This window comes from Phacochoerus africanus, chromosome 11, assembly GCF_016906955.1.
Source record: "Phacochoerus africanus isolate WHEZ1 chromosome 11, ROS_Pafr_v1, whole genome shotgun sequence".
Classification (NCBI taxonomy): Eukaryota; Metazoa; Chordata; class Mammalia; order Artiodactyla; family Suidae; genus Phacochoerus; species Phacochoerus africanus.
This window is the reverse complement of record NC_062554.1, coordinates 40926281-40997148: the sequence shown is the minus strand read 5'-3', so window position 1 is coordinate 40997148 and position 70868 is coordinate 40926281. Positions and strand designations below refer to the sequence as shown.

The 70868-nt window shown below is 48.8% G+C and overlaps 1 protein-coding gene across 12 annotated transcripts; it reads left to right on the top strand.

The window, feature by feature from the left end:
• Positions 1-10215: 10215 nt before the first annotated feature.
• TMPRSS5 (transmembrane serine protease 5) lies at positions 10216-44491 on the top strand. Of its 12 annotated transcripts, none has more exons than XM_047753537.1 (14): positions 10216-10548; positions 12729-12885; positions 13214-13312; positions 14025-14147; positions 15402-15537; positions 15869-15982; positions 17769-17812; positions 18421-18583; positions 19546-19724; positions 21225-21323; positions 21800-21942; positions 22149-22301; positions 42434-42630; positions 44300-44491. In XM_047753537.1, exons 1-13 carry the CDS (start codon positions 10546-10548, stop codon positions 42476-42478), a joined length of 1458 nt encoding a protein of 485 aa, XP_047609493.1. In that variant the 5' UTR covers positions 10216-10545; the 3' UTR covers positions 42479-42630; positions 44300-44491. The 12 variants fall into 12 exon arrangements, with proteins under 12 accessions (XP_047609493.1, XP_047609488.1, XP_047609491.1 ...); XM_047753532.1 differs by having other exon boundaries at positions 18390-18583; positions 21127-21323; XM_047753535.1 differs by lacking the exons at positions 42434-42630; positions 44300-44491 and adding an exon at positions 23471-25192 and having other exon boundaries at positions 18390-18583; positions 21127-21323.
• Positions 44492-70868: the final 26377 nt, after the last annotated feature.

Here is a 70868-nt window from a genome sequence, read left to right as displayed (position 1 = left end):
GCCGCCAGCCACAGCCACAGCAATGCTAGATCTGAGCCGTGTCTGTGACCTACACCACAGCTCACAGCAAGGCCAGGGATCAAACCCACAACCTCACGGTTCCTAGTCGGATTCGTTAACCACTGAGCCATGACGGGAACTCCAATGAGTTAATTTACGTAAAGCACGCAGCACAGGGCCTGACACTGAGTAATTGTCATAGACATGTTACTAGTGTTTAGCACCTGGAGCTCAGTGCACTCAATTCAGCGTTTAATAGGTAGCTCTCCAACTAAATTGAGGACAGAAATGGTGCCTAATGCTTTTCTTGGGCAGAGCAAGCATCAGAAATAAATATGGATTGATTTAAGGTCAGCCCCACACACTGTCTGGCAACGTGGCCCAAATAAAGAGAAAAGTGGGGAACCTTTGTGGCAAGCGCTGGAGTGTCCTTGTCAGTAGCCCGTGAGACCCCTAACATGGGAAGGATTTGACATAAGTTCCCAGAAAAGCTCCTCTCTTTGGCTGTGTGTGGATATTTTTATTTACGTATAAAAACCTGTTTAAAATGTATACCACCTGGTGGTACAAGTTACCTCTAGTTCTTGTTATCAGGACTCTTCAGCACCGACTGAAGCCCTCACAACAACCCTTGCCAAATTCTGCAAGGCTTCTAAACCCTTAAAGAGCAAACCATCCCAGTGTACTTGGAATTTAGCATATTTACTTTGCATTCTATTTCTTGGGAAGGAGTCAGACTTCAGCTTTGATAGAGTAACATTTAAATAGAATAGACAGTTAACCAAAAGACCCAACCTCTCAACAAATCTGGAGAAATAGAGCTTTATTCTGTCTTTCCTTTATTTCTTGTTTGCCATGTCCATGACATGTTGAAATTCCTGGGCCAGGGATCGAACCTACACCACAGCAGTGACAACATTGGATTCTTAACCCACGGAGTCACCAGGAAAATCCGAAACAGGGCGTTATTCTGTGATTTTATTAGTACTGGAAGTGTCTTTCCATTTGGTTTTATTCTCATGATTATTTTTGGGTGGAGGTAGGAGGGTTTAAATAAAAGGCATTTTTTAAAAAGCAGGCAAAAATAAAGGCAAATCAAAGTGCTTTTCTTTTCTCTAGGTCCACACGGCTGTCTCCAGGCGTGAGCTCTTGAGTGAAGTGGTGAGAGGCAGGCCCTGGGGGCTGCTGAATTCCTTCCTGGCCCGAGTCTGGCAGGAGAGCTGAAGGATGGGGCTTGTGAGCATAGAGCTCAAGTGTCCAGTCAGAGAGAGGGGGAGGAAGAGATGTGAGGAGATGTGGTCAGAGGCCCTGGGGTTGGGATTTCAGCATATGAATGTTGGGGAGGACATACAGTTCAACCCATAAGATCAGATAAATCTCTTACAGGTCACACTCTAGCAGCTGTGCTTTCGATGCCTTGTTTACAGTGACAGGCCTTTTCCTACAGCCCCTTATTGTCTTTGCCCATTCTATTTAATCCGTGAATGAACAGCCATGAACACAGTCACCTTCTAAGTGGGCCTGCCCACTGCATTGAGCTTCAGGTCAATAAAGCATTCAGTGGCTCTAATTTAATTAGCCAAGTTACTGGGACAGCTGCTTTCGTAACTGGCTCAGGCGCTGGCAGAGATCAGAGAGGAGACTGGCAGAGCGCACTGCTGATTCCAGGCAGCCTGAAGCTGCCCCAGGCCCTAGGATCTTTGCTCTTGTTCTGGCAGGAAAAGAGAGGGGAGCTGAACAGGCACTTGGAATGAGTCTTAAAATTACCTGGGAACCACAGTAAAAGTCAAGGCCCTGCAGCTTCATCCGTCTCTTTCCTCGTTTGCCTCAGGTCTAGTCAGTTCTTTCCCATAATTTACAAAGTTCCTAAAAATCTCCTTCAGTCGGATTTATCAGCTGCTTCCCCCGCAGCTGTCCAAGCTGGTGTGGTTCCTCAAGCCTCTCCCTGTCTCCTCCACCTAAATCCCAGCCCCAGACCTGCCTCTTGCTCCAAGGGCCCTGATGTTGTCAGTTTCTCTCTGGGCTTCCCAGGTCTGTGGGAGGCAGCCTTGGAGAGGGGGGGCTGGGGGAGAGAACTCCGGATTGATTGATTGATTGATTAATTGATTTTGCTTTTTAGGGCTACACCCGCTGAATATGGAAGTTCCCAGGCTAGGGGTCAAATCAGAGCTGTAGCTGCTGGCCGACACCACAGCCACAGCAATGCCAGATGCTAGCCAAATCTTCAATCTACACCATGGCTCATGGCAGTGGATCCTTAACCCAATGAGCAAGGGCAGGAATAGAACTCACATCCTCATGGATGCTAATCAGATTCATTACCGCTAAGCCGCAACAGGGACTCCAGAACTCTGGATTTAAAGTATAGATTCAGGTTTACCTTTTGCCCACCAGTGTGAACTTGGGCAAACCATTTAGCCCCTCTGCTCATTATGATCACGAATCGAATGGAGGTAGAAATCCCTGCCTAGCTCACTTCCCAGTATGGTCCTGAAAACTGAGGAAACTTCAAAGGAGCTGTGCTCATACAAAATGATGTGAAAATGAAGAAAACTGGAGTTCCCGTTGTGGAGCAGTAGTTAACGAACCTGACTAAGAACCATGAGGTTGCAGGTTTGATCCCTGGCCTTGCTCAGTGGGTTAAGGATCTGGCATTGCTGAGACCTGTGGTGTAATTCGAAGACGTGGCTCAGATCCCGCGTTGCTATGGCTGTGGTGTAGGCCAGCAGCAACAGCTCTGATAGGACCTCTAGGCTGGGAACCTCCATATGCCACAGGATCTGCCCTAAAAAAGGCAAAAAAAAAGAAAAGAAAAGAAAAGAAAACTGATTTTCCTTATGTTGTATGAGCTGAATGGTATGTTACTGGGGCCATTTGGTTGGCTCTGTTCTGCACGAGTATGTCAGAGTTGGACGGTGAATTCCAAAAGAGCAGAGAATTTTGTTTGCACAGGGCCTCACCCTCACAGTCTGCAACCAGCCATTGATGGGTTTTAGATAATTGATGTCTTGGAGAAGAAAGAAAAGACCAGTGGGTAACAAAACAGATATCAAAGAAAGTTGCACATGGAGAGAGTAGCTTACTTTCTCTGAGCGACAAAGGTTTTACAGTCAGGGCAGCCGTAACATTGATTTAAGGTGTTAGCTATTGCTGACCTTGAGCAGACGTTTAGGAAGGTACTTTTTTTTATGGCCACGCACAGCATATGGACGTTTCTAGGCCAGGCATTGAATCTGAGCTGCAGTTGTAACCTATACCACAGCTGTGATAATGCCAGGTCCTTAACACACTGTGCTGCACTGGGAACTCCGAGGAAGGTCTTTTTTTTTTTGCTTTTTGCTTTTTTGGGATTGCACCTGTGACATATGGAAGTTCCCAGGCTAGGGGCTGAATCGGAGCAGCAGCTGCCGGCCCACACCACAGCCACAGCAATGCCAGATCTGAGCTGTGACCTATACCATAGCTCAGGGCAACACCGGATCCTTAACCCACTGAGCGAGGCCAGGGATCTCTCCCACGTCCTCACGGATACTAACTGGGTTTGTTATCACTGAGCCAAAATGGGAACTCCAGGAAAGTACTTTTAATTAACACAGGATTGATAATTTTTGCTACTCTTTTGCATCTTAATTAAGGCAGATGAAAAATGCCCTTTGTGTCTAATAGTGATACCACTGACTCACCATGTGGGGAATTCTTCTCATAGTTCATATTTGGCTGAGAATTTCATAAGTTTAATCTTTCGCTATAAATTTGAATGGCTCCCAAAGTAAACGGCTTTTTAAAAAGTGAAAAAAAAAAAGTGGTTGCCTAACAAAATGAGCAATTTGAGGGGGGTCACTTTTATTTATAGTGTGTAAATTACAAATGTGGTATTTTATTTCCAAGCTTGAGAAATTGTCCAGAAACAATGGATGATTCTTTGTAGGCTTAGAAATCATTTCCTAGAATACAAGTTGGGTCTTTTTTTTTTTTTTTTTGTCTGAAGATTTGAACAAGGGTGGCCTTGTTTTCCTTCCCCCCTAGGAATGCAGGCTCCTGTGTGGGGAGGAGAGACGCTTTCCCGACCCTCCGCACTTGCTTGGCCTTGGCCTATTCTAGACTTAGAATAACAAGACATGAGAGTGCTCAGAGACAATATGCTAATGAGGAAGCAGCTGATTAGCATATGAGACCACATAGATTTCTTTCCCTTCTAAATCCACGTTTATCCATTTCTTTGTATTCAAAGCAAGCAAACTGGCAACAGACACTTGGGGTTTCTTCGCTGCTTATTGATATGCAGTAATTGTCTGGGATACGGTAACTGGATGGAGCATTTTCCCAATTTTCCCTTATTAAAACTTCTCTCTTATCAGACTTTGGAATCACTTCTCTCTCTATGAAAACCACTGTCCAGAGAGCTGGATGGAAAGGGTATGTGATTGGCTCTCATGAGGCAGTGGGGTGGTAGTGGAGGGGCTGGCGGCTTGAAGTAACCTCAGTGGGATGATCCAAACCCAATGCGAAGGAGGTGGGGGGCTGTTTGAGGGGATCTGGGGGTATCATGGATGCTGATGGACCATGCAACAGATAGAGAGGGGGTGAGGATGGGGGATGTGTCCTTGATGGACAGAGCCAAGGAGGGGAGAGGGATGGGACTGAAGGCAGTGTACAGAGCATCCCAGAATCTCGAGACTGCATCTTTTTTTCTTTTCATGTTTTAAAAATTATAGTTGATTTATAATGTTGTGCCAATTTCTGCAGCACAGCAAAGCAACCCAGTCACACACACACACACACACACACACACACACACACACACACACACACATATACATTTCATTTCTTATATTGTCTTTCATCATGGTCTATCCCAAGAGACTGGACACAGTTCCCTACGCTGTAGAGCAGAACCTCACTGCTCAACCATTCTAAATGTAATAGTTTGCATCTACCAACCCCAGACTCCCTGTCCATCCCACGTCCTTCCCCCTCCCCTTCAGCAAACATAAGTCTGTCCTCTATATCTATGAATTGGTTTCTGTTCTGTAGATAGGTTCCTTTGTGCCATATTTTAGATTCCATATATAAGTGATAAGGTATGGTATTTGTCTTTCTCTTTCTAACGTACTTCCCTTAGTTGCATCCATATTGCTACAAATGGCATTGTTTTGTTCTTTTTTATGGCTGAGTAGTATTCCATTGTATATGAGGACCACATCTTAATCCATTCCTCTGTCAATGGATATTTAGGTTGCTTCCATGTCTTGTTGAGTCTGCATCTTATACCATGTGTGCTTTCATCACCTCCACCTGGAACACCAAGCTTTCCCTTTTCAGAGGATAAAGAGACAGTGATTCTGGAGGCTATCTAAGCAAATCCGAAATCCAGACGGGTGGTGGTCAGGAAGAGACGATCATGGGCAGGCTTAAATCCACAACAAAGGTTGACGCTATCATCCACTGGCAGACACAAGGGGGAAATGATGATCCAGATGGTACTCAATAGGCACTGGCCAGAGCTGTGATCCACAGGAGGAATTGCTTCTCTCCGAGCCTGCCTGTTCAGTGAATACGTGGATTTGGGGCATCATGGGAAGTGGGGGAGAGAGACGCTGGACCAGATATCAGGAGACCTGGGCTTGGATGATTTCCAAGTGCTGTGGCATAGTCACCTTTCAGAACATCACTTTCCTCCTCTGATAGGAGAGATAGTAGATTCAACGATCTCTTTAACAAAACCTGAGAATTCTGTATAATTTGGATTTGGGTATTTCTCTTTGGGTGGAGGAGAAGACCGCAGTGCTTTTTGTCTGGAGGTGCCAGGACCCAGCTGAAGGACAGGTAGAAAAGGCCCTTGTGGGGAGTTCCCATTGTGGCGTAGGGGAAAAGAATCTGACTAGGAACCATGAGGTTTCGGGTGCAATCCCTGGCCTTGCTCAGTGGGTTAAGGATCTGGCGTTGCCATGAGCTGTAGTGTAGGTGGCAGACACAGCTTGGATCTGGTGTTGCTGTGGCTGTGGTGTAGGCCGGCAGCTGTAGCTCCGATTTGACTCCTAGCCTGGGAATCTCCATATGCCTTGGGTGTGGCCCTAAAAAAAAAAAAAAAAAAATGCCCTGTTTAAGTTCCCATTGTGGTGCAACAGGCCATGGGGATGTGGATTCAATCCCTGGCCTTGCTCAGTGGGTTAAAGATCCAGCATTGCTGTGAGCTCTGGCGTAGGCTGGTGGCTGCAGCTCCGATTTGACTCCTAGCCTGGGAATCTCCATATGCCTTGGGTGTGGCCCTAAAAAAAAAAAAAAAAAAATGCCCTGTTTAAGTTCCCATTGTGGTGCAACAGGCCATGAGGATGTGGATTCAATCCCTGGCCTTGCTCAGCGGGTTAAAGATCCAGCATTGCTGTGAGCTGTGGTGTAGGTTGCAGACGCAGCTTGGATCCCGAGTTGCTGTGGTGTAGGCTGTGGCGTAGGCAGGCAGCTGCGGCTCTGATTCGACTCCTAGTCTGGGAAATTCCATCTGCTGTAGGTGTGGCCCTGTAGCAGAAACGAATCTAAATAGTATCCAAAAAAAAAAAAAAAAGGAGTTCCCGTGGTGGCGCAGTGGTTAACGAATCCGACTAGGAACCATGAGGTTGCGGGTTCGATCCCTGCCCTTGCTCAGTGGGTTAACGATCCGGCGTTGCTGTGAGCTGTGGTGTAGGTTGCAGACGCGGCTTGGATCCCGCGTTGCTGTGGCTCTGGCGTAGGCCGGCAGCTACAGCTCTGATTGGACCCCTAGCCTGGGAACCTCCATATGCCGTGGGAGCGGCCCAAGAAATAGCAAAAAAAAAAAAAAAAAAAATAGTATCCATGAGGATTTGGGTTTGATCCCTGGCCTCACTCAGTGGGTTAAGGATCCAGCCTTGCTGTGAACTGTGGTGTAGGTTGCAAATGCAGCTCGGATCCCACGTTGCTGTGGCTATGGCATTGGCCGGCAGCTACAGCTCCAATTTGACCTCTAGCCTGGGGACCTCCATATGCCACTTCCATATGGACTTAAAAAACAAACAAACAAACGAACAAATAAATAAATAAATAAGAAAAAGTCCCTTGTTTTTGAGATTAGCGATTGAAGAAGGAAAGCAAGCAAGATTTTCAGGGCTCATAAATGGAGGCTCATCCATAGAAGTGGTCCTGGGGTGTCAGGGAGTGGTCCATGGGGAGAGGCCAGGACTAGGGTAAGGCTACATCTGAATCACCAGGTAGGAATACCAAGGGGCTATGCTTCAGTTGGTTTCAGATAAGGCACCCTAGGGCACACAATTGAAGAATGCATCACCCTTAGATTCAGGTGCTGGCACTCCCCTTGCTAGTGAGTGCCTCCTGAAATTCCTGCCACCTTACTCTAGAGGAGGGTATTCTGTCCAAACCAGGGAAATGTTCAGAGCAACCCAGAAGAGCTCATCTGGAATGGAAGGCATATCAGAGAGATAGAGAAGAGAGACTGCTTGAACAGCCAGGCAGAGAGGATGGCCAGAAAGGGCCAACCTCAATTTAATCTAGAATCACTTTTTTTTTTTTCCTGGCTGTACACATGGCATGTGGAAGGTTCCAGGCCAAGGATCAAACCTGAGCCACAGCAATGACAACACTGCTGAGCCACCAAGCATCCAAGAATCACTCTTTTAAAAAATGTTTTATTCAGGTATAACTGTCAAATAAAATTATAAAATAGTTCAGTGTGTATCATGATTTTCTATCCATATATGTTGTGAAAAGATTTCTCCCATATTGTTCATTAACACATCCATCACCTCATCTATTTACCTTTTAAAAAAATTTTGGTGGGAACATTTAAGTTCTATTGTCTTAGTAAATTTCAATTATATCTTACAGTGCTATAAACCATAGTCACCATGTTATAACTTCTATGAGTTATAAGATGCTCAGGCTCTATTCATCCTGTAACAGAAAGTTTGTACCCTTTTATTAACCTCTCCCTATTTCTCCCACCCCAGGCCCTGGAAACCACTTTTCTACCCTTTATCTCTGTGAGTTTAACTTTTTGTTTAGATTGCAGTTGAGGCAGGAGAAGGTATTTGTCTTTCTCCGTCTGGCTTACTTCATTTAGCATAATGCCCTCCAGGTCCATTTATGTTGTTGCAAATGGCAGGATTTCCTTCTTTCTTATGGCTGAATAATATTCCTTTGTATATATATAAACCCCATCTTCATTATCCATTCACCCATTGATGGACACGGGTTTCTCCACACTTTGGCTATTGTGAACTATTCTGCAGTGAATGTGGGAGTACAGACATCTCTTCCATGTCCTGTTTTCATTTCCTTTGGCTATATGCCCAAAAGTGGGATTGCTGAAGCATATGGTAGTTCTATTTTTAATTTTTTTCAGGAACCTCCGTACCGTTTCCATAGTGGCTACACCAATTTACATTTCTGCCAAGAGTGCCCAAGGGTTCCCTTTCCTCCGTATCCTCATCAACACTTGTTATCCCCTGTCTTTGGATGACTGCCATTCTAACAGATATAAGGTGATATCTTATTGTGGTTCTGATTTGTATTTCTCTGATGATTATTGATGTTGAACATCTTTTCATGTACCTGTTGGCCATCTGTATGTCTTGGGAAAATAGTCTATTCAGATCCTCTGTCCATTTTAAAACTGGACTTTTTTTTTTTTACTGTTGAGTTGTAAAGTTCTTTGCATGTTTTTCATATTAACCCCTTATCAAATATATGATTTGCAAATACTTTATCCCATTCTACATGTTGCCTTTTCATTTTATTGATAGCTTCTTTTACTGTGCAGAGCCTTTCCTTTTAATTGTACATAGTCCCACTTGTTTATTTTTGTTTTTGTTGCCTTTGCTTTCGGTGTCAAATCTAAGACATCATTGCCAAGACCAAGATCAAGGAGCTCATACCCTATGTTTTCTTCTAGGATTTTTACAGTTTCATATCTTAAATATAAGTCTTTAATTAATTTTGAGTTGGCTTTTGTGTGTGGTATAAGGTAGGAGTCCGGTTTCATTCTTTTACATGTGGCTGTCCAGTTTTCCCAACACTATTTATTGAAGAGACTGTCTTTTACACGTTGTATATTCTTGCATCCCTTGTCACAGATTAATTGATGAAGGGTTTATTTCTGGGCTCTCTATTTTATTCCATTGATCTATGTGTCTGTTTTTATGCCAGCATCCTTCTGTTTTGATCACTGTAGCTTTGTAATATGGTTTAAAACCACGGAGTGTGATCCCTCCAGCTTTGTTCTTTTTTTCTGACTATTTGAGAGTCTCCTGTGGATACACACTAATTTTAGGCTTGTTTGTTCTATTTCTGGAAGGTTAGGGAGTTCCCATTAGGGCTCAGCAGTAATGAACCTAGCTAGTATCTATGAGGATGTGAGAGTTGACACACTGATTATGGGAGGAAAATAGGGACCAAAAAGGAAAATAAAGGTTGTGTGAGTGAGGTTCAACAGTAATAATAATTAATCATAATAACAATAGCAGCTAATATTTACTTAATAGAGTCTGTGATGGATAATAGATAGAAAGCCAGGGGTTTTATATTCAATAGCTCATTTAATTACAGCATCAACTCTAAGGAGTAGGCGCTAATTGTACAGGTGAGGCTGAGAAAGGGAAGAGGCAGAACTAGGATTTCAGGAAGGCCTGACTCTAAAGTCCATGTTCTTCACTGGCCCATCTGTAGGGCCTGTGAGAGGCATTTAGAAGAGGGGGAACCAGATCAGCCTTTCCCCTCCCTGGGACCTCTTCTGCCTCCTTGACTAAAGAGATATAGCTCCCAGGTGTGCCCAGCCCATCTCAGGCTCAGCTGGGCCACCCTGTGCTTTGATGCAGCATAGTACTGAGAGCTCCTGTAGTCACTGGCCCCAAGGGCAGTGGTGCCCTTTCCCTGGCATTTGGATGACAGGCGCAGCCCAAGGAGGGAGGTGACAAAGATCCCTCCTCCTCATCAACCCCATTCTAGGATGGTGACAGCCCCAGACTGCTGGGAGAGCCAACCCACACAAAGGGGAGATCTAATCCAGAGGACTGAGCAACATTTCAACAAATGCTAATATCAGTTTCTTGAATGCAGCCCTGTCAGCAGGAAGGGGGCACTGTGCTAGCATGCATGGGGCACACTTTTTGGCACAAGGGACCTGGTTGCTAAGCAACAGTTGTTGGCTTCCCCTCCTCCTCGTAACCTTTTTCTCTGTTTCTAAGCTTCCAGTGAGCTAATGGGAGGGGCTGAGGCTGCCCAGCCCTTGCCTAGCCTTTGGTCCCCTTTCTAGCAACAAGGGGTCTATTCATGGTTTCTGAGCAGAGTTCATTGTCTCTCCGGCGTGTGTGTGTGTGTGTCTGTGTGTGTGTGTGTGTGTGTGTCTGTGTGTGTGTGTGTGTGTGTAGGGCGATAAAGGGAGGAGCCATGTGTAAACTGGGGAGACCTTATACTTCAACCAAGCTGGTCCGGCTATTTAATCAATGCTGATCCAAGATCAAGGGCAGAGTGCTGCCTAGCAGACCTTGAGGCTATACATCGGTGCCACTGACCCATATGGTAAGGCTACAACTCTGTGCCATCCCTAATCTGGCCTCTCTCTCTTTCAACCCCCACCCCGACCCCACCCTTGGGATTCTAGGCTTTGGGAAAGAGCCTCCTCTGGCAGCTCTGGTGCAGGATCTGGGTCCTAGAGGGGGTCCTTGTGGCCAATCTCCTGGGTTTGTTTTCCCCGGGGGCGGACTCCTACATCCCTCCCTTGTCCCCCACATACCTGGCCAGATGCTTGGGCTGCAGACAGTGCTTAGCAAATCATTATTACGTGGACAACTCCTCCTCAAAAGGAGGAGGACCAAGGAGTCCTGTATATCATGAAAGACCATTTTCCCAGGCTGCCACACACGAGCTTGGACTGGTGAGTGTTGAAGTCGGGCAGGACCTGGGGTGAGGCCAGATTGTTCACAGGCTGAACTTCAAGCCAGGCTCCCTTGATACCGAGACAGGAAGAAGAGCTGAGCGGTCCCTGAGTTATCTCTGCATCAAGCTGTGCTGACCGGGAAGGGAGATGATAGTAACACTAACTTTAAGGGCTCTTTCTACCCTGCTGGACCAGAAATTCACTGAAGAAAGGAGCCATAGTGTGTACATATTTCTTAGTAATATTCTTATACTTGCTACTCGTGTTGTGCTTTATAAAGCCCTTTTAATCGCATAAACTTATTTAGTTTCTTCCTCCCTCCCTCCCGTCTTCCCTTCCTTCCTTTTATTCAATGTGCATGAACTGAATTCCCACTTTTTGCTAGGCCTTGAGCTAGATCCTGTGATGCCTAGACCAGAGAGGAGGGAGCGAGAGAGAAATAAATGAGCATAATATGGGGTTACACTCTGTGCCATATGGGTTGAAGAAAGCTCCCTGGAAAAATGACATTTCAGCTGAGTCTTGAAGGGTCACAGGAGTCAGTGTGTGGGGAAGGGGACAGCAGGTGCCACGTCTCCCATGGTGTGAGAGGGTGTGAAGGTACGAAGCAAGGATGGGCACGTGTGTTGGTATCACCCTGGGCTCTGCTGCGGAGGAGTTCGTGCTGGCAGGTGAGGATGGAGAGGAGAGGAGGGGTGAGAGCACAGAGGATGCTCTGAGCCCTGCCATGGAGTTTTGGGTTTATCCTGGAGGTGGCAAAGCTCATTGGATACTTGAGAGATGGGGTTAACTTGCTCCTGTTCGTATGTCAGAAAGATTGCTCTGGCTCGGAGAAGGAATGGACAAGAGGCCAGAGGGGAGACCACTCATCGGGAAGAAGGGTTTATTGCTCGTATTTCATAAATGATAAAGTTGAAGTTTGGAGGGCTGATGAGTTGTCAAGTTCACGAAGTAGGCTGTAGACCTATCTTTGAACTGCTGGTCCAGTGTTTTTGCCAAGATCTTATTTCCCATTACTCCCCCTCATGGCACATGAACTTTAGGGAAATGTCTGACCCACCCACTCTATGCCTGCTTATCCCCATGCCTTTGCCTCCTCCCTACCTTTTTCCTGGGACCCCCAATGTCCACACCTGTCAGGTCAAACCCGATTCATCTGTGAGGGCCTGTCTCAGAGGCTGCCTCTTCCAGGTCGCCTTTCTGGATCTCCCCAACAAGAAGTAAGCTCTCCTAGTCCAGTGGCAGCTAAACTGAACTGTCACTGAGCATGTACTGCTTTGTTTACATGTCCTTGTCTTCAGGACTCACACGCAGATTCTTTGAGGCAGTGGAGGTGGGGTCAAAGTTCATTTATCTTGCGCTCCTTACAATATCTTCCATCATGGCCTAGCCACTTGGGCTAAAGACTGTTTACTGGGTGAATGAATGGATGGTTTCTTGGGGAGGGGCATTTCTTCCTCTGAGACAGGAGGGAATGAGGAAGGGTGGGATCTTAGGATCCGAGGCGGCGGGATAGTGAAGGTTTACAGCGATGCCCTCCAGGCTGGTGGGAGGCAAGGGGAGGGGGCAGGGAAGTGTGTGGGCTTTGGAGTCGGCCCGGTCTGGGCTCACGTCCTGTTCTAACACTTACTGGCTGTGTCAGAGTAAGGTGGGTAAGGGGGGGCTCCTGGAGAGTGGGGACCCCTGAGGGGCGTCGACAGGAACACACATGGAGACCCCAAGAGGAAAAAAGGCTTCCAAGTGGCAATGAGGGTGCACCACAGGGACTCGTGGTGGATGGTGATTTCTCTCCGTGGTGAGTGACTGACAGCTCTTTCCCCAGAGCCTGATGCTGGATGGCCCAGCCCCTGTGGAGGCTCAGTATGCAGAGGAGGGTCCAGGATCTGGGATCTTCAGAGAAGAGCCAGAAGACCCCCTACAGAGCCCGGAGGCCCAGCAGCAACCCAGTAGGCCAGACTGGGCCATAGGGGAACGACTGGGTGCGGGCAGTGAAGGGACACTCTTCCTATACCCCCAGATTCCTTCTCCCCAGATCTTCCTGGTCAGCCTTAAATGACTGAGGGGGAGAGGCTGTCTCACTCTCTATCCCCGACCTGCTTTTGCTCTGTTTCCCACATGGGGGCTTGAGTGGGTGCTGAGGGATCCAGTGATCAGAGCTGTGCCCCCCACGCATCCCAGGACAAAGGGGCAGGGGAAGGGGGGCAGGTGCAGCCCCTCAGGGGCTTCCTGGCCCCAGGGGTGCCTCGGGGTGGAGTGTGGCTGGCAGGTAGGGGCAGGGCCCCCAGACTCCTCTGCCCTTCCCAACAGTCTCCTCGGCAGGGCGCTGCTGCACCGGGTGGCATGGCTGGGCGTTGCTGGGAGCCCTAGGGCTGCTGGCTGGTGTGAGCATCGGCTCCTGGCTTCTAGGTCAGTGCTGGGACCCTCAGTGGATGGGGGAGGGGCAAAGGACAGGATCTGGGGATGCGGGGAGAGACTGGCAGGTGTTAAAGGCAGGTAGAACAAGCATCTTCTGCATCTACTCTAAGCAGATAGCAAATGGAGGTGGGCTGGGGGTACCGGAGGCGGGGCTTGGGCTCTACATCAAGAAGACTGTTTTGGGGGTTTCTGTTTGGGCTCAGTGGGTTTAGTACCTGATCAGTGTCCATGAAGATGCAGGTTTGATCCTTGGTCTTGCTGAGTGGGTTTAGGATCCGGTGTTGCCATGAGCTGTGGCATAGGTTGCAGATGTGGCTTGGATCTGGTGTGGCTGTGGCTGTGGTATAGGCCGGCAGTTGCAGCTCTGATTCAGTGTGGTCCTAAAAAGAAAAAAAAAAAAAAGTTTTAGTCCTGCCATGAGAAATGTGCTCAAATGGATGGCCCAGGGCCCTCGTCAAACTTTTTGCAGATGTTGTTCCCAGGCAGCAGGGGAGACAGACACAGAGACGGAGAGAGTGTGATTCCACGCTTCTGTGTGCTGGGGGGACCCGCCCAAGGCAGGGTGGTGCTGAGGAGTCCCCAGGAGGCAGCCTCTGCCCCCTTCTGCCGCAACTCTCTTGTTCTGCTCCTTGATCCTCCTACGGGAATCCCTTCCTTCCTCAGCCTCTTCTCTGAGACCCTCTCCTGTTTTTGTCCTCTGCAGTGCTGTATCTGTGGCCAGCTGCCTCTCAGCCTGTCCCCGGGACCCTGGAGGATGAGGAGATGACTTGGAACTGCTCCGAGGCCAGTGATGAGGAAGCCCTGCATCCCTCACTTCCCAGAACAGGTAGGTGACACCCCCAAGGAAGCAAGACTTCCACCCTGGCCAGGGCCCTGCAGAGCTGTGGGACTGTCTCTTCTTCCTGGGGGCGAGGGGACCAGTACGAAGGGCCAGGCGTTCGCTGTCATCCACTGTCTCCTGCGGTGTGAGGGGGGGCTGCCGTCCAGCTTTGAAGAGCTGACCTCTGAGTTAGGGCTTTCAGCACTCTGGGGACTGTCTTGATCTCTAGCTGCGGGTGGTGGAGAACCCAGGCTGGCAGGAGTGATGGCGACTTGCCACGTGGGGCAATGAGCCTGCAGGGTGGCGGGAGGGGCCAGGTGTGTCTGGGAGCTGGTGTGTGATCCGCAGGGGTCTTGGCCCAGCAGCAAAGAGCACATCGAGGGCTGGGGACCTCACACCACACCATCTCCCCCTCCCCGACCCCAATCTCAGCCCCTCTGCTCCAGGTAAGTGTAGGGGGTCAGAAGACACGGTGCTGCCAAAGCTGAGGTTAGAATCCATTACAGAAGTTAGTTAGGTGCAGCTTGGAGCCTGCCTTTCTAGCTGTGTGTGCCTTCGGGGACGTTGCTTTTTTGAGCTTCTGTTTCCTTCTCTGTGAAATGGAGCTAAAAGTATTTACTGCACCAAGCTGTAAGCATAGTAAGAGCTTAATATTCAAGAGCTTAGCACAGGGTTTGGAAAAAGCAGATGCGCAATAAATGGGGACCATCATTAGCATTGTCACAAGACTAGAAATCCGAAGACCAGGATCTAGCACTTGCAGATCCTGTGACCTTGGACAGGTGACCTCACCTCTGTGCCTTACTGCCCTCTGCAGCGTGGGGAGGACTGGAATGCTCCCCCCACAGGGCTGCCTGACACTTTGTGATGGAGCACGTTTAAAAGCACTTGGTTAAAACACAAAACTAGGAGTGTGGTGCAACGGGATTGGCAGCGTCTCTGGAGCACTAGGACGCAGGTTCGGTCCCCAGCCTGGCACAGTGCTGTTGCAGATGGGGCTTGGATCTAATACCTGGCTGAGGAATTCCATAGACCCCTGGGGCAGCCAAAAAAAAAAAAAAAAAAAGTCCCCCCCCCCAAAGCTCAAAAGGAACACAAAGAGCGGTTATTTTCTTTTTGGAAGAGGCTGGGCAACAGGAGCCTGACGTCCAGCGACTCAGATGCTAGTATGAAGGCCTCTTCAGGTTGGGCTTGCCCTGCCCGCACTGCTCCTCCATCCTACAGCAGGCGGGGTGTGTGGCTTTCATGCCTCGGTTTCAGTATCTTTCAGGATAAACCCAGAGGAATTCTTACTGGAAGTACAGGTGAGGGCCCGGCCAGACTGGCTCCTGGTCTGTCACGAAGGCTGGAGCGCTGCCCTGGGGGTGCAGATCTGCCGGAGCCTGGGGCATCTCAGGTAACTGGGGCCAGACCTGGGGCCTGGGGAGGGCTGGTGGGCAGGAGGAGGGGCGCTGGCGACCTCGATCTGCTTGTCACCATCAAAGTACTCAGGAAATGGCAAGAGGTCATTGTGGTCATCTCCTGGCCTCTGGGCACGATGCTGCCCCAGCCTGTTTCTCTTTGAGCATCCCTGCTTTTTAATAAATATAAATCCCTGAAGAGGTCATGGTCAAAGCCTTGCTTGGTCGCTATGCCTGTATCTCTGACATGCTGGTTTGATTGACCCCATCTCTTGCGCCGCAGTTTAAAGCCAATTTCTTCCTGTTCTGTTCCCTTCTCCTGCCAAGACTCACTCACCATAAGGCAGTGAACTTGTCTGACATCAGGCTCAACGGCTCCAGGGAGTTTGCTCAGCTCTCTCCTAGATTGGAAGGCCTCCTGGAGGAGGTGTGGCAGCCCAGGTAGGGCTTCTCAGGAGGCTGAGGGATGTCCCTCACTTCCTGCTGAACAACCCAGCAAAAATCTTCCTATCAGGGCAGGCTGGTGGCGAGGACCCTGAGGGTATGAGACAGGATGACAATGAGAAGCATTTCCCACCAGAATCTACTAACTCGGCTCACAGGAGCCCTGCCCACCAAGGTTTAAAACAATTTATTTTTTATTTTTTTAATAATGATTTTAATTTTTTCCACTATAGCTGGTTTACAGTGTTCAATTTTCTACTGCATGGTGAGGTGACCCTGTCACACACACATGTATACATTCTTTTTTCTCACATTATCATGTTCCATCACAAGTGAACAGACATAGTTCCCAGTGCTACACAGCAGGATCCCATTGCTTATCCATTCCAAAGGCAATAGTTTGCATCTATTAACCCTAAATTCCCAGTCCCTCCCCATCCCTCCCCCTCCCTCTTGGCAACCACAAGTCTGCTCTCCATGGACATGATTCTCTTTCCACCAAGGTTTCACATATGTCATCTTGTTTGCCGCCTGTAAGAATGGCAGGATTGGAGTTCCCACTGTGGCACAACAGGAACAGTGTGTCTTGGGAGTGCTGGGATGCAGGTTCCATCCCTGGCCTGGCACAGTGGCTTAAAGATCTGGCATTGCTAAAACTGCAGTGTAGGTCACAACGATGGCTCAGATCTAATCCCTGGGCTGGGAACCTTATATGCCACAGGGCAGCCAGAAAAAGAAAAAAAGGGAGCTCCTGTGGTGGCTCAGTAGGTTACAAACCTGACTGGTATCCATGAGGATGTAGGTTTGATTCCTGGCCTTGCTCCGTGGGTGAAGGATCTGGTGTTGCCGTGAGCTGCCGTGTAGGTCACAGACATGGCTTGGAGCTGGCATTTCTCACCCCTGGCACATTTTACTTGGATAATTCTGGTATCTCAGGAGAGAGGTGGTTGACTACATGGAACTTGGGAGACCTTCCAGAAAAGAGAGGGCTCTGGGATGGATCCTCCTCCCAGTCCTGGGGTGGGTGCAAGCTGAGCAGGCACCCTGCCAGGGCATCCTCCCATCACTGCTCTGAAGCCTTCTCACCCCCACACCACTGTTCTGTCCAAACCTCAGTTCCCTCCAGTCCAGCTCCTGTCCCTGAGGGTCCATCAGGGGAATGTGGTACCCGGTCTCAGACACCTGGATGAGCAAAGGGAGGTCAGGGTGGGATGGGCTCAGCCAGGAGAGCCAGAGGGCTGTGGGTTTGGGCAACTAGGAGAAACTTAGGCTCCAGACACTGGGCTGCTGGGAGCTGGAGATGAGGGAAGAAAGAGCAGAGGACTTAGGTCCAAAAGGAGCTGAGGTTGTTAGAAAGAAGAGGGGAGCAAGGAGAGCAGGCATTTGAGTACGAAGGGCCTTGTGAAGGGCTGGGGGTAGAGCAGAGTCGGCTGAGGCAGGGACATGGGACGAGAAACCTGGTCCTCTCACCCCCACCCCCCGCCCCTGGCTTCTCCACTCCTCTGAGCACACATTTACTCGGGGGAGGGGGGGGGGGGAACTAGGGGGAATAGCTGAATTTTCACACCTATGAATGTTTATTTGTAACTTTGGGCCCTGCCCAAACTGACCCTGAAGGAGCATGAAGCCTGGTGAGCCAGTGCCTACTGTTGGGGAGACCTGCCACAGGGAGGGGCCTGGTGCTGGGTGGGGCAGGAGGCAGATGCCTGTGGCTCCAGGCTCTTGGGTGGGTGTGCAGCAGGGGGTGGGCCAGCTTCTTGCTAGAGCTACCTCTGCTTTGCAGGGACAGCTGTACTTCTGGGCAAATCGTGTCCCTCCAATGCTCTGGTGAGTCCTGTCTGGGGTCTGGGATGGTGGCAGTAGAAGGAGGGCGTCTGCCTCGTGCCCCAAGGGTGGGAATGCCCACTGGGAGGTTCAGCTGGGCCTGGGGTGGGGTTCCTGGCCCACTTGCCTGCTAGACCCCTTCCTGCAGACACAATTCTGCCCTCGGCAGAGCCCTGCCTATGCCTCTGTCACATCCCCCACCAGCCACTGGGCTGGGCGCGTGACCTTGCTTCACCCACTCCCTGGCCTGTGACACTCCCCCTTCTTTTGGAACGCCCCAAAGGTGGACCAGCAGCTTCCGGAGACTAAGGAGGGTGGGGAACCAGGGGCCAGATGGGAGACAGTCTGTGGAGTTCCTTTAACTTGTCTTCCGAGTCATCTAACCCTCTCTTCCTCTGTCCTTCCACGCGTCCGTGCACACACCAGCCTTTGATCCCTCCCAGGGGCCAGGAATTTTCTTAGGTCCTGGGGCCCCCCAGAGAACGCAGGCAGAGTCCCTACTCTCAGCGAGCTCACCACCTGATGGGCCAAGTGATGGTAACCAGCAGTTCTACCTTCCCGCCGGCCGCTTTCTCAACAGCTCCCTCTCGCCGGTGCTTGTTTGCTTGCAGAGTGTGGGGCCAGGCCCCTGGCTTCCAGGATAGTCGGCGGGCAGGCGGCGGCTCCTGGGCGCTGGCCCTGGCAGGCCAGTGTGGCCCTGGGCTCCCGGCACACGTGCGGAGGCTCCGTGCTGGCTCCGAGCTGGGTGGTGACGGCGGCACACTGCACGCACAGGCAAGTGTGGGGCTGCACCGGGGCAGGGCACCTCCAGGGCCTTCTCTGCTTGGCCGCCAGGATGTCCTGTGTTAAGTGTCCTTGTCCAGCTGCCTGCCTCCCCCATGCGCTGCGGGCAGGCACGGGTGTCTTTGTGAGCTTCTCCCTGTTGCGTGCCAAGAACTGCTCTGCCCAAGAGCAGTAATAATATGAGTGTTGGCTCTTTAGATCTGTCCGATTTTATTTTAAAATGCTTTCACGCACACAGCACTCCGTGCTTCTCAATTAATCTGTAATGAAATTCTTTTCCTTGTAATTATTTGTTTAATGTCTTTCTTCCCCTTGGACCGGAAGCTCCAGGAGAGCAGGGAAGAGGCTTGTTTAGTACTGAACCCCTTTGTTGATTTTTCCCCTGCCTCGTCCCCAGGGCCTAGAACAGTCCTAGAGTATAGTAGGTGCTTAATAAATACTGGTTGCAAGGAATGAATGTGCTGTTCAGCCTTTTTCTTTGGTGGGGGGCAGGGCGGTAGTGTGACCCCCTATGACACCGAGGGCACCGAGGCTGGGAGAGCTGAAGCGCCTCCCCCACGATGACACCAGGAAGTGGGGAGATGACACTGATGGGAACTGTGCTGACTCGGCTTAGAGTCACATCTCGCAAGGCCTTTCCGTGTTTACTGTAACACCTGAAGGGGGCTACACAGGGGAGAGGGCTGGTTGTTGCACATGACCCATGGTGTCTCCTTCCTCTATCCATCAGTGCCTGAGCATTTATTAAGCACCTATTGCATGTCCAGTGTCTTGCCAGCTGCTGGGGGGATTCTAAGAGGCCTGGGTTCTCGGAGCGTGCAGTCTGGTAATGGCCTCCCCTCTCACCGTCACTAATAACCTGGCTGGTGGCAGCTTCCTCCACCCCCCAACTCACTTTTGTCACCTTATTCACTCTCTTCGGCCCCCGGGCTCAGCACGGCTCCTGTGTGCAGTTTCAGGCTGTCCCGTCTGTCCAGCTGGAGGGTCCACGTGGGGCTGGTCAGCCACAGCACAGTCAGGCCACACCAGGGGGCCGTGGTGGAGCGGATCATTGCCCACCCTCTCTACAGCGCCCAGAATCACGACTACGACCTCGCCCTCCTGCAGCTCCGGACCCCGCTCCACTTCTCAGGTGAGGCTGTGGTGGGAGAGCTGGCACCGGGAGGGTGAGAGCCACGCTGGTTGCTAAGAGTCCCTCGTGTTGTGAACCTTACGACATTCACGGCACGTGGTGACTGTCGTGGATTCTGGCATGGCCCAGACTGGAGGTTGCACTGACTCTCCCACGGGCTCTTTTGGGGACAAATGTTCTGGCCCTGTTTCACAGCTGGGCTGCAGGCAGGATTTGCCTCAAGGTCCCAGGAAGAGCTTCACGGGGCTCCATCTGCCAACTGGCTGTTCCACCCCATCCCCAGGGGGGTGCCAGGTCCCAGCTGGGTTACAGTTGCTAATAGTTAACCATATAGTTAATAGAATAACAGTTCATAACTAGCACCATGTTATGGTTAGTAAGAGTTACTTGACCCAGGATTCTTTCACCCAATCTTCATCACATCCTGACAAGCCAGGTGGACGCAGATAAAACCCTGATATTCAGGGAGGGAAGTGACTCTTCAAGTTCACGAGGCAAACAGTTCCCAGGCCAGGGCATCTCCTGCACAGCACCTGCCCTCCCTCAAAGGGCAGCTCTGCCACATGCACGTGCCAGGCGCACTCACCTACAGACACACACGCACACATGAGCATGCCCTCACACAACCCACACTCGTGCAAGGCTCACATAAGTATGCCTACACCCCCACCCTCAACCACATCCACACCCCCCAACACATACACACACGCTGAGCACTCCTCCATCCTGTTGTTACTTGGAGCCTTGGATTTTGCAAACACCGTTGTTGCTATATGCTGTTCACAAATTCTATCATATGTGGGTGCTCTCTGCACTGTTGTTCCACAGTTAATACTTCTGAATTCACTTAAATATATTTAAAGGGAAGCATATAATTTATATATAATTTATAGTAAATAGATAATAACCACAAAAATGCAGAGTGAGAGTAAACCAGTGCTCAGGTCCTAGTGAGGCGCTGTGTTCTGCAGAGCTGCTGCTCCCGGCCGCTCTCTCTGTGCTAGAAGCAGGTACGGGTGCAGGGAGAAAGGCACAGAGTGGCATCAGACTGACTCTTTCGCCTTGATGCAGGAGAGGGGCTAAAAGAGAACCCAAGAGGAAATACTTTCTCCCAGCAAAGGGGTGTTTATCTAATGGTAGGTCTATGCACTACCTAAAATCAGGCTTGGGCTCCTCTGACTGGATGGGTCCCACGCTTTTGGAAACGATGCCCTAACGAGGGTCCAAACCCCCTGGGAAAATCCAAAATGGTCCTCATTGGAGAGGTTAGGTACAAACACCTAGACGTTTCTATCCCCCCTCTGTCCCTGGTGGGGGCTGCACTGTAAGTACCCACCCAGCCTAGGGCACAAGCGCACTGCAGTTTCCACTGTTGTCTCCTGTGTGAATGGTGACTCCCCAGGTGGTACAGGGCCCGACCCCTACAGCTGTACAGGAGGCCGGACTTGGGGGCAGGGAGCCCGAGCTTGAGTGGGGTCCAGGACCACTGCCTCTCCACAGACACCGTGGGCGCCGTGTGCCTGCCAACCGAAGAGCAGGCTTTTCCGAGGGGCTCGCAGTGCTGGGTGTCTGGCTGGGGCCACACTGACCCCAGCCACAGTGAGTCCACCCCCTGGGGCCCTGGCTGCAAAGGGGTGTGGGGATGGGGGAGGGGTCCTTCCCCAAAGTGGGGTACCTCCACCGCCACCTCCTCCTCCCCGGCCACAGGGCACCGCCAGTCCCCTTCTCCCCTGGCATCCCCCTTGGCCAGACCCAGGGCCCCAGCCTCCCCGGCTTGGGTCTTTCTGAGAAAAAAGCCCAGTGTTTCCCTTCAACCCAGGCCCTTTCTTTCCCTTCCCCTGGTCCCAGGAGTGCCAGGGCCTCAGCATCGGGGTGTATGTGTGAGGTCTACCCCACTTCCCTCCCAGCCCCGGAGTCTGTCAGACTCCTACCTCCTTGCCCAAAGTCCGAGACTCCCATCCTGGGCTCCCGTCCTTGGGTCTTCGTGGTTCCGTCCGGGGCCTTGAACCCTTCTTGCTGCTCTGCCTTCCGGGGTCTGGCTCTGTGTCCCTCCATTGCTGCGTCTGCCTCCCCAGCCCACAGTTCGGACACGCTCCAGGACACGGTGGTGCCCCTGCTCAGCACCCAGCTCTGCAACAGCTCTTGCGTGTACAGCGGGGCCCTGACGCCCCGCATGCTGTGTGCCGGCTACCTGGATGGGAGGGTCGATGCCTGCCAGGTGCGTGGGTGGGCGGGGCCTGCGGGGAGCAGGGGGCCCAGGGAGTGGGCAGCGCGCTGAGGACTGAGGAGGGGCGAGGCAAGCCAGGACGCATCCTGGAAGCAGGACGGCCCGGGATGGAGGGTGCTCTCTAGCCCCGGGAGGTCTGGCGCCTCTGCACCAGGAAGGACTAACTGCCTGTTTTCCTTGTGTCCTTGATGGCTCAGGGGGATAGCGGGGGCCCCTTGGTGTGCCTGGACGGGGATACCTGGCGCCTGGTGGGCGTGGTCAGCTGGGGCCACGGCTGCGCGGAGCCCAACCACCCCGGCGTCTACAGCAAGGTTGCTGAATTCCTGGACTGGATCCAGGACACGGCGCAGGTGAGTGGAGGGCGAATGGGCAGACTGTTTGTAAAGGACCCAACCCTCAGAAACTGGGACCCCCTTAGGGCTGGGCTCGGCTGGGGCTGGAGAATATTCCCAAAGTGGAGGATGGAGAAATGCTTATAACTTGAATCCATTCCACCAATTTAAGCATTTGCTAGGGAAGCGTGGGCCTGAATTTGTAGTTCAGATTTGTCATTTCCTGTGTGACCCTCTGGCAAATTCCCAACCTTGGTAAACCTCAGTTTCCTAGTTACCATCCTTGCTACCTTATATGTGTTGATAACATGCAGTAAGGCCTGCCCAGTGGTAGGCTTAGAGTGAGTCAAAACCCTGGTTTTATTATTATTATTATTATTAGCCTTTCTGTCTTTTCTAGTGCTGCGCCCGCAGCATGTGGAGATTCCCAGGCTAGGGGTCTAATCCAAGCTGTAGCCACTGGCCTACACCACAGCCGAGCGTGTCTGCAACCTACACCACAGCTCACCGCAACGCCGAATCCCCAACCCACTGGGTGAGGTCAGGGATTGAACCTGCAATCTCATGGCTCCTAGTCAGATTCGTTAACCACTGAGCCATGATGGGAACTCCTTTTTTTTTTTTTGGCCTGGTTTTATTATGAGCTTATTTATGACTATTGCTCACGCCTGGTGGTGCTGTGCCCTGCCTGCAATAGGGAGAGAGCTTAGCATTTAGCAGTAATGGGTTCAGCAGCGAATTCCTTCTGTGTGATTTTGGGCAAGCCCCTCCACGTCATCCACTCGGTGGGAGAGCCAAGTAAGAGACTAAGTGTAAAAACATGTGATTTGTATAAAGAACTTTACAAATGCAGGGTGTGAGGAATGGGAAGAACCTTTCTGCAAGGCTGGGCTCAGGGCAGGTGGAAGATAATAAACTTTAAAGTTTACAGAAGACACTTATCTTCTCGTTCAAACCTTGCAAACAACCTAGAGGAGCAGATATTTTAGCCCCATTTGACAGAAGTGAACATGAAGGTTCTAAGTGGCTGAGTGATTTAGTAAAATGTGGGTTACTCATCTAATGGTGGGTGAAGGCACACTGTGGACCAGCTCCTTTCTCTTCCCACCCAGAACTCCCTCCACTAGTCCTGTTGTTCTCTCCAGCTCACTGTGTACAAGCCACATGTTTCCTGGGGTCTCTGGCAGGTCCACTAGATGGAGGAGAAGCAGCAGCCCTGGATGCAGAAGGCATGGATCTCTTATCACTGCACAAGGGACAGTCACCACCCATGGGCCAGCTTCCGGGTCACAGGGCCTCCCCCTTGGGCCCTGAGTTGCATCCCTTCATCTCACCAGAGAGCCTCAATGACAGGAGAGACGCTGGGGCTGGGTTGGGAAGGTGGAGGAGCAGAGAGATGGCGGGAAGCATCTGGAGAGGAAGAGGCTGCTGGCAGCAGCTGGGAGCCTGCCCTTCAGCACTCCCCCCGCCCCCGGCCCTAGTCCACATCTTTTGGGCGGATGCTTAGGGATGCCCTGGGCCTGCCTTCCCCCTGTGCTCTCAGGAGGGGGATGTACCTTCCTAGAGATCCAGGCTGGGAAGTTCCTGGGCAGAGAGGGTCAAGGCTGGCCCAGCTCAGGTTAAAGCCATGGAGTCTTCTCTCAGTCTCATCTGCTTTCTGCTCTCAACTGGCTTTGGCTGGACCTGCTAAGAACACATTGTAAGATCACACTGGTTGGCGTTGAAATCGGGTATAGGTTTTAAAATGACAGTTCTGTGAACTGGTCCAAGACGTTCGTTATTAAAACAAAGCGATGTATGGTCTTGGTCCCGGCCTCCCCCCAGCCCATCCTCTTTTCTCTCTTTCTCACACACACCTTAAGGGGAGGGGGATCACAGTTTTCTCCCTTACATGCTTCTTAAAGGTCTGGAACTGGCTCCCGCTCATCTCTCTAGAACTCCGCCATGTACTTGTTTGTATGATTCTTTACACTTGTTAACTCTCCATGAAGCAATTGGCGACAGAAAGCCCCACCCGTCCAGGTGCTCTGATTCTGCAAGATCGAGCCCCCCTGAGTCGGCGTTGTCTCCAGGCAGGTCTGGCTTTGGCACCAGACCCATCTCTCCTCACCTCTTGTTTCAGGATTGGGGCCGTCTGGACTCTGGGAGATATCTTTCTGAGTTTCTGCCCAGTTAGCATTTTCCTGGTTAAGCTTCTCCCCACTCTCTCCGCTCTAGCAATTAAAATGCAATTGGCATCTTGTTTCTAAAAACTGCAATGAATTTTTTATGGTGCTTACCCAAGGAAATGCAATTAGCGTTTAGCAATAACACAACTTTTTTTGTGAGTTTATCAGCATTTTTTGGAGGGGTAGTACAAATGAATCTCCATTTCTGGAGGGTCTACTTCCTTTGCCAGAAGTGCACTAAAAAGCGAGGGCTGCAATTTACTCTTGTTTTATTACCTGGGGAAGTGGTTGCTGGGAGTCTGTTGTCAACCTGCAGAAGCTCCGTGGGAGAGGCCCTGGCAGGTGGCCGATGGCCTCCCCTGTGCTCTTAGAGCCCTGACCTCCAGCCTCCATCCTGAGATCAGCATTTACTACCTGACTTTGCTAAGCTCCCACTTCAAGAGGAGTTTCAGGCCACTGATCTCCCCGGATGGGGCAGAGTTGCCAGCAAATCCGTCAGCTATGATCACATGAGGTGTTCTCCATGTGCATTTTTTGGCCACACCTACAGCCTGCGGAAGTTCCGAGGCCTGGGATCAAACCAGGTGCCATGGCCGTGACTTGAGCCACAATAGTGTCTACACCCGATCCTGAACTGCTAGGCCACCAGGGAACTCCCCATTTGTTTATTTAAAGTGAGCTTTTTATTTGCCACAGTCATTATGACCTGTTAATAAAAATCAGTAACATTCGGAAACCACAGTACCAGTTTGTCAAGCCAGTTTATCAATCCTGCTCACACTGACTTCTCACTTAAATCTCACACCATCTCTGGGTGGTGAAGATATTGTTATGGTGCCCATTTCACAGGCAAGAAAATTAGTTCAGAAAGATTAAGTGACTTTCCCAGGACCAGCCAGCGAATAAGTGCTAAAGCCAAGATGTGAGCCTTGGGTCTTTTTCCTTCAAATCCACATCACTGTTTTGCACACAGATGAGTGAGATGGTCCAGTATTGCACTGAAGTGTAGAAAGGAAGGCAGTTTTTCACCTGGTTTAGTCACCTGTCTATAGCAATGCATTGCACCCCTGTTCATTTCTTTTTCTTTTTGGCTGCCCCATGGCACATGGAGTTCCTGGGGCCAGGGATCAGATCGGAGCCGCAGTTGCTACCTAAGCGGCAACTGCAGCAGCACTGGATCCTTAACCCACTGTGCGGGGCTGGGATGGAACCCACATCCCAGGGCTCCCAAGATGCTGCCGCTGCCGATCCCACTGTGCCATAGCAGAAACTCCACATCCCGACTTTTTATAGATGAGGTAACCAAAACCTGAGCAGTTAAGGGGCTCCTACCAGAGACTGTTCCTGGGCAAGCTTCTTACAGATTTCCAGTTGTGCATGGTCTGACTTAAACATTACAAATGCTCTTCCACAGGAAGACGATAAAGAGAACCCTCATTAGAGAATTTGCTAATAGTGATTCCCTGGTTACCTGTAGAAGGTTCTGTTATTTTTTGCCAGACTGCTAGTGGAGATCTACAGACTCAGAGACTCTCGGCTGCCCCCTCCTGCATTGGTACCTGCCAGTCTCAGCCTTTAGAAAAGCGAGAAGTGAGTGCTCTGTGCCGGCTGCTAGAGAGCAGGGCTGGAGATGGGGATAAGGAAGGGTGGGAAGATTCAGGTCCAGAAGGATTTTAATGAGGACCAGCTGGGTGCCCAGCTGTGTTAAGCTCTGCAGGGAATTCGGAGGTAGAGAAGTGGCTGCTTTACTGGAGTGATGAGACTTATTTGCAATAAATTATTAGTGGCCAGCCGGGCATGACGTTGAGTGGGGAGATTGTAATTGCTAAGGGAGCTCTAAGGGCCTATTTCTGACTGAGTCAGGGCATTTCTGTGTGCAGGAAACCCGTCTCTCATCCCACCTGCCTGGCAGAGCTTGCCAGCCTCCTGAGTCTCCCCAGGAAGGTGGCTCCTGGCTGCCAGGCCCAGGGCAGAGCCCTTCTCTTAACTACTTCTCTGTGTTTTGGGGTCTGGGGGGTACGGTGGGGTGCAGGCTCTCCCTCTTTCTTTCCCTGGAGTCCTGCTTCTTGCGGCAGAGTTGCTGTGAACAAGGGTGAAGCCCTGTCATTCCTCGGGAACATTTCTCAGGCTCTTTCCTGCATTTTATTTTTGGGAACATTTGGGTTCATCCACAATAGAACAAAACTGGAAATGCTATCAGTGCCGAAAGCTGGGTCAGGAGATGATCTTCTGGAGTCTTTCCATTGTCTTCTCTCTTCTCCGTCCTCGTCCTCTGCCCTCTCCTGGTCATGCACTTAGGGGCCTCCTGGCTGCTCCAAAGAGAACACACCTACACCTGCCACCACGCCTCAGCCTTCTGCAGCATCCTGGGTCTGGATCCCTCCCCACCTCCCTCCTTGGACACCCCAGAATATATCTCTGGGTTTGCCTCCCTCTGGGGCTCTGCCTCCTGCTAAGCTGATTGGAGAACAGTATGGTTAATGACTCTTTAAACTGTCTTAAATACCTCAACTTCTAGAAGGCTCCTTGTCCTATGGGGGCAGTAGCTTCCTACTGAGAGGTCAGGCTGGTCTTTCTAACACATTACAAGGCCAGGAAAGGGTGAGGCAGAGCCTACAGGCCCCCTCTGCAGATTTCTAGCACCCTGGAGGCCCCCAGGCCCGAGCAGTGCAGGGACACTGCTGGGGAGTTCCTCCTGGGGTTGCTGCTGGGGTGGACCAAGCTGGGGACTCAGACAGGATGGAGAGAAGCATCCTGGCTCCAGAAGGTGCCGTATCGCATTAATGTGCCCGGAACACAGGGGCTTTTCCGGGGCTGGGCTTCTCTTCTGAGCGTCCTCCCTTTGGTCCTGTCCGGGTCTCCAGCTACTTGAGAACATGCTGCCCTGAGCCAGTGACTCAGCCTCCTTGGAGCCTGGCCTCTCTTATGTCAAAGAAGCAGGCCTGGGCCAGGTGGTCTCCGTGGGATCTGCCTTGTCAGACCCGCTTTAACGCAAACCTCTGCTGCCCCTGGAGACATCTGTCTGCCCGACCATTTCCAGTTGGACCACCCCTGGGTGAGAGCCTCTTCCCTGGGACAGATGTAAAGGAACACGTTTGCTCTGGCGTTGGGCCACAGCAGGACCGCGCTCCTACTGCCCTCTGGGTCCCTGGGAGGGTGATGCACCAGACAGAAAATTTGAAAGCCATCTTCCCCCTTGTCCCATGTACCCCAGTGAAGGGCTCAAGGACAGGTTTTCTCAGGGGGTCCCCTGCTCACTTCCCAACACCCCAGGTTCTGAGTGGGGCCCCATGGGTGCCAGTGCCCTAAAGACAGTGAGGGAGTTTCCTCCTTGCCCTGAAGACTGTGGACACTTTCTTTCTGCCTACTCCCCCTTGATGCTCCTAAGCTTCTCATGGGACCCTCTGCCCCCCAGCCTTTCCTCCAGCATGCGGCCCAGTAGAAAAGGAAGTTTTTTTTTTTTGTCTTTTTTGCTATTTCTTTGGGCCGCTCCCACGGCATATGGAGGTTCCCAGGCTAGGGATCTAATTGGAGCTGTAGCCCCCCGCCTATGCCAGAGCCACAGCAACGCGGGATCCGAGCCGCGTCTGCAACCTACACCACAGCTCACGGCAACGCCGGATCCTTAACCCACTGAGCAAGGGCAGGGACCAAACCCGCAACCTCATGGTTCCTAGTCGGATTCGTTAACCATTGCGCCACGACGGGAACTCCAGGAAGTTTTTTTAAGTTTTAAAGCAGAACCATTACCAGGCAGCTTGGGTCCTAGCCGTCCACTGTCCCAAGCCATGAGCCAGGCTCACAGAGTGGGGAGCTTTTCCCATGGCCCCTCAGTTAGGGGCACCCTACTTTGCCAGGATGTCCTGGTTTTAACAGCAAAAGTTCCACATCCCCCGAACTCCTGTAGTCCTGGGCAAACAGGGACAGAGGGTCACACCAAGTCCACTGCCTCTCTTCTGTGTAAAAGGCATTCTGCAAAATCCAGTGCCCCTTGGCCTCCTGCAGCCCCCTTTGGTCTGACTGAGCTTAAAGGAAACCTTCCCTGGTGCCCAGAGTTGCAGGAGAAGGCTCCTGGGAATTCTTGAGATCTGGATGTTTTGCAAAGATTGCCACATCAGCATATGCTGCCCTGAGGATGTTGGAGCTAGAGGCCCTCCTGCAGGGCCCTCCGTGATGACCTGGCTGCCCCTCCTTCCCCTTGGCGGCTCCTCAGATGGTTCCCAGGCAGTAGACCTCATCTTGCCCCATGTTGTGAGCAAACAGCTGGGGCTTCCCAGCCCAGAAGCTCTCCTGGAGCCTGGGGGAGGCAAGGAGGGTGAGGCAGACGTGGTGCTCCTCCTGGAAGCCAAGAATACTGCCTGCCTGGTTTCCCCAGGTCTTGCTGATTTCTGGTCCCCAGAGCCTGGCACGGGGCTCGGCATGTGGCAGGTGCCCACTGAGCCCTCTCAGGAGGAGGAGATGGGGGTGGGCACCCTCACTGGAGCTGGGTGGGTCTCTTTTCCTGGCCTCTGCCTTCTGGGGAGAATCGGATAGGAGCAAAGAAGAGGCTGCCAGACTGCTAGAGCCCGGGGGATTTGGTGGGGTTTGTTTTTCCTCGGCACTGTCTGCCAAGGCGAGGGCATGAATAAAAGAGTGAGGAAGATTTACTGTTCCCACAGCTTGGCAGTAGCCCTGTGTTTGTACAGTGGATCTGGGGGATGGGGGGAGGGGCTGGAGCAGGTGGGGTGATGCTGGGATGCAACGAAAGAACTTAGTCAGTCTTTCTGCAAGGACCCCGGGGTGCAGCCGATGGTGAGGCTGGGAGAGAAACACTTAGGCCAACTCTTCAACCACCAGGGCCTAGAGTGTCCCCTCCCCTCACCCCCAGCCTTGCTGCTGCAGGAACCAATAGCAGGCCACTTGGTTCCTGGAATCTTTAACCCCAGGGGCACACGGTGGGTCTGAGAAGGGGTGCTGCTGATGGGGCCTGGAAAGAAAAGGCCTCAGGCTGGGCTGGTCTGTTACTCATGGCCTTGGAAATGGCACAATCAAGAAATGACTTTTATCATGGCCTACCCTGGCCTGGAGCTGCGATGTGGAACCTTTCAGCTGAAGGTGGCTGGTTGCGGACAGAGTCCAGTGTTAGCTCTGCATGTATGTCCAAGGCTATCCAGCCCATGTCTTGACAACATCCCATCGTACGTCTCCTGGGGCCACAAAAAAATGGGCCACTTTTTGAACAAAAAAAATCAATTTTAATGGTCAAACTGGTGGGGAGAGGGAGAAAGGGCAAGTCTGAGAGACCAGGGGTGGCCCCTGGGAGGTGACACAATCCGTAGTGTGTGTGTATGTGTGCCTGTGTGTTTCTCTGAGTGTGTGTATGTGTGTGTGCCTGTGTGTATGTGTCTGTGTTTGTGTATCTGTGTGTGTCTGGGTGGGTTTTTCTTTTTTCTTTCTTTGGTCTTTTTTAGGGCCGCACCTGTGGCATATGGAAGTGCCCAGGCTAGGGGTCAAATTGGAGATGGAGCTGCAGCTGCAGCTGCTGGCCTATGCTGTAGCCACAGCCATGTGGGATCCCAGCCGTATGTGTGACCTACACCACAGCTTGTGGCAGTGCTGTGTCCTTAATCCACTAAGCAAGGCTGGGGATTGAACCTGCATCCTCATGGACACCACGTCAGGTTCTTAACCCACTGAACCACAATGGGAACTCCATTGGGAATATTTTTTGCTGAGTGTGTATTTGTGTGTGTGTGTGCATGCGTGCATGTGTCCTGTGGGAAACTTGAGGGCCGGAGGGAGAAGAGGGAGGAGGCGAAATGGGAGGAGTTGGGGCAGCTCTGCAGAATTTATCCCCTAAGGCTGATGAGGCAGACCTGACCCTGGCCGTTTCCACACACAGGGCCCCATCCCCTTCACTGCTGCCTCCACGGTCAGTGGCAGGGGAGTTCTCATGCAGAGTTTATATTCCTTCCTCACCAAAAGTGTCCTCGTCCTTCTGGCTGACCATGCTAGCCCCCCGCCACGCACCCCCCAACACTTTCCCCGGGCAGACCTGGTTGTAAATTACTAGAAGGAATTAATCACAATGGTTGTCGACCAGAAATACAGGCTTATGGTAGGATGTGTGTGTGTGTGTGTGTGTGTGTGTGTGTATGTGTATATGTGTATGTGTTAAGGTGTGTATGTTGGGGTGTGTGTATGTGAGGGTGTGTGTATGTGTGTGTGTATGTGTGTAGGGGGTCTGCCCTCTGGGTGGGGTCTGCCCTCCAGGTCGGAGGCCAGGAAACCCCAGGGTCACTTGAATTCCAGAGTCAGCCCCAGCGGGTCCCCCCTCAGGGCAGGTCTGCTGGGAAGAGCAGGGCTGGGACTGGGGTGGGGCGGGGAGGCAGGCTCTCAGGGTCACACCGGGCAGGCTGGCTCCTGCTGCACCCTGGCCTCGACCCCACAGGACAGTGAGCAGCCCGGAGCAGGGAGGGCTTCTCTGGCCTCGCCTCCTGGCTTCCAGCGCATCAGGGGAGACAGAAACAGGACAGAAGCGGGCAGCCTCCCTGGGCACCCCGAATCCCGCAAGTCCTGTAGTGCGCACCCCCTGCCGCCTTTCACGGAGCTCCGTCCCGCATGAGCCCAGCTGCACGGTGGTCTCAGGGTCACGCCCAGTGGAAAAATATCCGGAGCAATTGTTTATGATTCCCATTCGTGAGGTCTCTCAGAAATTGAGGCTAAACATGGAGGAAAACGCTAGTGTGCCCCGAGATTGCCCTCCAGAACTCTCTCACAGAACAGAATTCAATAAAAACCAAAGAGAAGCAAAGCTGGTTAGGACAATGGATGTGTAGGGTCAAGGAAAGTCTATGCAACGGGAGCTGGGATTCGGATCTGTGTGCATTTTGAAGCGATCTGGAGGAAACTCGTTATGGGCTGAGTTGCATCCCCCCCTCCCCAGGCAGGGGTCAAAGCCTCAACCCCCAGTGTGGCTGTATTTGGAGCAGGGCCTTTAGGGAGGTAATTCGGTTAAATGAGGTCTTCAGGGAGGTGGGGGAGCCTAAAACGATAGGCTGGTGTCCTTTTATGAAGGGGAAGAGACACCAGAGCTTACTCCCTCCTGGTTCACCCAGACAAGGGGCCACGTGAGGACGCAGCAAGAAGGCGGCCATCTGCCAGCCAGGAGGGGAGCTCTCACCAGAAACCCACCTGTTGGCACCTTGAGCTTGGACTTCCAAGTTCTAGAACTGTGAGAAATAGATTTCCGTTTTGTTTTGTTTTTGACTGGGCTCACAGCACTAGAAAGTTCCCAGGCCAAGGAATGAACCTGAGCCATGGTAGTGACAATTTTAACTATTTTAACTATTAGGCTACCAGGGAACTCCCTAGATTTCTGGTTTTTTGGCCACCTAGCCGGTGGTTTTCTGTTACGGCGCCTGTAGCGGACAAACAGAAAACTAAGTCACCTGAGAAGAGACACTCATAAAACAGTAGAATAAATGCAAGAGCAGCCCAGGGTGTTCCAGCCTGACATGGAGCCTGGGGCTCAGACCCTCCTTTTATGTGTCGGGGAGGCATGGGGCGGGTGGCGGGGGAGGGGGGGGGTGGGCAGGAGGAGACAGGAGTCCTGTGGCCCCGGAGTGCTGAAGTCTGGTCCTAACCTGGCTTCCATGGCTTGTTAACGAGCCCAGCTCCTACTGGACTTGGCTGGGTTTCTATCTTCTCCTCTATGTAATGGGACTAATAATATAACGTTACACACAGAACAGATGGGGAGGCCAGGAACACGAAATGATGAGAAGGCTTTGGAGATTGTGCAAATCTAGACAAATGTAAAAGGTCATTGTTTCCAACCTGTCATATCTACTCAGTTAAATCATGTATTGACTGGCTTCTTAGGACCATGTTCCCACTAAGCCTTGAGCACCCAGAACTGAATAAAATGCACTGCCTTCAAAGGTTTATGATCTAGTTGGAGATAGACATTAGAAATGGGTTATGTTTGGCATTCCCATTGTGGCTCAGTGATAATGAACCCAACTAGTATCCATGAGGATGCGGGTTTGGTCCCTGGCCTTACTCAGTGGGTTAAGGATCCGGTGTTTCCATAAGCGGCAGTGTAGGTCTCAGATGCGGTTTGGATCCTGCGTGGCTGTGGCTGAGGTGCAGGCTGGCAGCTGCAGCTCCAATTGGACCCCTAGCCTGGGAACTTCCATATGCTATGGGTGTGGCCCTAAAAAGACAAAAAAAAAAAAGGGTTATGTTTATTATTTGCTAAACAGCACAAATATGAATATTTTGAAGGAGTTTGCCACAACTGCTTTATAACCATTTACAGACAGTTGCTTGCTGCCAAGAGAGAATCAATGTGGTCAATGTGGAAGCTTCCCACCTTATAAGGTTTCAAGAACAATGGAAGCAAATAGTGCTTTGATCTTAACCTCAGAAGTGTGGTTTCCTTACCAGCATATTTGTGAGAATGAAAAGCCCAAGACAAAGCTATGGCTCACCTTGGTTGACTCATGTTTTTAATAGAAAAGACAAAGTCGCCCTCAACCTCGGCAGCCACCAGCACCTGGCCAAAGCGTGCTCCCATGTACATACACGCAAACACAATGATAGGTGAACTGGGGCCCTCACTGGGGTCAGATCAGGCTCTTCTTGGAATCCTGGGTTCTAACCCTGGCTCATCACTTTACGTCCCCGAGTCTCAGTTTCCTCATCTGTATAATAGGAATAATCCTGCCTCCTATGGCTTATTGTCAATTAAAATGAGATCAAATGTATTAGTATCTTGAGAGAGGGACTAACAGAATAGTCTCACGGGTCATCCAGAACATAGCTCAATCTGGAGGGGCTTTTTCCAGGCTTCTAGAAGGTGGGCCGGCATGGCAGGAGAGGCTGCATTTCGTTTTGTGTCTGCTTTGTTAGGACTGTCACTTGGAGGACCCAGTCCTGCTGGGTCTCTCCTGCTGACCTTGGACCACCCCTTCCTCTCTCCTTCCTGTCCTCCCCTCTCCCCTTTCCTCTTCCCTTCCTCCTCCTCACCTTCCATCCCTTCGGGGCTATTGAGGACCTGTTGAATGCTGGGATGTAGAGATAACTATTGCATTATTTCAGTAGAAGCTCGCAGTCCTGTGGGAACTTGGAGATGTGCATTTCAGGACAGAGCCAGGAACGAGGTGCTACAGGAGCATCGATAAGCTAGGATGCTGGGTAACTAGATCCACTTGTTAGAGCAGAAGAGAGTCAGAGCCACATGCAACTGGAGCCTGTGAGTGTATAACGGAGAGGCTGCTTTGAGAGAGGCATGCATGTGGGCTTTGAGGGGAACACAGTGATATAACCATGAGAATTGGATTTCAAGCTTCTTTTAAAGATAAATTGGAATTCCCATTGTGGCTCAGTGGGTTAAGAACCTGATGTAGTGTCTGAGAGGATGCAGGTTTGATCCCTGTCCTCCCTCAGTGGATTAAGGATTTGGCATTGCCACAAGCTGCGGCATGAGTCGCAGATGCAGCATAAGTCGCAGATGCAGCTGGATCCGGAGTTGCTGTGGCTGTGGCACAGGCCGGTAGCTGCAGCTCAGATTCGACCCCTAGCCTAGGACCCTCCATATGCTGCAGGTGATGCTCTAAAAAGAAAAGAAAAGAAAAAAAAGAATAAAGATAAAATATTTCTTTGGAACTCTTAAATATATGAGAACGAAACAGTGTTTTGTTAGTATACATTTATCCTACAGTTCCAAATTGGTGTTACCTACTCAGCGTAAAATCAGTGTGAACAATGATGTTGTTTCCATGAGCATAGGAAGTTGAAGCTGGGGGTCGTCCTTCAAACGGCAGAGTTCTATCCGTTTCTGGACACGGTTCACCTCCAGGTTTTGGTACTGTTGCATAGCCCCAGGAAATTCCGACCTACATGGTTAAGCAGTTGCTAACATCAGTGGTTTTTTTCACAGCTAGACTTTAGTCTCAGGACACTCTTTAATTAATGGGGGAGACTTCATTCAGAGGCCTGCATAAAAATGAGTTAATATTATATCCTAAGTTCATTGACCGAGGGTCTCCATGTACCAAAATTGGCTATAAAACCTATTTTTATATGTCTTAGCTTGGGCTATCAAAACAAAATACTATAGACTAGGTGGCTTAAGCAACAGGAATTTGCTCTCTCACAGTTCTGGATGGAAAGTCCCAGGACTGAGGTCTAGACGGGTTTGCTTTCGGGTGGGGCCTCTCTCTGGTTCGCAGTTGGCCGCCTTCTCACCGTGTCTGCACGTGGTGGAGAGAGAGAGCGAGCTCTCATTTTCTTCCTATAAGGACACCAGTTCCATCACAGGGGCCTACTCTTGTCACCTGGTCTGAACCTAGTTACCCCCCCAAAAGGCCCCACCTCCAAATACCATCACGTTGGGGGTTAGGGCTTCAACATACGAGTTTTGGGGGAACACAAACACTGAGTCCATAACAGTCCTGTAGCACTGAGAAATCCTGATTTTTATAGTTAAGTAGTTGTAAACAGCAATCAGTTTTTCACAGCTTGACTTTTAGTGTCAGGACAGTCTCTAATTAAGAAGGGAAACTCAGAGTTCCCATTGTGGTTCCATGGGTTAAGGACCTGACATTGTCTCTGTGAGGAGGCAGGTTTGATCCCTGGCCTTGCGCAGTGGGTTAAGGATCCAGCACTGCCGCAGGCTGCAGCGTAGGTCACAGGGGCAGCTCGGATCTGGTGTTGCTGTGGCTGTGGCTTAATTTGACTCCTAGCCCAGGAAATCCCGTAAGCTATAGGAGTGGCCCTAAAAAGAAAAAAAGAAGAAGAAGAAGAAGAAGAAGAAGAAGAAGGAGACGTGCTTCAGTGGCCTGTATAGAAACAAAGAGTCGTTCTGGCAGCCTAGGTCGATGGGCTGGTGTTCTCCATGTACCACAATTGGCTAGATCACATTTTCATTATGCTTTAGATGGTTAAAACATATTTTATACCAAATTTAAACCAAATATTTGAGAACTCCCAAGCACTATATGAAAACTAAAAGTATGCGAGATCACTCCCACCCTGAGAGTAAAGGGTATTATGTGACGTGTGTGTGTCTGTCATTCATGGAGGAACAGAAGTCGGCCCTGGCCGTGGCTGAGGTCAGACAAGTAGGGTTGTACCAGTACCACTTCTTCAGTGTGGCTGTTGAGAGGTGCTTCTCTCAAGACAGGCAGGGGTGTGTGTGGGTGTGTGTGTGTGGATGTGGCTACACTGGGTTCATCTTTCCCGTGGACAGCATGTGGCATTTGCATACTCTTAGTACCTGTCTGGTCTATGATTTGTGTGCTTTGGGAGAACCCCAGCCAACTGTCAGGCTATGGAGAAACCTCTCATCCAGCTGGAAACCCCTACCTGCATGGAGCTTCCACAGACAGACTTCAAGCCCGGTAACAGCTCCTTTTACTGAGTACCTACTATGTGCGAGGCCCTATTTTGTGCACTTTGTATGTACTAACATTTTAAATCTTTGCAACAACCTTATGAAATGATTGCTATTATTATCTCCATTTTACAGATGAGGCTACTGAGGCACCAAGAGGTTAAGCATCTTCTTGCTCAAAGCCACACAGCAAGTGGCCGAGTTGAGAGCTGCATCCACAGTCTAGCTCTAGAGCCTTCATGATTAATCACTGTGTTTTCTTATACCTCTTGAGCCTAAGAATTCGCATTAGACCTCTGAGGTCAAAACCTTATCATTGGGAATGAACATTGCCTTGGTTCCTTAATTTTTCCCAATAAGGCCCTCGGGGCTGGTTGTAGAAGGTGGGTTCTTCTGATGAGGTTCAGGGTGGGGTTTCAGGAGTCACCGTGCAACACGCAGTACGGTTGGGGAGGGGGACTTAACATGTGTGGGAACGTCTGGAAAATGGACTCTGTGGAGCTGGGCTTGAGCCCTCTCCGGTATGATGTATGATGCTATCATGAAGTATCAGGAATCATAAAGTTAATAAACTGTCCTAGGGGGTCTGTGAGCCATGCAGCCTCTGTTTCTCTTTTAATTGCAGGATCCAAGATACCAACAGGGTGGGGCCCACCTGGTGTAGACAGGTGGTGGGAGCCGGAGGCGAGGGGTGGGGTGTGGTTCTGGCTCCTAAGCTTCCCCAGCCCCACAGTTTTCTGACCTTGGCCCTTCCAAGTAAAGAGAAACAGCCCATTAAGGCTTCACTGAAGGTAGGAGGTTGAAAAGCTTAAGAGGAGCCTGGAATGAAAGTGGGTCGGCAAAGAGGCCACATTGCTAGGCGGGTGCAGAGGAGGGGCGAGGGTCAGCTACCGCAAACCCCGTTGATTAAGGGAAGGTCCCAAGAGGCCAGGCTGGATTTTTCTCAAGAACAAGCGCTAAGCTGAGCAGACCGAGTAAATGAAGACACCGAATAAATGAATCAGTCAGAGCCGCAGAGCTGGGCAGGACCAGAGGACCTGCGCACTCGAGCATCAGGTCATGGTCAGGATGGCAGCTGACCTGCTCAGAGGGGCCACCCCACCTTGAAGTTGAAAAGAGGTTATTTCAGGATTGACAAAAGGCGTCTCCTGCTGGGAGCAATTGTATGGGGCTTGTTATCTCTGGTGTTCACGCCAGAGGAGGAGAATAGGGCCAAGGAAGGATTTAATGAGTTCCCGGTGAGCAGAGCGCAGAGCGGGAAAGGGCTGTAATGGGGAGTCAGGGCGGGGTGGGGCGGGGGAGCTGCCTGAGCTCATGGATGGTCACGGTGAAGTTCAGCAGCAAGAACCCCACCCCCCACCCCCGCCGCCAAGCCCCTTGGCACCCAAGTGGACACCAGTGATGATGCCACACGACTCTCTAGGGCTTCTGCTCAGCTTCTGGTGTGTGGTACCCACTCCCAGAGCATCCTGCTCAGGGACCTCGTACCCCTTACTCATAGCCCCAAACCTCAAGGTGTCAGCTTCTCAGGTCACTCTGAGCCCTGGTCTCTCCACAAGCAAGGAACCAGTTCCAGCCTAACCACGGCTGAAAACTGAGTGCATGGTCCCTTTTCTTGTGACCAAACCACTGCCCCCAGCTCAAAACAATGCTTCTGGGGACTCCTCCTCTGTATCAGGCCCTTGAGCCAGGAGTGCCAACCACATTGGCTCACAGACTCTTTACAAAAACCCTCCCACGGGGCAGTCTGTTCTTTTTTGTGTAAATGAGGCAACTGAGGATCAGCGAGGCTAAGTAACACACCCAAGGTCATGCAAATGGGGAGGGGGAGGGACAGGGTTCAACTACACATTTTTTGGGGGGGGTTCCAAAATTTGTGATTTTGACATTCCCTTTGCCTCCTAAGCAGAAGGCAAGAAGCTCACCTCTTTCCCTGGAGCCCAGGAGCAGAGAGCACAGTGCCTTCCAGCAGGCCCTGAGCCAGAATGTTCCCCACGGGGCTTGGAGGTTTTCAGTCCTTGCCCTGACCTCGGGCAAGTTATTTGATGTTCTGAGCCTCAGTTGCCAACAGAGAATGGGAATCACCCACTCCCCTGCCCCTTTCAAGGCTGTTTGAATAGAAGATGAAAGCAGATGTGCAGAAGCCCTTCGTCACCATCAAGGACATGTTTACCTGGGGCTTTTTGGTGACAGAATTAGCAGCGCTTACGTGGCCCAGTGAGTTCACTCCTCTCTTCCTGCACATGTGCCTGTGTGGATCTTGGGGGCAATGTTGAACCCCCAAATTCTGGGTTTGAACGATGAAGAAAGGTCTCACTCTTCAGCCAGGAACCTCCATATGCTGTGGATGCAGCCCTAAAAAGCAAAAAAAAAAAGGGTTCTTTCTGTCTGGATTTTCTAGGCGTTAACCTAATATGAGGCGCTGATGAGCATTTAATCAATTGATCTAAGAAAGAAATGGAAAATTTTATTTGAGCCAAATTGAGGATTATAACCCAGGACCAGCATCTCAGAAAGCTCCAAGAACTATTCCACCCATTACAAGTCAAGGCACAGTTATGTAAGTTTTTTGACACAAAGGGTTATATATTAAATGACATATTATTGCCAGTTTACACAATCCAGATCTGCAGGTACAAAGTGATGGGTCATCATGACCCCTTACCGGATCAAGGAGGAATGTTATCTTTTAAGGAGTTGTATTGTCGTTGGTCCTAGGGGAACGTTGCTCTTTACGGTTGAGAAAGTATTTCTGCCGATGGGGGAGGTTTGGCTGATGCTTAATGCAGATACAGACTGCACAGCAGAGGAGAGGGGGCCAAAGGTCAGAGAAAAATTTTTTATGTTTAAATTTTTTCTTCTCTTGCCATAACATGTGAATTTTATTTCACAAGGGAGCATCAAATCCTGACACCCTCCTGGAAACCAGGATAGAAAGCTGTGCACCTTGCCATCACCTCAGAAACTGCATGAGAAAATTCTCATTAGGCTCCTCCAGCATCTTCCTTAACCACTGAAAAATGCAATCCTTGTCTTTCTATTACTTTTCTTCTGTTTCATAGGCTTTTCCTCTTTTTTCACCCTCATCGTTTAAATTTTTTTTTAAGGGCAGCACCTGCGACATATAGAAGTTTCCAGGCTAGGGGTTGAATTGGAGCTGTGGCTGCCAGCCACAGCAACGCCAGATCCGAGCCGCATCTGTGACCTTCACTGCAGCTCATGGCAATGCTAGATCCTTAACCCACTGAGCAAGGCCAGGGATCGAAACCGAATCTTCATGGATACTAATCAGATTTGTTTCCATTGTGCCACAACAGGAGCTCCTGTTTAAATCTTTTTAAACATTCCATTATTTTATGGCTTGGGTCTTTCATTGCACATGCTGAATTCTGTGCCTGGAATTCCCTCTCCTTTTCTGTCTGGCTGACTTATTTTCCTCTTCGGGTTTCAAAAAAACAGGCAGTCATTCAAATTACTTTGTTTTGGGGTTCCCGTTGTGGCTCAGTCGTTAAGAACCCAACAGAAAGGGAAAAAAAAAAAAAAAAAAGCTCCCGACAGAGTGTACATGAGAATGAGGTTTGACCCCTGACCTCAATCTTTGGGTTAAGAATCTGACATTGCTGCAAGCTGTGATGTAGGTCGCAGATGTGGCTCAGATCCTGTGTTGCTCTGGCTATGGCGTAGGCCTGTAGCTGCAGCTCTGATTTAACCTCTAGCTGGGAATTTCCATATGCCAGACGTGTGGCATAAAAAGGAAAACAAACAAACAAAACCCAAAATTACTTCATTTTTTAGGGCTTCTATTTTATTTTATTTTTACTTTAATTTTTGTCTTTTTACCATTTCTTGGGCTGTTCCCATGGCATATGGAAGTTCCCAGGCTGGGGTCTAATCAGAGCTGTAGCTGCCGGCCTACACCACAGCCACAGCAATGCCGGGTCCCTAACCCACTGAGCAAGGCCAGAGATCGAACCTGTAACCTCACTGTTCCTAGTCGGATTCGTTAACCACTGAGCCACAATGGGAACTCCCAAGGGCTTCTATTTTAAAGATCCCAAAGAGAGGCCGAACAGTTTTCAAGAAGAGCAGAAACAGTTGCATGGTTCTGAGTTCAGGGTGGCTGAAGGGACATCAGCAGCAGAAATTTGTGTGTCTTTCCTTTAGTTTTTGGCCACTAAGTGATTCAGCAACTCTGTGTATCTGCCCTTCGCTCTACTCTCTACCAACTAACTTATGCTCCCCTAATACTCTATTTTTTCACCCTTTCTATATCCTCTGCTTACTCTTCCTCATATTTTGTGTTTCCTCATAATGTTGGCTTGCCACAGCTCAAGTTATACCTCACTGATGTTCTTTCAGGTAGGGCCACTGACTAAGGTGTTCAGGGCCCCTATTTATATAACAAATTTAAAGTGATTCTGGAGTAGCGGCATAAGAACCTCCAAAAAACTTCTCCTTCATAAAAGCAATGAGAACACTGGCAAAAATTGTCAAAACCAACTTTTCCAGAATTCCGGAAATTAAGCAAGATGTACAACAATTTGAGAACCATCCACTCAAGCAATGGCTGAATGTCATTAAAAGTAATGTTTCGGTAACCTTTAAACTTGCCCTATTTCCATCCCCCTCTCCCCAGCTCTGTGTTAGCCTTGGAGATCTGCAGCACCACAACGACGGTTGCTGTGAAAATCAGCAGCCTTGTAGCCACTGGAAATGGAAGAATGGGTTTTGACTCTCCAAAAAGCCCCACACCTAGAGAAGAGTTACTGCTTAAGCTGTATGGGAGCTCCCTGATAGAGATACATTCCCACGGTTTGCCTTTATTTGACCCAGTTCAGACAATAGTTAGAGTCCATATAAAGAATAAAGACCACTAGTAAAAGTAACTACATAAGTAAGTATAAAAGACATTATATTTTATGTCTGTAACTTTTTTCCTATCTGATTTAAAAGAATATTTCATAAAGCAATAATGATAAGACTGTATCAATGGGTTTATAAAGATGTAATTTGTATGACAAGAAAAGTATAGGACATGGGCAGGAAATAGGGCTATACTGGAGCAGAGGTTTTATAATCTATTGAAATTTAATTCGTATTACTCCAAAATAGATTAAGATGTTAATTGTAATCTCCAAGGCAACCACTAGGAACACAATTCAAAAAACAGAGTAACAGGAACAAAGGAATTAAAGTGGCATACTAGGATGATCTATTTAGCACAAAAAGGCAGAAATGAAGGAATCAAGGAATAGAAAAGCCATGAAATATAGAAAACAAAAGTAAAATGGCAGATGTAAACCCTAGCATAGAAGGAATTACATTAAGTGTATATGGACTAAACACTACAATCAAAAGGCAAGACTGGCAAAATGATAAAGACAGAGAATGGCCACTCTCGTTACTTTTATTCAACACAGTATTGGAATTCCTGGCCAGAGCAATTAGGCAAGAAAAGTAAACAAAATGAATCCAAATTGGAAAGTAAGTAGTAAAACAGCCACTATTTTCAGATGACATGATTTATTTATAGAAAACCCCAAAGACGCCATCAAAAAGCTGTTAGAATAAATGAATTCAGTAACGTAAAGGATATAAGATCAATATGGAAGAAAACTGTTGAATTTCTATGCACTAATAACAAACGATCAGAAAGAGAAATAAAAAAAAAATTTCATTTACCGTTGCAACAAAATAATGAAATACTTAAGAATAAATTTAATGGAGGTTAAAGAATGGTATATTGCACAGGAAAAGAAACCACCACCAAATGAAAAGACAACCTGCTGAATGGGAAAAATATTTTTAAATCATAACATCTGATAAGGGGCTAATGCTATGTATCTATATCCCTGGCCTTGCTCAGAGGGTTAAGGATTCGGCGTGGCTGTGGCTGTGGTGTAGGCCAGCAGCTGTAGCTCCGATTTGACCCCTAGCCTGGGAACTTCCATGTGCCACAGGTGCAGCTCTAAAAATCAAAACAAAAACAAACAAACAAAAACAACCCCCCCAAAACCCCAGAAGCTAAAGGCTGCATATTGTGTAATTTCATTTATATGAAATGTCCAGAATAGGCAGAATTATAGAGGCAGAAAGTAGATGAGTGGTTGCCAGGGTTTGAGAGTGAAGGGATGGGGAGTGACTGCCAATTGGCACAAGGTTTCTTTGGGGTGATTAAAACATTAATAATTAGTTATCATGGTTGACATCTCTGTGAATATACAAAAAGCTACTGGATTGTATATTTTAAAAGGATGAATTTTATGGCATGTGAATTATATCTTCATAAAGCTGTTATAAAAATGTGTTATAGAATTTATGGGCCTGTATGAGGTATAAATAATTTATCAGTGAATATTTAGAATAATGGGTAAAGGAGAGATGCTTCCGTATTTGTTTATTGTCCAGTCCGGGTATGTGACGCGCTCTTCCTGGTCAGGCCCAAGAACCTCTCTTTTTGTTCTGGATTGTAAAAGTTGCTGTTCTTGGCTAATTTTACATCTCCTAGGGAGAAAAAGGAAGCTTCGATGTTATTATGCACAATTCCGTGGCTCTTAGGAAGGTGTTTTTATTGAAACAATGTAATCTTCTTGCCTCTGCAGCTCCCTAATACCCTGTACTTAAGGCTGGTTTACATCATTACCTGAGTAATGAGCCTGCATCATCGGTCATACCTGCTGTGAGTACTCGCTTCTACTGACTCTCAGAGCTTGTTGCTCTGCTTCTTTGTTGATGATGACCAGAAATTCAAGTCTTACTCAGAGCCTAGAAGAGACTGTGAAACCATACTTTGTATTAGGTACATTAAATTCTTCCTTTGGAATTTTATTTTTTTATTTTATTTTATTTATTTATTTTTTTGTCTCTGTCTTTGTTGTTGTTGTTGTTGTTGTTGTTGCTATTCTTGGGCCGCTCCCACGGCATATGGAGGTTCCCAGGCTAGGGATTGAATTGGAGCTGTAGCCACCGGCCTACACCAGAGCCACAGCAACGCGGGATCCGAGCCGCGTCTGCAACCTACACCACAGCTCACGGCAACGCCGGATCGTCAACCCACTGAGCAAGGGCAGGGACCGAACCCGAAACCTCATGGTTCCTAGTCGGATTCGTTAACCATTGCGCCATGACGGGAACTCCCCTTTGGAATTTTATAGTGTAAACTTTGAGCAGCCCATTTTACAAGCTTGTCTTTTGAGTTTTCTAGGCACTGAAACATTTTTTTTTCTTTGTTTTTTTCGAGGGGCACTTTAGAATATGATTTCTTTCAGTGTTGACTCCACTCCTATTCCACACACTGCCACCTGCAGGGAGGGTGGATGAGCAACCCATGGGTAGAAGAAGAAGGGCAGTCCATTGTCTGGGATGATTTAAGACTAACCTGGGGGAATATCCATCAGAATCAAAAGAGGGCATTGATAGAAATGGTTTGCTGGCATCATGGAGCAGTGATCTCCAAAGCCCTTGGAGGAGGTGGCCCAGCCACCTACAGGGCACTGCCTGATATGTAGCATGGAAACTGTGATGGGGGGTGCCATTGGTGGGGGAGCTCGGGTCCCCCACTGCACTTCAGTGCTGAGGACTGAAGCAGCATCATGGACAGAACACAGATGGGTGAGAGCTGATGCCCACCCTCCCCACACCCTGCAGCTCAGGCCCAAGGTGTGGTGACGGACCTTCAGTGCCACAGAGTCCCGAACTCATCTTGTGTCTGACATGAGTGAAGGTCACCACAAGAAATGTGACAGGCGGCACAGCTTCTTTGCCTGCCCACTTGCGTCTCTCACAAATATCTCATCTTAATAAATCTATTTCTTAGCAATCAAAAAAAAAAAGAAAGAAAGAAAGAAAGAAATGTAACAATACTGTTCTGACCACCTAATTTTGTATAGTCTCTTGAAATAAATACCATATTGGCCAGCAGAAGCAATCCTCAGGCTGGGTTACCCTTCTGGAACCCAGGCCTGCCTAGGAAGCCTGGAACAACCACATGGGCACAGCCTTTGAACTTTTATGTCATCTGGTCAACCCCACATGTGGGAGGGTTTAGAGGACCCTGCAGGAAATAAGCAGGGAAGAGAGCCTATGAAAATCCCAGTCCAGGCTCGGTGGGCCTCATCTGGAAGCTAGCCCCAACAGGTCTCAGGCCTCAGGGAGAAAGTGCACCCCCTGAGGTGTGGGCCTGGCATATGGGCCCTGTCGACTCTCATCTAAGGGTGCTGCGGTTCTCAAGCTCACTTCTCATTACCAGCTATCTTATTGGTCCGGTGTTTCTTGGTTGAAACATTCCAGAGAGGGGATCTGGTTGTCCTAGTTCATCATTTTTGCTCTGGGCCAGTCGTACCCAAAGCATGGCCCATAGACCCCCTGAGATCTGAGATTTTTCGGGGGTTCTATAGGTTTAAAACTATTTTCATGATAAAACTAAGGTTTCTTTTCTCTCTCTTTTTTTTGGTCTTTTTAAAACTAAGGTTTCATGTGCCTTTTTCATGGTGCTGGTACTCATGGTGATGGCACAAAAACAACTGTGGATAAAACTGCTGGGATTTTGGCACAATCAAAGCAATGCCACCAAAGAGTTCCAGCAGTCATTGTAAGAAAGGCGGGGACCTGGAACCTGGGACCCTTTGCTGCTGTGGCTGCGTGCGGTGCTTGCACCTGGACAAACCTCTCTTCGAACAACAAATACAAAGAAACTATAAGGGACTAAAAAGAACTGTGGACATGCGCAGTTGGAGCAAACTATGGGCAAGAAGATACAAAATTAAAAAAAAACCAAAACCCTAAAAACCAAAATTAGGGTGTTGGAAATAAAAGCAGGATTCTATGCATGCCCCCTGCACACATCACCACCAAAGAAGTGGGAAGACCACCTAAGCCACCCCGCTGGACCCACCCTTACCCTCACCCCATAACAGCTTCCCCACCCCCAACCCCCACCCCTGAGCAAGGGAGCAAGCAATCAAGGGACCCTGCTGTTTGTTATTACTCCCCCCTGCTGCAGTAGAGACTCCAACAAAGCCTTACCTGAATTTTCCTTTCTGGTCTCCTGTCAATTTTTATTGATTAAGAAAGGCCATTAAGAAAGGCCAAGAACCCAGGTAGTAATAATTGTATTTTTCACCACACACAGCCTCAGAAAAAAAAGTTTCACTGAAAAACATCCTTGGTCTTTGATGACGCGGAAAGGGTATTAATTTGGTTGCATCTCAACCCTTGAGGACGTGTCTATTTAAAGTGGCATTAAGGACACATCTGGTGCTTCTCTTCAACGCTGATGTCCGGCGGTCGTTTCCAGGAAGACACCGTGTGATTGAATTCCAAGCTGAACCTGCCACTTTTACTTGTGACCATCATTTTACTTGTGAGATGTGTGGACAGAAAAACCATGGTTATTTGATACTCTGCAGACATTTTCTTGAAAATGAACAAGCAAGCCTGCCAATTCAAGAAAATATCTGACGGTATTGACAATGATGCCATTTGAAGGTTCAAGTGAACATTAGGGTTTCGGAAAGCTTGTGTCCACCATGAGCTGGATAGCTTTCCAATTCTTAAAGGCTTTTCTGATTGGTGGTGAAATGGATGAATGTGGCTTTTGGGATATTGTATAATGAAGTATGTCATTTGAAAAATCTATATACGTCAATAAACCAATATTTTCCAGATGACTGTGTTACACAACCATGCCTGGGTATAAAGATAAAGCACTGGAAAGACCAATGGACATTAATGCAACAGAGTGTGAAAATTTCAATGATACAGGTTCAGGTTCTACATCACAACTGAACTTTAAAAATGTATGTGTTGAGTTTCAGTGATGTAACAAAGAAAACGATCCACAATTATCTGAAAAGGCTGTTAACTACCTCCTCCCTTTTCCAGCTCCATATTTTTGTGAGGCTGGATTCTCTTTATCAACCAAAACGACATATCACAATCGATCACATGTAAGGGCAGTTATGAGAATCTGATTGTCTTCAGGTAAGCCAGACTTAGGGAGATTTGCAAAAATGTGAAACAGTATCATTTTTTTCTCTAAATTTTTTTTTGGAGGGGGGAAACGTCATTGTTTTTCATAAAGATATGAAAACCAACTGCCCCTGCAGCATATGGAAATTCCTGGGCCAGGGATCAAATCCGAACTAGAGCTGTGACCTATGCCACAGCTGAAGCAACGCTGGATCCTTAACCCATTGCGCTGGGCTGGGGAGTGCCTCCACAAAGACAAGCTAGACCATTAACCCATTGCACCACAGAGGGAACTCCTATTTTTTTCTTCTTAAATGAAGGTTAGTTGTGTATAATATTATATAAGTTACACAACTAAACTTCATTAAAAATTTTATATATACGAGTTCCCGTCATGGTGCAGTGGAAACAAATCTGACTAGGGTCCATGAGGATGCAGGTTTGATTCCTGGCCTCGCTTAGTGGTTTAAAGATCCAGTGTTGCTCTGAGCTGTAGTGTAGGTCACCGACACGGCTCGGATCCTGCATTGCTGTGGCTTTGGTGTAGGCCAGCGGCTACAGCTCCAATTCAACCCCTAGCGTGGGAATCTCCATATGCTGCAGGTACAGCTCTAAAAAGCAAAAAAAAAAAAAAAAAAGTTACATATGTTATACATGTGTAATACAGTGATTCACAATTTTTAAAGATTATAATCCATTTATAGTTGTTATAAAATATTGGCTATATCTTCCATGTTGTACAATATATCCTTGTAGCTCATTTTATACCTAACATTTCGTATCTCTTAATCCCCTACGCCAGTATTGCCTTTCTCCTCTTCCCTCTCCCACTGGAAACCACTAGTTTGTTCTCTATATCTGTGAGTCTGCTTCTTTTTTTGTTATATTTACTAGTTTGTTGTAGTTTTTAGATTCCACATATAAAAAAATCAGATAGTATTTGTCTTTCTCTCTCTGACTTAATTTTTCTTAGCATAATGCTTTCCAAGTCCATCCATGTTGATGAAAATTGCAAAGTCTCATTCTTTTTATGGCTGAATAGTATTCCATTGTATATACACACCACATTTTCTTTACCTGTGCATCTGTCGACACTTAGGTTCTTTCCAAATCTTGGCTATTGTAAACAGTGCTGCTATAAACACTGGAGGGCAGGTGTCTTTTTGAATTAGTGTTTTTGGTTTTTTTGAAGAGATATATTTTGGAGATAGAATATTCTAGGCTGGGCAAAAGAATGGATGACAGGGCAGGGTGTGGAAGAAATGTGGCAAAGATGTGTCTGGTTTGAGCACCCGGAGAACGAGAACGTCATTCTTGAGACAGGCAGATTGTGGGAAGAGCAGCATGGAGCAGAGGAGAAGGACTTGCCAGGGTGAGGTGTTCTTATTACAGGAAGCAGCTTCAGTGGAGGGGCTGGAAATCAGACTCCAGGAGCCCAAAAGGTAAGGCTGAAATGTTCCTGGGGTTAGACACTGGTGGTCTGTACTCTGAAGGACTATGTGGGCAGCTTCCTTGTGTGGACTGAGAGTTTCTCTAGAAGTTGATTTGTATCATCCAGCAACAGCAGAGCTTCTATAGGAAAGGCTTGGGAGGGACTGGCGGCAGGGGGTGGGCTCGATGGCCTCCCTCAGGCTGACTACCCTCCTCTTGGAGGTCCTGGGCATCCTGGAAGGTGACCTCTGACACCCAAAGAGGAGAAGGGAGCTTGGATGGACCCACTTCTTCTAATCATAACAATGCTAAAAATAGGAGCTCCCTCTGTGGTGCAATGGGATTGGCATCCTCTCTGGAGCATTGGGATGCAAATTTGATCCCCAGCCTGGCACAGTGGGTTAAGGCTCTGATCTAATCCCTGGCCTAGGAACTCTATATGCTGCCAAGTGCTCCTCCTAACAAACCTCCCCCCACTACACACACACACACACACACACAAAATGCTAAGGGAGTTCCTGTTGTGGCTCAGCAGGTTAAGAACCCAACATAGTGTCCATGAGGACACGGGTTCAATCCCTGGCCTTGCTCAGTGGGTTAAGGATCTGGCATGACTGTGGCTGTGGCTGTGGCATAGGCTGGCAGCTGCAGCTTGGATTCCACCCCTAGCCCAGGAACTTCCATACGCTGCAGGTGTGATACTAAAAAGAAATAAAAAATTGGAGTTCCCGTCGTGGCGCAGTGGTAACGAATCTGACTAGGAACCATGAGGTTGAGGGTTCGGTCCCTGCCCTTGCTCAGTGGGTTAACGATCCGGCGTTGCCATGAGCTGTGGTGTAGGTTGCAGACGCAGCTCGGATCCCGAGTTGCTGTGGCTCTGGCGTAGGCCGGTGGCTACAGCTCCGATTGGACCCCTAGCCTGGGAACCTCCATATGCCGCGGGAGCGGCCCAAGAAATAGCAACAACAACAACAACAACAACAAAAAAGAAATAAAAAATTAAAAAAAGAAATAAAAAATTTAAAAAAAAGAGAAAGGATCAGAGAGAAATAAAACAGAGAAACACAATGCTAAAAAGAAACAGCTCAGCGTCCCATGCTCTGCTTAGAAGTGAGGCAGACACCCCCAAGTCTTCTGTAGCATATCAGATACAGTGTTTTTCAGAAATCCCAACTGAAGTCTGCATATTACTACACAAACACCCGAACCAAAATGCAAGGAAAGACAAATAAGTCTGAAGCTCTGGCAGAAAGGCTGAGCCCAGTAGAGCACGAGAAAAAGCTGGCAAAACATCAAAGGTTCTGGGCTTGTTCCAAATGCAGTAATCAAATATCTGGAGGAGCAAAGAATTCGTCTGGGGCTACAGTTGTGATCAAAGTTTCCCAGTTAGAGAAGTGCTCTTATTTAACCCTTTTCTTTTTTTTCCTTTCTTTCTTTCTTTCGTTCTTTCTTTTTCTTTTTTTTTTTTTGTCTTTTTACCTTTTCTAGGGCTGCTCCCTTGGCACATGGAGGTTCCCAGGATAGGGGTCGAATCAGAGCTGTAGCCACCAGCCTGCACCACAGCCACAGCAATGTAGGATCCGAGCCATGTCTGTGACTTATACCACAGCTCACAGCAACGCCGGATCCTTAACCCATTGAGCAAGTCCACGGATCGAACCCACAACCTCATGGTTCCTAGTCGGAGTCGTTAACCACTGAGCCATGGCAGGAACACCTGTTTAACACTTTTCTACATGTTTCTGCCCCTGGATGAGTTGGTCCATAGCTTAGGCCAGTGGTCACAATCCCCGAGGCCCACTGGCCACAAGGAGAAGGCGATGTGTGTGGGGGTGGGGGTGGGCGGGTGGGACATGGGGGTGGGTTTGAACTGTGGCATGGAGGGATTTTAGCTGAAGCAGAGTTGCTGGTCCATGGGCACTTCGACGTCCCTAGTGGAAACCTTTCCTGTGTAGATGGGTCTCATTAGTCTCTATACACTCACTCATCTCTATATGCTCTGCCTAACAAGAGGCTGGCCGTGGCAGGCAGCTAGTACTTGGTAAATATTTGTGGCATCATACTGTGAACTGCTTTGTGGGAATAACATAGAGGGGATACAACATCCCAGGCTGGAAGGAGGAATAGTCTTCATGGCGCCAGCAGCACAGGAGGCTGGAATTTCCTTAGAGGACTTGTTGAAGAAGGCAGGGCTCTTAGAGGGGGAAACGGGAGGAAGGAGGACAGACGGAATGGAGAAAAAGGGCTGACACAGGAGAGCAGAGAGAGATGAGAGATCCCCGGTGGAGATGAACAGGCAGGGGGTGGACGGAGGGCCTCGTAGGCCTTTTAGCAGGCCTGAAAGTTGTAGAAATAGCAGTTCCGAAGTCTCGGCTCCTTTGCCGGCTAAGTCCTTGGATGGAGGCCCCAGAAGCTAGGGTCCGCACACTGAGTGGGCCACACACGGAGGGGACGATTTTGCCATCAGGGCCACTCAGCAAACCCTGGTTCTACAGACTACTCTCAGCAAGTATCCCCAGATATCCCCCACGTTGTGTTCTCCATCAACTCAATGGCTCCCCAGTGCTTATACCTTTAAGAAGCACCCTCATTCCTTCCATCTCCTATCCACTTACTCATTTATTAATTACCAAGTATTTATTGCGTGCATGCTCTATGCCAGGAACATGCTGGGTACAAGAGTTAACATAAGTCATTCTCAGCGTGGTCCCTGGACCAGCCTCCACAGCATCATCTGGTGTGTTAGTTATCTATGGCTGCCTAACCAAAACCACTCCAAGACTTAGTGGCCCAAACCAACAGTAACCATTTGGTGTCCCTCACTGTTTCTGTGGGTTCTGGCTTAGGGTCTGTCGTGAAGTAGCAGCCAGATTTTTGGCTGAGGTTGCCGTCATCTGAAGGCTTGCCTAGGACTAGAGGAGCTGCTTCCAAGGTGGTTTGTTCACAGGGCTGACAAGCCAGTGTTGGCTGATGGTGGAAGGCTTCAGTTCCAGCCCATGTGCACCTCTCTGCAAGGCTGCTTGAGTGTTCTTACAATATGGTGGCTGGTGTCCCCCCAGTAAACAGTCTAAGAAAATAAGCAGCAAGCTGCAGTTTCTTCTGTCACCTGGTCTTGGAAGTCACACACCATCATTTCCACGATATGGGATTTGTCCCACAAGTCAACTCTATTCAGTATGGGAGGAAATCCTGCACAGGGTTTACCAGGAAGCACAAATCACAAGGGCCATTTGTGAGATGGGGAACTAGGTAGAAATGCAAATTCTCAGGCCTGATCCAAGACCTATGGAATTAGACGTTCTAGGAGGGAACCCCAGAATTGGTGTTTGTTTTTTGTTTTGTTTTGTTTTTCTTTTTTTTAGGGCCACAACTGTGGCATGTGGAAGTTCCCGGGCTAGGGGTCGAATCAGAGCTGCAGCAGCCACAGCAATGCCAGATCCTTAACCCTCTGAGCAAGGCCAGGAATTGAACCTGCATCTTCACGGACACTGTGTTGGGTCCTTAACCTGCTGAGCCACAATGAGAACTCCGCACGACTGGTGTTTTAATAAGCCCTCCTAGTGATTCTGGGGTACCCTAGAATCCGGGAACCATTGAAACCAGTGAGGTATGAACAGTCCCCACTTCCGAGTTTCTCATGGCCCAGCTTAAATTATTAAGTAGTCGTGAAACGGTGCTACGGCCAGCTCGGGGAGCGGTCCGGGGAGGCTTGCGAGTGCTGCATTTATTACAGTCTGTCTTAGCCTGAGCTCCTCTGCCCCTTCCCCTCACTCCTTATCCTTCCTCTCCTGCTTGGGCCCCTGCTGTCATCTGCTCCCTTTCCAGTCCCCCCCGCCCCTTACATGTGCTTACTCCCGCTTCTGTCTGGATGTGACAGCATCTGGCCTGGTGCCTGACACATAGTAGTTGTTTAATAAATGCATCCTTCCCACTGTAGAGCACAAAGAAAATCTACTTAATAGTTTGTAGTAACCTGTATGGGAAAAAGAATGGATATATGTATATGTATATCTGATTCACTTTGCTGTGCACCTGAAACTAATACAGCATTTTAAGTCAACCAGACTGCAATAAAATTTAGAAAAGAAAGAAAGAAAAAAAAAAAATGTGTCCCTGCTTCCATTCCCCTGGTTCTGGGTTTCACCTTTGGAGGACCCATCTCCTGCATCCTCCACCTAATGGAATTCTTCCCTTGTATCAAAGCCCAAAGCAGAATTCCATTTCCACAGGGCATCTCAGCCTTCTTTTCTACGCTAGTTTCTCCCTTCCCTGAATTTCTGAGCACTTAGAGTCTGACTCATCCAGCCTAGCCTTTGTATTGGCAGATGCATTTTGTCCTGTGTTTTCCCACTAAGATGCTCCATTTGTGACGATTTCTGCAGCTCTCATCGCTATCCGAGATTGCCTTTATTATTCTGTTTTCTTGCCGCTTCCTATCACCACCACTTTTGCATCAGCCTTACTCCCACCTACAGGCTTAAATCACGCCCCCCTCACCACCCAGGGCCCCTGCAAGAGAACAGCGTCCAAAGTCAAAAACCTCTCCATCAGTTTGTCTTAGTTAATGAAATCCTCCAATGATCAAGACCCCAAGGTAGGACCTGGAGCGAGTTCCCTTTTAAATGCTGTTGCCTGTGGAGTATTCCCATCTCAAGACAGAGACCTCCTGTGGCGGAAAGGGTACAGAGCAGAAAACTGGATTGTGCTGGGCTCCTGGCTCTGGCTCTGGCTCCTGATTGCCTAATCCTGGCCAAGTCCTCCTCATCAATTCCAATTTCAGTCTTCTCATCTGTGACATGGTGCCCATAGCCACCCACATCTGAAGGGTCATAGAGCCCTAAGGAAAGGATGGATATGAAATAATTAAACTATGCAATTGCCAAGGAAATGTGGGCTAATGCTTAAGAGTTATCCATTATTTATTACCTAGATAGATATACTATAAATAATATGCTATATATATATATACTATATAAATATACCATATATAGTACACAAATATACTTGAAATAATAGTAATAAATATTTATATATAGTAATAAGTACACATTATTTATTGTTACTATATACTAGGACCTGTATCAGGACCTGGGTATAGGATGATGAAAGAGCGCCCCTAATTATCACTTGAGACTTTGGAATGGTCATCAGGGAAAACCAGGCAGAGCTACATAGTGCCTTTCTTTATCCCACTGTCAAAGTATTTAATTATCTATTTAAGCGTATTTGGAATTTAGCTATTTTTTTTCAATCAGAGTATAGTACAGTTACAATGTCATGTTAGTTTCATGTTTCCAGCACAGTTACGTGTGTGTGCGCGTGTGTGTGCGCGTGTATCTTTTTCAGATTCTTTTCCCTTACAGGTTATTACAAAGTATTGAGTGTAGTTCCCTGTGCTGTATACAGTAGGTCCTTGTTGTTCATCTGTTTTATAAATAGTAGTGTGTATCTGTTAATTCCAAATTCCTAATTAATTCCTCCCTCCACCTTTCCGCTTTTGTAACAATAAGTTTGTTTTCTGTCTGTGGGTTTATTTCTACTTTGTAAATAAATTCATTTGTATCTTTTTTTTAGATTCCACATGTAGGTGATATCTTATGATATTTGTCTTTCTCTGTCTGACTTATTTCACTTAGTATGATAATCTCTAGGTTTATCCATGTAGCTACAAATAGCATTATTTTATTCCTTTTTATGACTGAGTAGTATTCCTTTGTATATGTGTACATCATCTTTATCCGTTCATCTGTCAAGATTTAGGTTGTTTCCATGTCTTGGCTATTGTGACTAGTGCTGCAAGAACACTGGAGTGCAGGTATCTTTTTTTTTTTGTCTTTTTGCCTTTTCTAAGGCCACTCCTGTGGCATATGGAGGTTCCCAGGCTAGGGGTCAAATTGGAGCTGTAGCCACTGGCTTACGTCAGAGCCACAGCAACGCAGAATCCAAGCCATGTCTATAGCCTACACCACAGCTCCCGGCAACGCTGGATCCTTAACCCACTGACCAAGGCCAGGGACTGAATCTGCAACCTCATGGTCGCTAGTCAGATTCGTTAACCACTGCGCCACGATGGGAACTCCAGCATGTATCTTTTTGAATTAGAATTTTTACTGGATGGATGCCCAGGAGTGGGATTGTAGGACAGATCTTTGAAGAGGCAGGTAGAGACTGTGTGTGAGGGCTGGGCCAGCTGGGACCAGTCCCTTTGGTGCCAGTCCGCAGGCAGCTCCCCAAGGCCTTCACCTCCCTTTCTTCCCACCCCAAGACCCAGCACCGTCCTCGATTTTGCTGTAGCAAACTGCTGCCTTATGTCTTCCCAGTGGGGTGGGGCCAGGGAGGGCAGGTGGATGAGGTCTCTGTGGATGTCCTCTGAGTTGGGTTTCTGAGTTGCCCCACAGCCGTGATCCTCCCCCAGGACCATCCCGAAGGCCCCATCTTTTTTTTTAATGTGGCAGCTGAATGTCGACTTGTAAATATTTCCAAGATTGTTTTCAACATTAAAAGCAGGTGTCAGTTCTAATTGTCTGGAGGACTGATCCTCCTGTACAACCAGCTTAATGGCAGACATAAACACGCTTACCCACATCGCTTCAAAGACCAATAGAGAGAGGGCCCATTGTGGGATAACAAAGAACTGCTCAGGCAGAGATTTCTTTGGGGTGCTACACTCCAGCAGCTGGCTTCTAATCAGGACCCGTGTTTGGCCCTCTCTCACTAAAGCGATGCTCTTAGGATCCCCCTGGGCTGCTTGGGAAGGAAGGCAGACATCGGCATGCCCCTGCTGAATGCATGATCAGAGAAGATGACAGCCGGATGTAGTGAGAAGATCATCAAAGTGGAGTCAGGAGACCTCGTTGGGTCCCAGCCCCGTCACTAACTAGCTGGTAACCTTGGTCAAATCACAGAGCCTCCTTGCACCTTGTGTTCTCATCTGTCAGATGAGAGGGGAGGATGAGGGTGAGGCCAAAAGTCCCTTGCTGTTCTCACAGACTCTGACTGCAGGAGGACCTTCTAAGCTTGTTTCTTGCCTGATGATGCTATGGCTTCGGCTGGCTTTTCTCAGTGCCTCCCCCACTTCCTCCCCACGAGCTGGTATTTCTTTGCACATTAGCATTTGGCCAGAAAGGAGTCAGTACTGCACAGAAGATAAGAGGTGAATATTGTAATCCAAATACCTGGCAGCCTGCATGTGATGCTCTTTGTCCTCTTTCCTTAAGAAAAATTAAAAGGCGAGCTCTGGGGACTGTCCAGTTGTAGACTTCATGGCTAGTCTGAATTTGGGTCTTTGCCAATTTCAAGCTTAAATTGCCGCCTCTCTGGCCCAAAGCCCCTGAATAAGGTAATAGTCTCCAATATCAGTTGTTGCTGAAATGGATTATCCCTGGTCATTAAGGAACTTACCTCCATTTATCAAAACGCTGCTGAGCTCTTATCATGGGCAAGATCATGGAGGCTGTAGGAAGCATAAAGGACAGAACATTCTCTTTTGGGGAGACATAATTTTATGTGAAGTGTATTTTATGCACTGACTGTCCAGGGGGATAATCATATGTCTTGAGCATCTTAAGGTCTCAGCCTTCATGACAATAGCAGTGACTATTTTTTTTTTTTAGTTAGTGCAAAAGCTCTGTGCTAGCCATCCTGTCAAGCACTTTGTAGGTATTTCCTCAGGTAGTCCTTACAACGATCCCATTCTAGAGATATGGAAACTGAGGCCCAGAGACTTGAAGTAATTGGCCAAAGTCGTATAACCAGTTGCAACAGGATAGGAACTACAGGCAGGTCAGTGAGCCTCTAAAACCCATGATGTTTATCATCTGAAAGGTCTACTTTGTGTAAAGTTGACAATCCGCAAGTACCCATTGGGAATGGAATGAGAGGAGACTGAGGGCTGGGAAGAATGAATAAGAAAGCTTTGCAGCGGCGCCAGACTGGCTGGGTGGGTGGGTGGGTGGGATTCCAAGCCCTCCTTCCACCTCAATGAATGGGGCCAGGCCCTGTGGCTGGGTAAATGCCCTCTGGGTCCCTTTTAGTTCCCTCTGCTCTTGCTTTATCAAGGACCCCACCCCTACTCCCAGCACATATTCATCCATATCTACTTTTTTTTTTTTTGGTCTTTTTAGAGCCATACCCTTAGCATAGGGAAGTTCCCAGGCTAGGGGTCGAACTGGAGCTTAGCCACCAGCCTATGCCACAGCCATGGCAATGCAGGATCTGAGCCATGTCTGCCACCTACACCACAGCTCATGGCAATGCCGAATCCTTAACCCACCGAGCGAGGCCAGGGATCGCACATACTTCCTCATGGACACCGCATCGAGGTCTTAACCCACTGAGCCATGACAGGACCTCCCCATAGTTACTTTTTAATTTGAGGTTGGCCTCTGCTTTGAGTCCATCAGGTCATTGCTTTTCTTCTCGTCTTCACTCCCACCTCTACCCCAGGCTTACTTGCAGCCAGGCTATTATGTGGTCCATTTCCTGGGCTGAGATCCTGAGACATCCTGGGCTATGTCCTCAGAGTCATTGACTTATCTCCTTTCCGGGTGTCCAGGATGGAGACCAGCCAGAGCAGCAGGGAGACAGCCTGACTGAGGTCCTTCAGTCCCTTCTCAGCACCTCGTCCTCACGCAGAGGCTCTGCAGACACCTGGGGGCTGGGAGCCACCAGCGGGTGACAGCCCTGCCACGGGGCCCTCCACATTTGTGACATCAGTCCTTGAAGAGTGGATGAGCGGGAAATGCCAGGAAGCCTGAACTCACCACAGACCCTGCAGCCAAAGGAGGGCTGACCTTGGGCTTGGCCGCCCTTGCTCATCCCTTGGGCTTCTGTGTTGTCTCAGAAGCCCAGCTCCTTCGGGCCTTTTCAGCCTCCCTGCAGCCTCAGCCCTGCCCCAGGAAAGGCTGAAGGACTCGCTGTCACTGGATGACGGAGGGAGGGAGGGATGGAGAGCGCAGGCCGGCCCGAGGGATGACCTCTCAGAGGGTGAGCTGGAAGCGCGGGTGGACCGGACAGGCCTGGCCCTGCATTGCCGGCTGCGGGAGACTAGGGCAGGAGGAAATCCATCTACTGGGAGCTTGCTACTGGGAGCCAGGGCTGTGCCAGGGCCTTTCCACACGGTCCTTCCTGGGACTGCGACCATGATCTCCAGGCTTGAATTTGACAACGCCCATCTTACAGATGAAGCAGACACAAAGAGGCTAAGGAACTCAACCGTATTTTCACAGCAAGTGGTGGAGTTTGAACTTGAAACCAGGTCTGTTGGATGTTTCCTGGAGAGGGGGCATTTTGCACCCAGCCCTTTGCATTCTCAGTGGTGTGGGTCCTGGCAGTCTCCCTGCAGCTGGCTTGGACTAGTGCTTCTAGAGTTAGTCGTGAACCCCCTGCTTTTGTACATGTGCATGTGTGTGTGTGTGTGTGTGTGTGTGTGTATGCACGCACATGTGCATGTATGTGTTCATGTACAGCACACGAGGATGGTGTGGGAAGCACGGCAGGTGGGCGGAGGAAGGCTGATCGCTCTCAGGGTTGTGGACTCTGCCCACACGGGGGTCTGTAGGAAATGCCTCTCACCCCGACTCCGGCTCCTGTTGCTGCCCGACCTCTCTCCTCAAGTCCAGATGCCAGGACTGTGGTCTGGTCCACAGGCTGCCCCAAAGCTTCTGTGTTGTGTGACAGGCTCTAGTCTCTTTCCCCAAGTGGGGGGCGGCTGCCAATGGCCCACATGTGGAGCGGAATCAAAACCAGCTTTATTTTACTCAATTCCCCCTTCTTTGAAAAAGCTTTAGGTGGGAATAAAGGCTCTTCCAGAAAATTACACCCTGCATCTCTCTTTCTGCTGCTCCTAGAAAGTCATTGAAGATGGAAATTAGAGCCCATTATTGCACGTTTAATTACCCACCAAATGAATGGCATATTTAATGGAAATGGCAAAATCCTCCAACATGTGTAAGATTTCTAGTTCATGCATCTCCAGACGTGTTGCAAAACAATGCATTTACTAGAGATGTGAGTTGCTGGGGCTTCCTGGGGGGAAAAGCAGGGCCAGGGAATGAGGAAAAGGATGTGTGAGCCCTTGAGCCAACATCCTCCACCCCCACCCCCACCCACCCAGAAATGGGGGAAACAGAATTCGTTCCTAACATACTCTGGGGTTGAGGCCACCTCCCTACCGAGGGTAAGGCAGAAAGCCAGCGCTGGAGCCAGGGGGCTGGGCCAGCTGTTCCTCACTGTGCCAGGCAGGGGTGGGGTGGGTGGCTAGCCTATCTCTGGCCCTCTCCCCGCTCCCCGGTTCCCATTATCTCTGTTTTGCAGCCCAGGCTGTCTGCAGAAGCAGCTGTGGGGGTTGGGGCCTCTCCAGAAGGGGCAGGGACCAGGGGACACTTTCTGAGATAGTTACTGGGTGGCGGTCGCCATCATTCCTCTCCCCACACCCATGCTCTGGCTGCTTCCTCTCTGGCTTTGGCTCTAGGCTATTGTTATATTTTAGGAAGGCTTGTTTATTCACTCAACCAGGCAACGTTTATGAAACATCTGCTATTTGTGGAGAATCTGTTTGTTTGTTCAACCATGCAAACAAGCCAACCTTCTTACTAAATACTGTTATTCAGTCCTCATTCACTCATTTGTTTTAACCAATCAACCAACATATATTGGCTACCTACCGATTCCCTTCTTCATGTAACCAGTCAGCAACACTGCTTCTCCTGTTTGAACACACATTCGCTTACCCATCCATCCACCAATCAACCAGCCAACCAATATTTATTGACTATTAAATGCCTATTCATTCACTCAATCCACAAACATAACGAACACCTACTATATACGAGGCATTGTGTAGACACCAAGAAACAAAGATCAAGACACAGGTCATGCCTTCAAGGAGCTTAGAGTCAAGTTATAACAATAATAGTTGATATTAATTCAGCATTTAATATACATGCCCAGCACTGTGCTAAATGCTTTACATATACTGTCTCATTTTCTATGACAGGTACCATGAAGACACAGAGAAGTTAAATAAAGTTTTCAATGTTACACAGCTTTTGAGTGAGAGAGTTTTAGAGTTTGAACTCATGGATTGAAGAAAACTTGCTCCTAACCATGACCCTGGATCCTGGTGGGGTGCGTGTGGTGGGTAAGATAGAGATGGCACACATTGTGGGAGGAGAAAGAGAAGATGAATTGGCTCTGCCTGGAAGAAATACAGGCGTAAGCATTTGATCTGGATTTGAAGAAGGTGTAGGAGTCCATGAGTTAGGAAAACATCCTGAACAGGACAATGCTGGGAACTGGAGAATGCAAACACATCAAGACTTGATCCGTCTCTACCCTCCAGTGCTTTCAATCTGACAGGGAAAGTGGTACATGGAGGCAGATAACTTCAGCCCATGATGGGATGGATGACAAGTGTGAGAGGAGGTGTGAAGAGCCACAAGTGGTATAAATGAAGTTGGGAGAGAGGCAGAGGGAAAGAAGGAGCCCCCCCCCCCCCTGTTGGCCGTGGTCAGAGGTGAGATTATGGAGGAGACAGAGTTGAAGACAGATCTTGAATCACAGGATCTCCTAAAACTGAGTTGGGGCTGGGAGAACATTTCCATGGGTGAGACATGGCATGAGACGGTGCAATGGGTGGGAAATAAGTGGTGCCATTGCAGCCTCCAGTATGTGAGCCGTGAGGGAAGAAGAGTCTGGAAAGTGGTGTAGATGGTACAGCAACTTGAATGGCCATTTAGGGAGATTAAGCTTTATTTAGCAGGCAATGGGGAGCCACTGGAAATTTTCGAGAGGGGAGAGTGCTAATTATTCTGTTCGTCCTTAATCTGTATGTACCAGGAGATGGAGTCCCAGAAGCTGCATCACCCAGCTCCCTTGCTGGCCAGCTTCCAGAGAGGCTCCATCAATGGGAACACAGTCAGGAGATCTGAGCATGGGAAGAAAAAGGGATCAAGAAACATTTTCTCGGCTCTGTGCTACTAGTCTAGCTGGGTCCCTCCAAAAATCTGTACTTTTAGCATTCACCCTAGGTGATTCTCCCCCCCTGCCATTTTTTTGGCTGCATCAGCTGCATATGGAAGTTCCTGGGCCAGGGACTGAATTTGAGCCAGAGCTGTGACCCATGCCACAGCTATGGCAATGCTGGCTCCTTAGCCCACTGTGTTGGGCTGGGGATTGAACCCGCAATGCCACAGAGATGAGCTGGATCATTAAGCCACTGCACCACAGCAGGAACACCCACCCTAGGAGATTTTAATATTCAAGTAGGTCTGGGAATCATCGATCTATACTGCTTAGAGGTCAATTTCTCATTTGATCTTATTAGTGAAAACAATATTCTTATCCATATTTTATAGCTGAGAAAACTGGCTCAAAAGGGGCGTGATGTGTCTGAAACTGACAGTATTGACGGCCTGAACCAGCCAAAACCCAGACCGGGACTTGAACCCTCGGTTTTAAATTAGAATCCCTCACCCTGCATCTGGACTCACTGAGGTTCAGGTTCTTCATGTCTCCCCACAGAAGGAATTCAGTGAGAGACAGAGTGATAGGCAAGAAATAGATTTCTTAAGATGGGACACTTGTGAGAGATGCAAGCAGGCAGGCACAGAAGCTCCGCCCCCAGGATCCGGTGGGCGGGCTGCAGGTTTATCCTCCAAGGGGGTGTGGGGGTGGGAAAAGCCCGCCTCTTCCTTTCTGGGAGTAGCAGCTCCTCCTTGGTATCTGGTCAGGTGTGTATTCAAATTGACAGAAGAGAAGTTCCCGACGTGGCGCAGTGGTTAACGAATCTGACTAAAAACCATGAGGTTGTGGGTTCGATCCCTGGCCTTGCTCAGTGGGTTAAGGATCCTGTGTTGCTGTGGCTGTGGTGTAGGCCGGCGGCTACAGCTCCAATTCGACCCCTAGCCTAGGAATCTCATATGCCACAGAAATGGCCCTAGAAATGGCAAAAAGACAAAAATAAAATAAAATAAAATAAAATAAATAAAAATAAAAATCTTAAAACAACAACAACAACAACAACAAATTGGCAGAAGGGAGGTCCTCAAACTCTTGCCCTTGGTCTGAATCTGGCCGCAGGCCTCACCCATCCCCCACCCAACGACCTGAGGCAATTTTCAAGCTTCCACTAATGAAGCCTTGTTCTGATGGCTTTTTCGAGCAAAACTTATTTACTTACAGTGGTCTCCCAATGTCCCCTAAGTTTCCCTTGTTATCCGTGGTCCTTTACTGGGACTTCTAAAACTACCTGCGTCTACTCCACCCCTATCGTGTCCAAGTGTCACCAACTTTTAAGCAGAAGGGTATGGATTAAAATCCACATTTCTGATTCCATATTCATTTGTGGGAGAACCAGAACCAAATGGGGAGAACTTTGTAACTGAAATGGATAGTACTTATGGCTTGAACCTAGCCAGAACCCAAATTGGGACTTTTTTCACTCTACCTGGTGTCTGGACTCACAGGTTCAGGTTCTTTGTGCCTCAGCACAGAAAGACTTCAGCGAGAGACAAAGTGATAGGCAAGAAATAGGTTTATTAAGATAGGATGCTTGTGAGAGATGCTAGCAGACAGGCAAGCAGGTAGACTCTGCCCGGAGGATTAGGTGGCTAGAGTTTTATAATCCATGGGGAGTGGGGGTGAAAAAGAGCCTTTTTCTCTTTCTTAGAGTAGTAGCTCCCTTGATATCCGGTAAGAGAGTATTTGATCCTATAAGGTCAAACTAGGAAGGTCGTGGTGCTTATTCAAATCAGCAGAAGGGCGGTCCTTAAACTCCTGCCCTCGGTCTCAACCTGTATGCAGGCCTCACCCCATCCCCCATCCAATGACCTGAGGCATATCTCGAGCCTCCACCAGTCAAGCAGGCCTGCCTCTTCTGATGGCCGGCTTGAGCTGTTATTAACTTACCCTGGTCTCCCAACTTCCCTACGTTTCCCTCTCTATGGTCCCCTACTGGGACTTCTACAGCTACCTGTGCAACTACGCTCCTCCATCCCTATCACAAGGACTGAGTCATCATGGTCTTTTCTCAAACCTGTTTCCTCCACTCTTTGCATCGCCAGATGTTGCCCACATGTTCTCTAATGCTCATCCTCACTAGCATCTCCACACAGCCCTCTCTCGTTCCCCAGCTAATCATAACCTCATAATCCTGTGGCTGAACCTGGTGTGTATAGACACGTCTTCTCTTTCTTGTTTTCGCTAAACTTTAATAGGCAGTATGGAATTAGTGCATGGCTTCTGGAATCTTTGATCTCTCGGACTCAGTAGTTTCAATGATCCCCTCACTCAACTCTTGTATCTCATCCTCAGCTAGATAACGAGTGGTTCCATTTACGAAGCACCAGGACTTCTTCCTCCGACCACACCCCTGCCCAATCCCTCCAGAATTATTGCTCCCCATTTACAGATTCCTCGTTAATAATTGCCCAATAAATTGCTCTTGTCTTATTAGGATGTGTAGTGTAACCGAGCAGGGCTCTGTGGGGCTCCTGGGTACAAGTCTCTCTGTGGCCCCCATTTCTTATTTTTAGGGAATAAGCTTCAGGCTCCATGACTTTCCCTGAGTTCCAAAGGTCGGGTTCAAACTGTTGCTAATCAGGGAAGGGAGGGGATGCCGAGATTAGGGAGGAGCCGTCAAGAAACAATCGTGCAGCCTTGGGACAGGATCCTGGCTCCTCCTCAAGGAACATACAGAACAACGTCTTTGAGTCTTTCTGCAGAACTAAAACCCCCAACAAATGAAAACCGGAGGGGATGACCCCCAGAACCAGTCATGGGGCAACTACACACCAACTCTGAAGAAGAGTGCAAGCTTGCCTCTACCTGATCTCTACCCGTGGCTCTATTTTCTTTCTTTCTTTCTTTCTTTCTTTCTTTCTTTCTTTCTTTCTTTCTTTCTTTCTTTCTTTCTTTCTTTCTTTCTGTCTGTCTGTCTGTCTGTCTGTCTGTCTGTCTGTCTGTCTGTCTTTCTGTCTTTTTGCCATTTCTAGGGCCGCTCCTGCGACATATGGAGGTTCTCAGGCTAGGGGTCAAATCGGAGCTACAGCCACCAGCCTTCACCAGAGCCACAGCAACACCGGATCCAAGCCACGTCTTTGAACTACACCACAGCGCACGGCAACACCGGATCCTTAACCCACTGAGCAACCATGGCTCTATTTTCTACTCCCAAACTATAAAACCACTTTCTAGACTTTCCCAAGGAGAGCTCAGTCTTTTAGGGCATTAGCCTGCTGTAGCCTCCTTTGCCTGGAAAAGCAATAAAGCTATTTTTTTCCCCCTTCACCCAAAACTGTCTCTGAGGTTCTATTTAGCACTGGTGGACCAAGGCTGAGTTTTGGCAGCACTAGGAAGGACCTATTATATAAGTCCCAGGTACTTCATGATACAAACTGAATTTAAACCTCACAATAAAATTCTATGAATTTGCATTTTTATTTGTTTTTATAATCCTATTTTTATTTTGCTGGAACAAACACAAGTTCAGAGAGGTAAAGTAAATTTCTCTAGCCCCCCCCACCCCCAACTCACGGTGGCAAAGCCAGGACTTGAACTCACTCACACCATGCTTCATCTGCCATGCCTGTGACCTCAGGAGTGCTGAGATGAAGAGCCCAGGGCAGAGGGATCACTGCAGGACAACAGGGTCGCAGGCCCCAAGCTACATCCAAGGATCTCAGTTCCACTTTCCAGATCACCCATGACTCCTCTGCTCCTACTCCAAAGTGGCACTGGGCAATGACTCAGCTGGGAGCCATCCAGCCCCAACCTCCAGACCTAGTAGCACAGCCTTCTGAGGTTGATAATGGCTTTCAAAATGTAATTTGAACTTGATACACTGCTGTATTGTTACTAATGTAAGCCCCATTTATGTGTCTCTGAGGCAGCCAATCATACAAGCTTTCAAACGAGAATGTCTCAGCTGAGGCAGCTGTTACTTTTCTGAGCAAACGGGATGGGGGTTAAGCCATCTGGCCAGGGGATGGCATTGTGGCCTCAGGGACTCTAGCTGAGATTCCAGGCTTCCAAGAAAATGTCTGGAAGAAGGTCCCCATTATATGGAGTTCTGCTGTGGTTCAGCTATAACAAACCCAACTAGTAGCCATGAGGACTCGGATTCCATCCCTGGCCCCTCGCTCATGGGTTAAGGATCTGCCCTTGCCATGTGCTGCGGTGTGGGTCGCAGACGTGGCTGGGATCTGGCATTGCTGTGGCTGTGGTGTAGACTGGAAGCTACAGCTCCGATTTGACCCCTGGCCTGGGAAATTTTATATGCCATGGGTACGGCCCTTAAAAAGACAGAAAAAAGAAAGAAAGAAAAAAAAGAAAAAGAAGATCCCCATTATCCTCTCCGGAGTGGCAGAGAGACTTGTGCCAAGAGTCCCTCTGTTCTCACGCCACCCCCACCGCCCAGCCCATCATGGTGGAACAAGGCTGCCATGGGGATTTTTGTGTGCACCTGGACTGAATTTTTCATGTTAATAAAAAGACACTTCAGAAGAAAGAAAAGAGGACTTGCAATAAATATTCTTCAGGCTAAGTGATCAGAGGTAGTCTTGTAACAGATTGCTGGCATCCGGGGACACTGAGTCAAGTCACAATTCAACCCTCATCTGACTGGTATACAAAGAAAATGCTTAAAATATACTCAGATAGGGGCTCCACTTACCTTCCTTCCAATTTCTGACACGAATCTCCCCTCCCCTTCCCTCCCACACCGAAGCTGTCACCAAAGGGTTCCACTGGGTTCCCTGCAGGGAGCCACCCTCCCTCCTCCTCTCTGTCACTCAAGCCACCTTTCAGCATTCCTGCTCCAGAGGCAGGTTCAAGGCCCTGCACCCTGGAGGCAAGTGTGTGCCCCACTTGCCGGGAAAATGTATGCCTTGTCACATCTGGGTTGCAGCCCCGGACGGCTCTGAGATTTCCAAGGACCACAAATTGAATCCCAAAGTGGCTTGTTTTAGAATACTTTTTAAAAATATTTAATAAAAATTTTAATACAATTTATCATTGTTTTAAATTATATAATGTTAAATGAAATATTTAATACAATTCAATACAAAAGCAATCTGTGTGCCCAATGCTGAAGATCTCTCTCTTTGAGTGTGTCAGCTTGGAGAGGGCCTCCCTCTGGGACTTGGGAGTCTAGGGTCTTTATGGCCATTGTGTGATATGGGGCGTTAAGGGTGTGTGTCTCTGTGAAGTGATGAGAGTGGGCGAGAAGGGCTGGCTGGACAAGGAGAGGCTCTCTGGGCCCCTAGGCCAGACACACAGAGTGGAGAGAGCACTGGGGGCCGGGGGAGTCTGGGCTTTGCCAGCCCTGGTCTTCTGCATCTTGGGGATCCAAAAGAGAACAAATCCCTGCCTCCTTGGTGGAGCCCATGCTGTAGGTTTGCTTGAGACCCAGCTGTGATACCCACCCATCACCACTCCATGTGAAACTGACAGTATTGACGGCCTGAACCAGCCAAAACCCAGACTGGGACTTGAACCCTCGGTTTTAAATTAGAATCCCTCACCCTGCATCTGGACTCACTGAGGTTCAGGTTCTTCATGTCTCCCCACAGAAGGAATTCAGTGAGAGACAGAGTGATAGGCAAGAAATAGATTTCTTAAGATGGGACACTTATGAGAGATGCAAGCGGGCAGGGACAGAAGCTCCGCCCCCAGGATCCGGTGGGCGGGCTGCAGGTTTATCCTCCAAGGGGGAGTGAGGGTGGGAAAAGCCCGCCTCTCTCTTTCTGGGAGTAGCAGCTCCTCCTTGGTATCTGGTCAGGTGTGTATTCAAATTGGCAGAAGGGAGGTCCTCGAACTCTTGCCCTTGGTCTGAATCTGACTGCAGGCCTCACCCATCCCCTACCCAGCGACCTGAGGCAATTCTTGCACTTCCACTAGTTAAGCAAGCCCGCCTTGTTCTGATGGCTTTTTCTGGAGCAATTTATTTACTTACAGTGGTCTCCCAATGTCGCCTAAGTTGCCCTTGTTATCCGTGGTCCTTTATTGGGACTCTAAAACTACCTGTGTCTACTCCATCCCTATCACATGCATCCCTCAATTTGTCCATCTTTCCATCCATCTAGCCTTACGCTTTTTCTGAATTAGTTAAAAACCTCATTTTCAGGAGAGTCCAAACTTTGCTGATGGTTACAGGCTCTTCAGCCTGGCCTCCATCTCCTCTCCAGCTCGTCTCTCCTGACCCTCTGCTTCACGGTCTACACCCTGTCGAACGGGCTACACTCTCTTCTCCCCTCCCAGCTCCACACACCTTGTTCCCTCAGCTCACATTCTCTCTAGCTTGACTCCTCTGGCCCATCCATCTCCCACTTATTTGCGCTGAGATGCCGCTTCCTCCAAGATGCCCTTGCTCACATCCTCTCCATTGCCCACATCTGGGTCAATGCCTCTCCTCATTCCCGCTTCCTCAGCACCCCGAGTGTACCCCATGAGGACATCAGTCACCCTATAGAGGAGGCCATGAGTGTCATCTCAGGTTGGACAGGTCTGATCATGGTCCTAGCCCAAGGCAAGGCTGCTGGTACCTGTGGCCAAGGCTGGTTCTCTCCCTCCCACTGGGGTACATATAGGTGGCTTCCAGAGTGATCCATATCAGTGGGTCTCCCTAGAAGGGCAGCTTCCAGCCATGAAGAAAATCTCAGATATTGGTCTGAGGTTGGTCCTGAGCTTCGCAGGGGTCAGGGAGCTGGGGGCTGGGGGTGTGTGATGATTAATTTTATGTGTCAACCTGACTGGTCCGAGGACTGCCCAACTAGCTGGTAAAACATTATTTCTGGGTGTGTCTGTGTGGGTACCTCCAGAAAAGATAGGCAATCGAATGGGTACATTGAGGAAAGAAGATCCTTCTCACCATTGAGAGTGGGTGTCACGCAATCCACCGAGGGCCCGAACAGAACGGACAGACAGTAAAAGGGGGAATTCACTCTCTGCCTGACCCGAGGCCCCCATCTTCTCTGGCTCTTGGACATCAGCGCTCCTGGTTCTCAGGCTTTTGGACTCAGAGTGGGACTTACCCTATCAATTCCCCAGGGTGCAGCCTGGGGTATTTGTCTTTCTCTGTCTGACTTACTTCACTCAGTATGATAATCTCTAGGTCCATCCATGTTGCTGCAGTTGCAGATTTGCACTGAATCACACCACTGGCTTTCCTAGTTCTCTAGCTTGCAGTCGACAGACTCTGGGACTTCTCGGCCTCTATAATTGAGGGAGCCAGTTCCTACACAAAGCTCTCTTTCTCTCTTGGTATCTCTCTCTCTCTATCTCCTACCTACCTATCCATCTATATCATCTCTCTCTATCTCTATCTATATCATCTATCGATTGATCGATCAATCGATCGATCTCCTACTGGTTCTTTTTTTATCTGGAGAGTCCTAATACAGAGGGAAATACATTCATCCTTTTGCACATGTCTTGGGTCTGGCGTCAAGATCAGTCCACCCTCCCTGAGCTCTGCGCTGAGATGGGGTGGAGAATGTTATCACACAGCCCTTATTCAGCCATTGTGCAACTGAGGCTCCTTCCTGAGGGGGAAGAGTGTGAAAGTGAGAAATCCCAAGAAGGTGTTTTGGGTAGGATTGTGGAAGGGGAGGCAGGCAATCCCACTGCCTGATGGCCTGTGTTTATTGGTAAATGCATTGTCCCAGGACCCGTTTCCTGGGCCTTAGGGCTTATCCTCCCTGTCCAGGTGGAATATCAAAGTCTGTTGGAGCAGAGAATCCTGGCATAGAAGCAGGAACAGGTCGCCAGTTTTTATAGCAGAGTCATCTTTGGAATTTTAATGACCTTATCTTCACTCTATTATATATTTACATATCCTAATGACGAGATTACACATTTCAATTAGTATGTAATTATGAATTCTATTACTTAAAGAAAAATACTTGGGGATAATTACACAATTATGAAGTACAATTAGAAAATGACATATAATTAAACTTAGAAAAGCTTTTGAAACACTCCTCCTACCCTCCCACCCCGCCCTCCTGTACAAAGATTTCTCGCCTTCTCTCTGCTCTTTCTCTTCTTCAAGTACAAGTCTAGCTCCATCCAGTCCAGTGTGACCAGGGTGAGTATTTCCCGGGAGGGGGCAGGGACATAGTATCTTGGGGATTCAAGCCCCCATGCCTTCTGCGGGTATAGGAACTTCGCTTGACGTTGGAAGTTACCTGAGGTCGTAGATTCATGGGGGCATTTTTGCAGGCCCTTCCTTGCTACTCCATCTGCTGGGAGTGCAGAGGATGGAACCTGGCAGTTCCGGGGCCTGCAAATGGTGCAGGCGGGCTGGGCTTGCCTGCAGAGAGAAGCAGAGAGACTATGGGAAGGTTTCTCTTACCCGCTCATGGCCATATACCATTGTGAAAACGCTTTCCCTCCTCCCAGGTCATTCCATCCTCAGCACCATCTGATGAAGCAAGAAAGTGGTTAAGCATTCTTGCTTTCTTTTTAGAACCCCTTTCTAAAAAGGGGTACCTTTATTCTCTTTTCTGGTAGCTCTAAATGGGAAGTCAACATATTCAGAAGTTGGGAAATTTGGTTACTCTAGCGGGGGTCTTAATTGCCTCCCTGTCATCCATCTCCCTTTCATTTGGTAATTGTCCCAGTTTTGTTCAGGCGCCTAACCCTTGCCCACCCAGCTCACTTGCTTGAGGGGAAGTTGATCTCACCCTCAGCTCCAACATCGGACCTAATGGGCCCAAGAACAACCCCATTCCCTTGACTTTAGGAATCCAGGCCAGTGTGAATCAGTTTGGGCCTTAGGATTCCTTCAGGCAGGGCTGTCACTCACTTCCATCTGGTAAGATAGAGCAGGTGGACTGGACTCTGCTTGGAAAAATGCTTCTTCACTTTTAAGAAAGAGTCACAGGAACTGTGTCACTGAGGGGTCCAGAGTTCTGAAAACGGAAGTCAAAGATCCAGGCCCTGTCCAAGCCATGAGTATGGGGGGCACACCAGCCCCTCAGATTCCAGTGCCCTGTCCCAGGCAGCTGTGCCCCTATGGAGACTCATTCATTACCTCCTCTTACTATGCTTCCAAGCTCACCAAGGATCCTAGCTTAGGATGCTTTTGACTGAAAGTATCTGGAAACCCAAGTCAAATCAACAGAAAACAGTAATGGGGATTTCTTTGATCATGTGACTGAAAAAGACCAGGGGTAGAACATTGTTCAAAAGTGGCTCTTACTGGATTTCTTTGAGATGCTCACGCACACTGTCTTTTCTTCAGTTGGTATCCTGCAACAATCCCAGGCCCCATAACCATAGACAAGGTCCAAAGGAAGGAGGTTGCACCAGGTCCTTCTGATGGTGTTTTAGGCCTTCTCCTATTCTTTGGGCACTTGGCTATCGATGGACATCTTGGTTAACTCCCACAGTTGGCTCCTCATATCCATTGTCTGTACTACTGTTTAATTCCTAGAAGAGTGACTATATTCCCCTTAGTTCCAAGTTCTTGGGCAGAATGAGCACCTCACTGTGGCTCCTATGCATGATCAGGCCAGGTCACATTCTCTCCCTGACTGATCTCATCCTCTCCCATGGCTGGAGCCTTCACCTAGCCATTGATGACCCCAAACACAGAACTCCGGAGGGGACTCTTCTGCAGGCTCTTCGCAGTCCTCTAGTTCCAATCACCTGTTCACAGCTCACTGTGCACACAGGGAAGGCACTGCAAATGCAGAGTGTCACATGGGAACGTCTTCATCTGCTCTTAGGTCAGTGTCTCTAACTCAGAAACTCAGTGTCCCTACTTACCCGGTCACTCCAGCTTGAAACCTTGGCACCATCTTTGCCTCCTTCCTTCCCCCTACCCCTCAACATGTCTGACAGATTACCAAGTCCTCTGATGACATTTCCTAGAAAAGTTTTTCATCTATGCCTTCTCCATCATCTCAGTGGTCGCAACCTTAGTGGAAGCTCTTCTTATACTTTGCCTAGACTATGAAAGTAGTTTCCTGACTGGGTCCCTCTGCTTCCAGTCTCACTGCTCTCAAATCTATCCTGCTGATTACCCCTAGATCAATCTTTCTACAAATATTCATTTATTAGCTTAAAATGCCTCCATTGGCCCTCCATTACTGCTAGAGAATAAGATCCAAATTCCTTAGCCTGACATTCAAAGCGCTTTACCTGGCCTCCTGCTCCAACCTCTTCTTCTGCCGTGATACATACGCCTCATACTTTGCACTTCAGGCATGCTGAACTACTTGCTCCTCTCTAAGTACATGTTGCTACGTCATAACTAAGGATAAGCTCCTTCCCTAGGATGTCTATACTCTACTCTCTTTAACTCATGCTTTAGGCCCTACCTCCTGGGTCACCTCCTCCATGCACCTTCCGTCGCCTGCCTCCCACAATGAGCAGCGTCACCTTGTATTCACTCCCTAGGGCCTCACATTTATCCGCATCGTCCATGCTACTCTGTTCACTGCATGACCATTATTTGTTTATATGCCTGTCTCCTGCATGGGATGATAAAGACCTTTCAGTCCTTCCATCAGCATTTATTTATTGAATGCTTAGCAGATGCCAGAATATAGAGGGTACTGGAGATGAAGAGATAAATAATACTAGCTAACATTCATGTCCTACACATTATAGGCCAGGCACCACTTAAAGCACTTTGCATATTTTTATTTAAAAGAGCAATAATTTGTTGGGCAGGTGACCGAAGATTGTCACCTGCCTATCAGTAAAATAAAGGGTGTCATGGCCATCAGGCTGTCAAGCTGTCAGCCACCGCACCACCTCCAACGGTGTACCCTGAGGGGATTCAGGATGGAGAAAAGCAGGATTCTGGCCCTGGGTAGTTAAGGTGCATATCAAAGGAATGATTTCAAAGAGTCCAGATTCTTACATCTTCCCATATATAGAAAAGTGCTAAATTCATTAACTGGAGATACCCATTTTTTAAAACAGTAACCTTTTGATGTTCTGACTACTTGGTTTTTGTTTCAAAACTCTTATATATCTTGGCTCCTCTCGTGCATCTTCAAAGCAGCTCCTTAGAGCCGAGAGGTTATCTATAGGCTTAAGTCTTCAGAAACTCTGCCAAACAAAATGTAATTCTCAATTTTCGAGTTGTGTGTTTTTTTCAGTCAACATGAGCCCTGGAAAGAATGTGATCTATGTTGGCCATTCATGGGGGGCCATAGTGAGGGGCCTGGTCCCTCTCCAAGAACTAGGAAATAAGGGAAATACAATCATCCTTTTAAGAATGAAGTAGAAATACACACACACACACACACACACACACAATTACTTTTGCATATTTAGTTGGTGGGAGAGGCAGAGCTTGAATCCAGATCTTTTTTTTTTGTCTTTTTTTGTTGTTGTTGCTATTTCTTGGGCCGCTCCCGTGGCATATGGAGGTTCCCAGGCTAGGGGTTGAATCGGAGCTGTAGCCACCAGCCTACGCCAGAGCTACAGCAACGCGGGATCCGAGCCGCGTCTGCAACCTACACCACAGCTCACGGCAACGCCAGATCGTTAACCCACTGAGCAAGGGCAGGGACAGAACCCGCAACCTCATGGTTCCTAGTCAGTGAATCCAGATCTTTTAGCCCAAATCTTAGGTTTTTCTGCTATGCCTGTTTCACTTAACCTCCACGGCTTCTTTAT

Coding starts and splice junctions, on each gene's coding strand:
- TMPRSS5 (XM_047753527.1), top strand. Junction 14,148..15,401: donor TCCCTCACTTCCCAGAACAG/GTAGGTGACACC, acceptor CCTCGGTTTCAG/TATCTTTCAGGATAAACCCA. Junction 15,983..17,768: donor GAGGAGGTGTGGCAGCCCAG/GTAGGGCTTCTC, acceptor TCTGCTTTGCAG/GGACAGCTGTACTTCTGGGC.